The 68,726-nt window shown below is 46.0% G+C and overlaps 5 protein-coding genes across 5 annotated transcripts in view; 3 read left to right on the top strand and 2 right to left on the bottom strand.

Moving 5' to 3' along the window:
- LOC115341269 overlaps positions 1–5,190 on the top strand; it is a 6,656-nt gene extending 1,466 nt beyond the window's left edge. Inside the window, exons 3-7 of the mRNA XM_041123462.1 lie at positions 75–169; positions 802–916; positions 1,364–1,543; positions 4,282–4,344; positions 5,134–5,190. Of these exons, the coding sequence (XP_040979396.1) occupies positions 75–169; positions 802–916; positions 1,364–1,543; positions 4,282–4,344; positions 5,134–5,190 (510 nt within the window). The remainder of the gene's footprint in view (positions 1–74; positions 170–801; positions 917–1,363; positions 1,544–4,281; positions 4,345–5,133) is intronic.
- A 6,679-nt stretch (positions 5,191–11,869) lies between these two features.
- LOC115341268 (collagen alpha-1(I) chain-like) lies at positions 11,870–13,057 on the bottom strand. The gene has a single exon (XM_030013986.1). The coding sequence runs from the start codon at positions 13,055–13,057 to the stop codon at positions 11,870–11,872; it is 1,188 nt and encodes a 395-aa protein (XP_029869846.1).
- Positions 13,058–18,661: 5,604 nt separating this feature from the next.
- Positions 18,662–32,483, top strand: LOC121233333 (poly(A) polymerase gamma-like). Its single transcript, XM_041123781.1, has 12 exons — positions 18,662–18,783; positions 19,888–19,980; positions 21,472–21,556; positions 21,962–22,015; positions 24,415–24,534; positions 24,874–24,983; positions 27,335–27,456; positions 27,556–27,725; positions 28,633–28,644; positions 28,680–29,054; positions 29,969–30,040; positions 32,259–32,483. Exons 1-10 carry the CDS (start codon positions 18,681–18,683, stop codon positions 28,708–28,710), a joined length of 900 nt encoding a protein of 299 aa, XP_040979715.1. The 5' UTR covers positions 18,662–18,680; the 3' UTR covers positions 28,711–29,054; positions 29,969–30,040; positions 32,259–32,483.
- Positions 32,484–46,615: 14,132 nt separating this feature from the next.
- LOC121233297 (basic proline-rich protein-like) lies at positions 46,616–48,476 on the top strand. The gene is made up of 3 exons (XM_041123461.1): positions 46,616–47,103; positions 47,143–47,641; positions 47,719–48,476. The coding sequence occupies exons 2-3, from the start codon at positions 47,251–47,253 to the stop codon at positions 48,474–48,476; spliced, it is 1,149 nt and encodes a 382-aa protein (XP_040979395.1). The 5' UTR covers positions 46,616–47,103; positions 47,143–47,250.
- Positions 48,477–50,708: 2,232 nt separating this feature from the next.
- Positions 50,709–51,631, bottom strand: LOC115342138 (F-box only protein 24-like). The gene is made up of 2 exons (XM_030016034.1): positions 51,456–51,631; positions 50,709–51,365 (listed from the first exon to the last, which is right to left on the bottom strand). Exons 1-2 carry the CDS (start codon positions 51,507–51,509, stop codon positions 51,093–51,095), a joined length of 327 nt encoding a protein of 108 aa, XP_029871894.1. The 5' UTR covers positions 51,510–51,631; the 3' UTR covers positions 50,709–51,092.
- Positions 51,632–68,726: the final 17,095 nt, after the last annotated feature.

Below are 68,726 nucleotides of genomic sequence, written 5' to 3'. Positions count from 1 at the left end.
CCTTGATGATGGGTTTAGGGTGGTCCCTGCCTGGGGAGACTCACAGTGACGCAGTGGCCCCCTCTTTCCCTCAGGTGAAATACCTGACGCATGACTGGTGGCTGACGCTCTACACCCTGCAGTTCTCAGAGCTGCTGGAGGTGAACGAGGAGGGCACCACAGTGAGGCGGTGGGTGATAGCATATGTCCATACATTCTGTATGGTATGTCTAAATATTTTTTGGTTTTAATATTTTGTTCCAGCCACAGAAACTGGTTTGCTGCTAGATGACTGTAAAAGTGCGATTTGGTAAATAATTATTAGAAATCTTATACTAACACTATGATTGAAAAAATAGACAGAAGTGTAGCCAAGTAATTAACTAGTAGAGGTAGTTACTCATAAGTTTTACAGTTCTTTGCTCTTGTGACTGGATGTTCCTGTACATTAGATAAGATTAATATTGAAACTGACCATATATGACTGAAACCATGTTAAGCTCCAAGATCAAAGAACAAGGATGACGAACAAGACTTGAAGGTCAGCCACCAGAATTTCAAATGGATCAGTGGTCGCAAAAGCAGCCCTTCGACTCAAATGAAGAACCATTGCGCATGATCAGATGTAGGCAGTACTATGATACTCAGTTACAATAATTTTTATGTATATGTATACGAATCTGATTAATATGTAATTAGTTACTCCATATAAGCTGTTTGTGCTGAAGCTGTGGCATGCACGCTAGGTGGAACTATCCCCCGTGCATCCAGCGCTGCAATAAAGAATGCCTACTTTCTAAAACTCCAAAATGAGTCTTAGAGAGTTTCTTCGACTGGCTTTTCGGTATCATGGGTCCCCATCCCCGAGTCCCTGCTGAGCATCCCCCACAGGAAACTGCTGCTGGCCTGGGAGCTGCTGCCCCTGGAGCAGGACATGCTGCTGCTGCTCCAGAAGAATTTCCTCAAGACCATCACGAGGATGTTCAGCCCCTTCGGCACCATCGCCTCCATCCGCATCCTGCGGCCGGGCCGCAAGCTGCCCTCAGATGTGCGGAAATACACGTTAGACTCCCCCGAGCTGCTGGGCAAGCACTGCGCACTGGTGCAGTACAAGAGCCTGGGGAGCGCTTCAGCCTTGAGGAGCCTTGAGGACCTCGGCCGCCAGAGCTGTCCGCGTGGCGAGAGCATCAGGGTGGTCCGGCTCTGCGGGAAGGGCTCCAAGAAGACACCCGGGGCCGAGAGGGAGGTGGCGGAGGAGCTGGTGGACCAGCCGGGTTGGAAAGCGCAGGCGACGAAGGCCGCGACCTTCCCCGACGGCCTCGGGGACTCCCTGCTCTGCAGCTCCCCGGAGTTGAACGGTGCCCGGGCATTGCCACCCCTCCTCCTGCACAAGGACCCCTCGGCACCCTCCTGGCCCGGCAGCAACTTCAAGCCCAGCGGTTTCGGCAACGCCTTCGCTGGCTTGCTCCTCGCCAGCAAAGTCCTCCCTCCGCTCGGGACAGGCAGCTTCTACAGCCTCTGCTCCAGCCCTGAGAGCACCCGTGGCTGCGGCTGGGGGAGTGGGGTGGGTGCCTGGGCACCCTGGCCCAGCAGCCCCTCTCCAGATGCCAAACCTCTTGCCGGCAACCCTCCGGCAGCGACGTGGGTGCCTGAGCCCCTCGGCCTGCGGGATGCGGTGCTTTGCCTGCCCCACTGTTGTCCCAAAAGTGGGGTCGTTTACCCGGTGTGCAAAATGCCAATATAGACACAGAGCAGAGGTATTTTATTCCAATTCATGTTTACGCAAAGATGGGGGCTAGGTGGTAATCTGCAATGCTAGCACCCCTCATGCCTAAACGGGCAAGCAATTTATACAGTTCAGTTATACATATTCGATTTCCAAAGTTCTTGCCAAAACTATTACTGGGAGTAGCTTATCTGGCAAGGTTTCTATTGGGCTAAAGTTTCCCTGCTTGGAATTAAAGGTACAGTGTTCTTTTTTTTCTACAGCGCATGCTCAAGGAGAGTGGGGGGGTAAGTCTTTTTGGTGTGGAATTGAGTTGGTGGTCATGATCTCCCCCTGCCACCTTTACCTTTCCTCCAGTTTTCAAAGATTTTTCTGACTTCATGCCTATTAGCAATTATTCAACTTTTCAGCGCCTCCTGGGGTAGGATGTTCCCTTCGTATCAGTCTTTTAGTTCTTCTTCAGGGGCACAGTTGTTAGCAAGGCATGCATTGGTTATAGAAAGGGGATCTTGTTTCACAAGACCTTTGTGGCCTTTTTCATGTGGCTTAAGTACATCATTTCCCCCCTTTGAGACTATGAGATCTCTTCATATGAGTCTCATAAGTCTCACTACTTCATTTTATTGTTATATATGCTCTAGCTGGGGCTTGTAAAACCAGTCTCTTGATAGAACTTAAAACAACACAAAGTATGATTGTAATAATGACAACGGTGATCGAAGTTTAAATTAGGTTTGCCAGCCATCCAGTGAGGGAGGATCCTGTTCCGTGTAATATTTTATTTAACCACCCTATTTCCATTGTTGTTCTTTTTCTTTCTTAGAAAAACTTTTTTCTAAGTCCGAAGGTAATATTCCCCAATATAAAGGATTGTCTGCCAACTCAGACGGAGGGAGACAAGCGGTTACAACTAACATTCTGGATTTGCCCAAAGGACTGGATAAGCTCTAAAACCAAATTCTCTTGACCTACTGCTAGTACCAAATGGGATATTATAATATTCAGGTTCTTCATTCTCTCAAAGTTCAATGGTCTCAGATTAGCTGAAATTTGAGTTTCCCAGTCTGTGGCTGTCCACTTTTCCTCATCTGGTTCTGGTGCTCTTTTCACTTGCGTGTAATGAATCCAGGCGTCCATTCCTTCTACTTTGGCTGCAGTATAGGTTTTCAATAACATGGTGTAAGGTCCTTTCCGCCTTAATCCAACAGGAGAGAGACCTTCTGATTTAGATACCTGTGTAGTGAAGATAAAGTATGCGAAAGAGAAATCAAATACTCTTTAACATCAGCCTGCCCTTTTATATGCGTTTGGTCTCCTGTGATGTTAGAAAGATTCATGGGATATGCTTTCCCATAAACAACCTTAAAAGGACTTACTTTCTCTTTGACCCTAGGAGTTACTCGAATTCGTAAAAGAGCTGTAGGTAAAATTTCTACCCATTTAAGGTGTGTTTTCTTGACACAGTTTAGCAAGTTGCCTTTTAAGAGTTTGATTCATTCTTTCTAGCTTCCCACTTGATTGTGGCCTCCAAGGAGTGTGTAATTCCCACTTAATCTGTAAAAATTTAGAAATCCCTTGCATGACTTCTGCAATAAAATGAGGCCCATTATCAGAGGAGATTCCTTCTGGAATACCAAATCGGGGTATTATTTCCTTCAATAAGATACTAATTACCTCTCTAGTTCTTTGTTGGTACGGCAAGGGAAAGCCTCTGGCCAGCCAGAAAAGGTATCTAGCAATATCAATAAATATTTATATTGGTTATACCTAGGTAGCTCTGAAAAATCTATTTGCCAGCATTCCCCAGGAGTTATTCCTTGTTTCACAATTCCTCCCATAACCTTTTTCCCAGTTTTTGGATTATTAGCACAGCAGATGGTACACTTTTTTTACTACCATGTCTGTCACCCTTTGTGTCTTTGGTCCAAAAAAATTTCTTTTTGCAGTTATTGTCAATGCGTCTTCTCCTGTATGCAACTCCTGATGTAATCTCTTGAGCAAAGTTTCCATCATTCTTTCAGGAACCCATAATGGCGTTAACGGTGTTATCCGCCAACCTTATCCATTTTTGGAGCAGTCTGTCTGTTCTGCTAATTAATCTTCCTTCTCAGTATATTTTGGTGGTGGTAATTCTAAACGAGGCCCTGGAATTAAAGCCACTTCAAATTTTGGCTCCTTTAGAGCTGCCTTTTTAGCAAGACAATCAGCCTTCCAATTTCCTTTTATAATTTCACTATTTCCTTTTTGGTGGGCCTTGCAATGCATTATTGCAACCTTTGGTAAGAGAACCGCTTGCAGCAGTCTCATAACTTCAGTCCCATATTTTATTGGAGTTCCCTGTGAGTTTAACAGTCCTCTTTCCTTCCAAATTGCCCCCAAATTGCATGCACCACCCCAAATGCATATTTAGAATCTGTATATATATCTATTTACTCTTTTTCCATGACTTAGTTCTAGAGCTCGCACCAATGCTATCAATTCAGCCTTTTGAGCAGATGTGTTGCTAGGCAGTGCCTTAGTCTCTAGAGGTGGGCATTTGTTACCACTGCGTATCCAGCTCTTCGTTTTCCTTCCAGCATATAGCTGCTGCCATCAGTGAAGAGCTCTACTGCCGCATCAGGCAGGGGTTCATCCTGGAGGTGTGGTCTGCTGGAATACACTTGTTCAATAGTGGTTAGACAATCATGTTGTAATTCATCAGATTCTGAGATTGGGAGCAAGGTGGCAGGATTCAAAGTAGAGATCAAAGAAAGTGTGACATCATCTTTTTCCAGTAACACAGCTTGATATTTTGCTAATCTACTTGAGGAGATCCAGTGATGCCCCTTATTGTCAAGGAGGGATGATACAGCGTGAGGTACAAACACGGTAACTGGTTGGCCCAGTGCCAGTTTTCAAGACTCCTCAATCAAGCTTATAGTCGCCGCTACTGCCCTCAGGCAGGTGGGCCAACCTTTGCTGATCTCATCCAATTGTTTGGAAAAGTATCCCACTGGTCTCTTTTCATTCCCCAATTTCTGTGTTAATACTCCCAGAGCCACCTGCTGTCTCTCATGTACATATAATTCAAAGGGTTTTCTTAAATTTGGTAGTCCCAAAGTGGGAGCTTCCATCAACTTTCTTTTAATTCCATCAGAACTTGTACACCAGTCTGCTGTCCATTCCAAGATTCCCTCAGGTCCTTTTACAGCAGCGTATAACTGTTCAGCAATCAGTCCAAAATTAGGAATCCATAGCCAGCGCCATCCAGCCATTCCAAAAAAATCCCCTCGATTGTTTCTTTCTTACCGGTTGGGCTCCTGGGTTTAATTTGACTTTTGCCAGAGCAGCGTTCTTGGCTCATCCAGGTTTCTTGGAAGCCCATGCCAGAAGTATTACAGCATCCAAAATTTCCTCTGGGATTCTGGTCTCTTCTTGTTTCTTTTCAGTCAATAGACACAACTGAGTTCTCCATGCTGTCTCTTCAGGCATGCGTAGCTGAATAGACTTATCAAAAAATGTTAGCTGTACTTTCAGTTTACACACGAGATCTCGTCCCAAAGATGGGAGGGAGCGTTCTGGCACTATATATAGAAATTCAGGAGTCAAAGCCATATTTCCAATTCTACATTCCATAGGTTTTTTAAATGGCCTAAAAGCTCGCTTTCCTGTGAGCCCAACGATTGCCATATACATTTTACTTAAAGGCCCCTTACAGCTACTTACTACCGAACGGGTTTGTATACGGAGGGGTTAAATGATGGAATTTTGGTCCACGGATGAACCCTGGGGGAGAAGTAGATAGCCGAGAAAAATGCAGTCGGCACAGAAAACGGATGGTTTTTTGCCCGTTGCTTGGAATGCTGACCACGGAGATAAGAGAGCTGAGCAATACTGGGGGAGGACGGGCAGCAGGCTGTTGCACAGTACATCTGTGAGCATGGTCGGCGCGTGACTGCTGGATTATGGCAATATGCCACGTGTACAAAGCCCATGAACCAACAGACAGGGTGGCTATGGCTCGTGCAGCGCGCCTGGCCAGCGAGCGCATGCGTCATAGGCTCCCTATGTTGCAACTGAGGCAATGGCAGTGGCACTCCTATCAAGGGTCGGGCTTAGCTTTGTCCAGAGGCTGGCATTTGGGTAGAAATCCAACAATCACTTTTGCGGAGTATTCGAGTTATATTCTGTGTTAAGATTAAATGGAAGTTCTGATCCCAAGATGATATCTGGCACACTTGACTCATTGCTACCATAATTGTTACAAACAAATCCTAAAAATCAGTCATAACTTTTTCAATTTCAGTTTAAGGGGAGACTCTTGTTCAGCTGTCCACGAGGTTGGAGCCCTTTTAATCTTGGAATGATGAATCCACGGGCTTTTCCCTTGGACCTTGACAGCTGTATAAGTAGTCAGGAGTACCTGGAATGGCCCCTTCCACTTCTCAGTTAGCGGCTCCAAATTCCACGACTTGAGGTAGCCCCAGCCTCCAGGTTGAAATGGATGGGCTGGTGTATCCAGTTCCAAGGGCCTGCTTGTCGTCACGTACTTTTGCAATTCCTGTAAAGTCTTTCCCAAGGACATGAAGTAATTAGTCAAGTCCATTTCCCCTTTAATGTGAATTGTTCCTGGTATATGTGGGGCCTGGTAAGGCCTTCCATAAAGTAACTCGTAAGGGCTCAAGCTGGTTTTTACCACGAGGTTGTATTCTAATTCTTAACAGCGCTAAAGGTAGCGCTTGTATCCAAGTCATTGATGTTTCCTGACATATTTTCCCGATCTGCAATTTAAGCGTATAGTTCATTCTTTCTACTTTTCCACTTCATTGTGGCCTATAAGGGGTATGGAGAGCCCATGTTATGGCTAAGTTTTTACTCAATTGCTTTATAACTTCAGCAACAAAATGTGGTCCTCTGTCGGAGGACATTCCTAAAGGGATACTGAACCTCGAGATAATTTCTTTTAACAAGATTTTAGTTACTTCTCTAGCTCTGTTGGTGCAACAGGGAAAAGCCTCTGGCCATCCAGTAAAAGCGTCAACTAGAACAAGGATGTATCTATATCCCCCTTTTCTAGGCAGTTCTGTAAAATCAATTTGCCAATAGTCTCCTGGGGAATTTCCTCCTTTTGTAGCTCCCAAAATTAATTTATTACTGGTATTTGGGTTATTTTTACAACAAATTTCATATTTTTTCCATGATGGATAGGATAATTTCTGTCATTGCTCGGCTTATAACTATCTTCTGAAGATGTTTTACTAACTTTTCAGTTCCCCAATGTTCTTTGTTATGTTCTCGTTTAGCAATTTCTCTCATTAATGAGGATGGGATTATTATTTGCCCTGTGGGTGTGACAGCCCACCCATCTGTTTGTTCTTGTGCCTGTGAGGCCTTTATTAAGTTAGCATCTTTACTATCATATTTAGGTGGGGTTTCCAGCAAAGCTATTTCTTTTTCTGGTAATAATGCCACGATGCCTGTTTCTACAGCCTCTTTGGCAGCTTTATCTGCCAATTGATTACCTATTTCTGGTGGGGGTTTTCCTGTTTGGTGGGCTTTGCAATGCATTATTGCTACCGCCGTCAGTTTTTGAATGCTCTGTAATAGTTCTTGTATTTGTGCAGCATGCTTGATTTCAGTTCCTCGTGCTGATAGTAGTCCTCTTTCTTTCCAGATGGCTCCATGGGCATGTACAACTCCAAAAGCATACTTAGACGCTGTCCAGATATTAATCTTTCTCCCTTCGCTCAGTTCCAATGCTCGAGTTAAGGCTATTAGTTCTGCCTTTTGGGCTGATGTTTTGGGAGATGAGGCTCGTGCCTCTACTATGCCATCTAAGGAGGTCACTGCGTATCCTGACAGTCTCTTCCCATCGCGAACAAAACTACTGCCGTCAGTATATAACTCCCAGTCTGGATTTTTCTAACAGAACGTCTTTAAGATCCGGACGGCTAGCATATATTTCCTCTACAGTTTGTAAGCAATCGTGTTCTGGTGAACTCTCCGCTCAATCAGTGGAGAGGAACACTGCAGGATTTGTAACTGAAGTGGTCTTGAGATCGCTGTCATCTTGTTCTAGTAGTACCACTTGGTATTTCAGCATACGGCTGAGGGACAACCAATGCCCCCCTTTTTGTTCCAAAACTGTGACTACCGTATGTGGTACATAGACAGTAATTTCCCAAGATTCCGCTGCAATTAAGATGTTATCTACATATTGTAATACAGTTCCCTGTCCATTTTCTTTTCTCCAAATCTCTAATTCATTCACCAGCTGATTTCCAAAAATAGTTGGGCTATTCTTGAAGCCTTGTGGTAGAACTGTCCAAGTATATTGTGTCTTTCGCCCTGTTTCAGGATTTTCCCACTCAAAAGCAAAAAGCTTTGTTCACTGGTGAGGGTAGTTAGTAACTTATACAGGTTTGCAACTACTGGATGTATATCTTGTACTCTCTGATGTATTGCTCTAAGATCCTGGACTAAACGGTAATTTTTTCCATTAGCTTTCTTTACTGGTAAGATAGGTGTATTATATTTTGACTCACATTCTATTAGCAACTTACATTTTAAGAATTTTTTGAACTCTTGGTACCAAGCCAGTTCTCACTTCTAATTATAAAGGGTATTGTTTAATTCTTACTGGTGACGATCCTGGTTTTAGATCAATTCTTACTGGTTCCGCTCTCTTAGACCTTCCTGGAACTTCTCCTGCCCAAACGATGGGGATCACTGCATCTTTGATTTCTCAAGGTATCTTGTCCCTTTTGGGATTTGTATCCTGTAACAACAAGGCTATGGCTTCGACACATTTAGATTCTGGGATTAAAATTTCAACTTCCCCATCCTTGAATCTGATTTCAGCTTCTACCTTTTCAAGTAAATCTCTACCCAGTAAAGTTTTCAGAGAATTTGGCAAATATAAAAACTGGTGAGTAACCCATTGTTTTCCAAGTTTAAATTTCAGGGATTTGAAAAATGGCCAGGTCTCACCAATGACATTTATGCTTTTGTTACTTAAATTTCCTTCTAGTGTATTTAAGACCAAATACATAGCCCCAGCGTTGACTAAAAATTGTTTCCTCATCTCCCAGCTTTGCTTTAACCAGAGGTTCTGCTGGGAGAGGTTCCTCCGGTCCCCATCAGTCCTCTCCCCCTGCCTACTTCAAAGGCTACTCTCAGCACAGCCACAAATACACTTGATTCCTCTTTCCTTTAACATCCCTCTTCCTTAACCCTTTCCTCTTCTTGACCACTGTAGCCAAACGCACTACCTCATCCATTAACTTCCCTGGTCATTCAGGAACATGTTTAGAAAAATATTTTTCTTGCTGCACATATCCCAGGTTTCCACAATAGTAACATTTTCTTCTAGTGTTCCTTCACATTCTCCTTCTCTTTGTCTAGGTCTTAGTTCAGACCCTGTACCTGATCATCTCCCTTCCTAATCCTTATGTCACTTGTAAATTCCTTGCAAACGTGACTGCCAATAAATCAGCCTCTTGTTGCTTTGCTCCTCTTCTTTTTTTTCTCTTTCTTTTTCTTTTTTTTTTTTTTTGTTTCTGCTGTCAGGGGCCATTTGACCCACAAGGACACTAATTGCAAGTGCATCATTAAAATTTTGTTAGCAGAGCTTGTCTGAGTGCCCCAAAATCACTGGGACGCTCATCAGGTCTCTGCCTGCATTCTTGCACTTTTAGTCCAGTTTACCAATTAACCCCTAGTTCTCCACATGCCCTAAATGGCTTGTATTAAATTTCAGAGCCCTGTCTGACAAACGGCTCAGTCTCCTACACTGTTATAGTCCCAGTTTCGATTTTTTTAAATTTTTTTTTTTCCCTAGACTGTTGTGCTAGTTCTGCTCAGGGAAAGTTAACATGCACCCTTCTCCTTTTCTTATAGGGACATCAGATCCCAGGTAGCAGCCCTGGATTCTCCAAGGCAGGTACCCAAGATGATTTTTCTCTTTTGCAGGAAACTGTCTCCTCCAGGATCAACCCAAGACTCCTCCCAGTTCTCTCTCAGAGTCTTCTGACCTCTGCTTTCGGTACCGGAGATGGCAGCTACCTGCCTCAGACTCCTCCAAGTATGTTACTCGAAATATTTTTTCTCCTTTAGATAAATCTCTCAACTTTGCCAGCCACCTGAGACTCCTCCCAGAGATATCCCAGTCTTTTGCCCTCTGCTTTACATCCATAACATCTCAGGTAGCAGCACAGATTCCTCCAAGGAAGCTACCCAAGATGATTTTTCTCCTTTGTTGGAAGCTCTCCACTCCACGATCCATCTGAGACTCCTCCCAGGCATCTCCCAAAGTCTTTTGACCTCTGCTTTCGGGACCAGAGGGCCCAGGTAGCAGCCCCAGACTCCTCCAAGTAAGTTACTCCAGGTATTTTTTTTTTATCCTTTAGATACAGCTCAACTCCGGCAGCTGCCTGAGCCTCCTCCCAGTTATCTCCCAGAGGCTTTTGTCCTCTGCTTTACCTACCTAAGATCTCAGGTATCAGCCCCAGACTCCTCCAAGGAAGCTACCCTTGAGGTTTTTTTTCTTTTTTGGAGGAAGCTCTCCCCTCCAGGATCTACCTGTGACTCCCAGGCATCTCCCAGAGTCTTTTGACCTCTGCTTTCAGTACCGGAGATCGCAGATCAGATTCGACAAGGGTGTAAAGAGGGTCCCGCCGGAGGACATTTTGGAATCAGTCCTCCTGAGAGCAGCAGATCTGCAGTCAGGGATTCCCCCTTGGGTCGGGACGCCGCCCAAGGTAACTCCTGAAGGTAGAGAGCCCTCATCTTTTAGGTGAGTGACACACGCATTTTGAGTCATCATTTTAAATCTTAAGAATTCTTAAGTCAGCTGTGTAGTATTAATTCCCCTTACATCATTGAGCCTGTGGTTTACAAAATGTTACTGGAGTTCTAACTAACTTTTTACTAAAGAATAAAGCTGAGCTTTAACACCTGTTGGATTTGATTGTGCGTGCCTCTGTAACATCCCTTCGAGTGTAGGTTAAAGCTCTGCCAAGGAGGCCTGCTAGCTCGTGAGCCAAGACCCCCCTTCTCCCTTTGAGAAAGGTGAATCCTAACTGGCACCAGCAGGCCTGGGGCCGTGCCGGCCACCCCATTATTGAAAAACCCAGAAGTCTGGCGGGGACACCAGCCACGACCCGTGTATTAACAGACCGGGTCTGTCTCTTTCTTCCAGTGTCGCTGCCCGCAACTGGAAGGAGAGAGGGAAAAATAACCCATGTTCCAGATTCCCCTCCCAACCGTCCCAAGGCCCCGAAGTCTCTTTTGATTGCCCTTGGACCACGCGTTGCAGCTTCGTCGCCACCCAGGCGGAAGAGCAGTAGTGGGCAATAGCCCGAGGGCCGTCCCAGGCTGGGAAGTTTCCCAGTGCTGCCCTGAACCCGGGCCCCAGGGTGGCAGCAGGCTTCCCTAAGAGGAGGCTCTGTCCGGCATCTCGGACCCTCTGTCCCCTCAGAAGGGTCACCCACACCCCAAGCCATCTTTGCTTCCTCGGGGAGGCAGTCGTGATACAGGGCTAGGCCCTTCTGACCGTGGCAACACCTCTGGCGCAGCTGGCCCGAGCTCCACATCCTCCCTGGACTGGCCTTCCACCTCCGGAGCCTCATGCCTCTTGTTGAGAGGCACCTGGGAGGGCGAGGAGGGGGGTTCACATGCCGCCCCCAGCCTGGCCTCCTTTCCTTTTTCCTTTTTCGGGTTCGGGGGGGAATTCAGGGACGGGGGCATGGAAGGGAGAAGGGAAGGACAGGGGGGGACAGGGTAAGGGGGTAATGGGGAAGGGAATTGGACATGGCAGGGAAGGTGAAGGTGCAAGTGGCAGGCGAACCCGTTGCAGGGGATGGGAAGGGCCTTTCCTTTCCTTTCCTTTTTCCTTTCCTTTTTCCTTTCCTTTCCTTTCCTTTTTCCTTTCCTTTCCTTTTTCCTTTCCTTTCCTTTTTCCTTTCCTTTCCTTTCCTTTTTCCTTTCCTTTTTCCTTTCCTTTTCCTTTCCTTTCCTTTCCTTTCCTTCCTTTCCTTTTTTCTTTCCTTTCCTTTCCTTTCCTTTCCCCTGGCGGCAGGAGGATCCAGGGTCCCCGGGCTCTCGGGTGTTTTCTGGCGCCCGTTTCTGCCTCGGGGAGGGCAGAGCACGGTTCCAGCAGCCCCTCGCAGAGTCCCTGGTGCGCCTTCACCTTCCTGCTGCCTCCCGGAGCTCTGCCAGCGGGCTGAGCAGGTCGTCCGCTCGGTCCCACCTCACAGGGCTGTTCCCGCTCTTGCCATCCCTTCCCAGGGCCAGGCTCTGGCACGCCCTGAGGCTGCGTGCTTTCTGGGAGCTCTCTCGGGGTCGCCACATCCCTTCTGGCGAGCGCAGAGGACGTGGCTTTCTGCGGGGGGCTACCGTCGCTAGGCTCCTTCGGCGCGGGTGATGGCCCCGGCCGAACTCCCCTCTGGAGCGGGCAGGGGCACGCCGCCCTTCCCCGCCAACGGCCGCCCCCGGCTCTCTTTGCCCGCTCTGCCCGCGGCGCTCCCCGGGCCGCTTCGGAAAGGGGTGCGGGTGGCGCGGCCCCTGGGCCGGGACCTGCCGCTCCGCTCCGCTGCGCTGCGCTGCGCTGCGCTGCGCTGCCGGCCGGGCCGGCTCCGGAGCGGCTCCCCTCGGCGACGGAGCGCTCCTTTCCGTGCCGCCGCCTTCAAACCTCCCGGCAAGGGAGGCGATCTCCGCTGCCCCGGCGTGTCCCTGCCTCGGGAGAGCCCCGGGCGCCGAGACCTGCCGCTCCGCTCCGCTGCGCTGCGCTGCGGGCCGGGCCGGCTCCGGGGCAGCTCGCCTCGGCGACCGACTGCCAGTTGCAGTGACAGCCGGGCAGCGGCCCCAGGCTGCTCCAAGGGAGCTCCCGCAGACGAGGGTTCTCCTCTGGAGGAAGCTCTCTCCGCCGGGAGCCACCCGCCGCTCCGTCCGTCCTCGGGTCCCCCTTGTCCCGGCAGGCTGCGCTGGTGCCCGGGAAGGGCGTCGGGAGAGCCCCGGGGCTGGGCCGGGGCCGGCTCTGTCCTGGCGGCGACCCCCCTGTGGCGGGGGCACGGGAGGACCCCCTTCGGTCCGCCCCGGGACCGACTGACAGCGCTGCCCTCGCAGCGGGGGACCGACTGACAGCGGCGTCTCGCACAAAGCCCTGGGGAGCTGCCCCGGCGGGGCGGGTGGGGGGGTGGGGGTGTCGCCCCCCTCCAGGCGCTGGGGGTCGGCATCGCATCCCCCTCGGCCGCCCCCTCCTTCCCCAGGCAGAAGAAACCCGGCGCCCTCCTGCTGTCCTCCGCCGGCGGGGGGGGGGGGGGGAGGCGGCAGACAAAAGGGGGGTCCCTCGCCTTCCCTGGGACAAACGGCCATGGGGGCTTCCTCCCCTGAACCGCTCCGCTCTGCCACAGACTGCCGCCAGGGCCACAAGGTCCCCGCTAGCAAGTGGGCCCGGGAGTCAAAAAGCAAGTGTGTGTGTGTGTGTGTGTGTGTGTGTGTGTGCGCGGGGGGGGGGGGGGGTGTCGAGCTAGTGCAACTGTAATTGCCAACAAGGGGTAACAGCAACCATCAATCGGAGGAGCACCGGGTGTCTATACAGTATTTTGATACAAACTTATCTCCAAGAAACTACATCGCTAATAAAGCAAAGCCAGCAGCAGGACAAGCAGCACCAGGGCAGAGGAGATCCCCCCTTTTCAGGGACGGAGTGGGTAAGTAGCACAAAAACATCCTGCGGGAGGAGGAAAAACAGAGAAGCCTTTTCCAGTTCCGACTTCCCTCACGCACGAGCTCTCCGGCCTGATCACGCTCACTTCAGCTGCTAGGAGCATCAAGGTCCACAGTCACCAGTGCCAACAATACTGGCACCGGTGCCACGAGCCCAGGTACCGCTGGAAGTGATGTCAGATACAGAAAACCCTGTGGCAGATTAGAAAGTCCTGTTCTAAATTTAGTCAGTTAGCCAAGATCAGTCTGATCTTTTCTAGTCTTCCTGTTTAACGGTGCCTCACCTGGAGCACCAATGCTGATCCTTTCTGTTCTTCCTCACGTATGGTGCATCCCTCTTGGCAGGAAAATGAACCGCTGACCCGATACAGAGCGACTGAGCGGTCAAAGCGAGGAGGGGATACCTCCTCAACAGACCACGGAAGACCAGCCGAGACCCCCGCGCGTGCGGAGGAGGCATCTGATGCGTCAGGGTTACGTACTGCTACGCACATGCATCAGAGAGTTTGAATATGTATGAGGTAGGAGTAGTTTAATAAATGAGATGCAATTGTTACTGTCTAAAAGGGACACAACTGAAGAATCTGGCGTGCTTTTTTTGTGCAAAGTCCACGGAGCACCCTGCGCAGAATAAAACAGTATCTCTCCCGCCTGTGTGAGATTGTGCTCTTGCACACCACGTACCGAATCCGCTTTTAGGACAACAGAAGCAAGCGTGTGGCTTTTTCCAGCGTTTATGGCATGCCAAGGGGAAGAAAGGGAAGAGCTTGCTTGTTTCTGCTTGTTCTTTTTTAAGTACCTTTCCCTTTCCTTTTAGAAGGCGGACACTGCTTTAAAGAACAAGGTGCTTTCTCAAAGTTAAAAGAACGCCTATCCCAGTTAAAATAAAAACCATTTTTGTTTAGATTTCATTAACCCATGTTCTTTATCGTCTAAAATGATTTTCCAAAACGGAAGCACATCTTGCCCGTAATTCTGTAATGGCATTTTCCGGACTGAGACATCAAAATGTCTTTGTGTGTAGCTTGTAGCCTCAGCCAGCCCAGCTCTTGCAGGGTAAAGGCCCTTTCTTATGCAGCTGCATCTAAGATCAGGGAAGTGGGACATCCTCCTCCTGACGGAACCAGTGCTAAGGAAGATCAGCTCATGGATATCTTCCCTTATTTATGGCTTGTTCTCCATCTGGTCAACTCTCTATCCATTCCCTGGTCCTCACCGCTGTCCATCTCATTGTACAGCCCCCCAGCAGAAGGGACCTGGTGCACTCAGCCTGTACCACGGTTTGTTGGACAGGCCTAAGGAGAACGGCATAAATGGAACCAGTTTCTCAACCCCATTTCTTCTTGGAGGGAAAGCATTCTTTCACTGCTGATGGGAGTCCCAGAATGAATACAGAGGCATATAGGGTGGATAATCCATGCACCACGGTGGGAACAAGCCAAACAGACCCCGTGTTGCATTAGCTGACTCATTTAGAGCATCGCCTCATTCTGCCAGACACGGTACCCTGTCAGATGGCCACACGTCACTACTGCTAAAGTAACAACCAGTAACACAGTGTTATGGGTTAGACCAGCATCGTGCATGTACGTGCTGACGGTGCCTCAGCTCAGGAGAGGGCTGAAGAATGACGGTTTATTGCAAATGCGCTAGCGTGATGGCAAAAAGCTGCCTGAGCATGCCCTAGGCACGTCTGAAATCTTAACTCCCAGCCTCATCCCACTACGTATCAAAGACATAAATAATTACACAACTTGTAGCAGAGTGGTAAAATCTAATCCAAAACATTTTCACCAATTTAGACCTTTTTAATGCTGTGAAGCATAGGGCAGCAGTCCATCCAACACTAGAAACCTCTACTTCTTCTTCTTGGAGGGAAGGAGTTTTTTTCTGCCAGGGTAAGACTGATTGAAATAACACACAGTTCCAAGCTGATGCTTGTTTTACTAGAGTCTCATACAATGATTTTAAAATGTAAAATTCCCGATTTATGACACTCAAGGATCAAAATCGTAAAGCTTGTTGCTCTTTTCCCAAAACCTCTAGGTTGTGAAGAAAAAGACATTCTAACCCAACATCTTCAGTACATTAATTTGAAAATGTAAACAAAGTAGAATTTCGCTGTAAAGCGTTTAATAGCGGAGACAAGCAACGTGTAAAGCTGAATTACAAAAGAAACAATACAACCTGACATTCATGCTACAAGTTTACCTTTCCACAACCATTAGTACTTCCAGGTCAGTTCTTTCCAACAAGAGATGCTGTAGTGGCAAGAAGATTATGCTGGGGAAACAGCAACAACCACCACCACCCCACACATTGTACCTAAAATACTTCTCTGAGAATTGTAACAACAAGGTCACTTCTGTCCACCAGAAAGACACAACCCCAGCACAAAATAATACAGCGGGAAGACCAAAAAAGTAGAGGAAACGTAAAGAACAACCTGTGCCGTAACGGTCTAGTCTCAATAGTTAAGAAGACTGGCATACATTATGATTAACAAGGAGTTTTATTCCTTCCAAAACTAACCCACCTATCAAAGTTACTGCCGACGTTCAACACGTGCTGTGCAGTGAACAGACCACTCTTGTTTTGACAGCTTTAGAGCACTCCTTTAGTCAGCAATGCCCAGCAACTGTTGGCGGGGCTACTTTCGTTTTGGTTTAAAATGGTGTCTTTGGGAGTCAAAGTTACAAAGGCCACAGTTGCTAAGCGCCCAAATAAAGGCCATACTTGCCTTAAGGGGACTGAAGGTCCCTCCCAGGAAGGCCCCGCGAGAAGGGGGAGTGTGTAAAAGTCCTTTAGAAACTGGGCTGGAGATGGCACTCTGCAGCTGATAAAAGCCACATCCTATGAGGGCTGTGACTGAGGTCAGTAACCCTCCCGTGAGGAGTTTTTTTTCCCCAAAGACAGCTCAGAAGAGGAACATTTCCTGGGAATGTTGCACCTTACCACAAGACAAAAGGACACGCCTGAATGCTCCTTTGCCTTGGCAGACTTTGGTTTAACCACAGAAAAGAGGTACCCATTCTTCAAGAGAACATAGAATCACCTGAACTGCCAGAATCAGGCACAGGCTCGGACGGAGCCAGGACTGCATCTGCTCGTAGCTGCAGTATCAGTACCTTCTCCAGAACCTGGAGAGACCTCTTCCTTCTGACTCCACGTTTCCTTTGTTTACCATTTGGTCCAGCTGCTGCAGTAGCTGCACCGCACCCTCAGCCTGACCGGTTCCTGCTCTTTGCTCAAGGTTAGATCCCACAGGTGCCCCTGTAAGAAACAGCAGCAAGAACAAAAACACAAGCTCACTCTCTCCACACTCCCTGCAGACCCAACGGCAGACCCTGAAACCGAGAGGTGGGTCCAGACTCTGACTGACGTCACGCCTGGGAGCTTTCAAAGCAATCACAGTGCAGACTGGTTTGGAGGCAGGCTCCCATTTCACAGCCCAGCTCTGAAAGAGCTACGTAGCCTGGCTCTATGGGTGGGAATTGCTTACAGCCAAAATCATTGCTGACCTACCACTCTATGGTGGTTCTAATTCCTAGTCTCACATGCTGGAAAATACCAAACACCATTTTTAAAGGAAAACTAATACCAATGTCATCCTTGCAGCTTTTGATTTTGTATGACCAATTCGAATGAAACAAGCCAGGAATTCCTTACTTACACAAACCCACTCGGTTACAGCCCACAGTAAGGGATGCTGGACTAAACTCACGCTCATTTTCTTTGGAGGAATTCTGAAAGGAAAAGGAACCCAAGAACTGTCACACCGTGTAAAATTCTATTCTACAGGAGATCTTTGTTTCTTTGCTTGCTTGCTTGAAGAACTAAAAGGCAAGGTCTACTCTCTTGTTCTGTGATTTTATTTTCTTTCATGCTACTATGAGGACTTTCTTCACCAATATCTTTCCACCCTTCCCTCCTCAGGACATTCCCAGGCCTAACATAAAGCTGGAATTCATTGACTAGACTTTAATATAGCAGATGATAGATAGTGAAAGAGGAACAGCAGCTATGGCACAGACAGAGATTTTAAAAAACATCGACAGAGGTGCTGTGGGAAATAACAGCCGCTGGACAATACAGGCCCCTAGACATCAGCCCTGCTAAGACACACTCATAGGAAGCAGAGTAACAGGGCAGGGACAAAAGTGAAAAGTGCCAGAAGCAAGAGGTGAGCCAGGGATACCCATTAGCAAGGCTATCAGCAATACAAAAAGGACCACAAACAACAAAACCACCACGTAAGCTTCTTCAGGAGAAAGTAAAAACAACTTTGTCACAGAGATAAGGTAAGAGAAGAATAGATCCCTCCCTGATGGTGCTTCTCTTGCACTAAGCTCAGGTTCACGTGAAATTCCAAACTTCAGATGGCCAGAGATCTTTGCAGTTTAGTCTCAGAGCATTAACTAAGGTAGGAAAATTACCTGCAGTGACAGGCTGAGCGTCTCCCAGTTCCTTCTTCCTTGGACTTCTACTGGTGCTCTTGGTAAGCAGAAAGATGCACAGGCTCAACTCCAATCATCCTGACCAGATAGCCTACTGTCAAAATCACAGGCCTGGAAGGCATTTGGATGAGAGCTGAAAATGCAATCTATTTAACAGCCATGTGTCTGCGGCAATTCCATGCTCCTCCTTCTGAATCGACTGCCGATGCTGTAAAGTCAGTCCTACGTGTACTAAGCAGACAGATTTCCTTCATTGTAGGGTACACCGTTCGGAAGATCTCGCGATGTCACGGAAAGGTAGAAGGGTAGTCGTCGCCTCCCTATGACATATCAGTAATCCCACCTACCGTTGTTAGTATAAAAGGAATTAACTGCGCAATAAAAGACGGAGTTGGCGCTCACACCATGTGTGTTATCTGTCTCTTCCCTGGTCCGGGCCGACCAGTGATCTAATCGCGGCACCTTGATATGTAGCAACGCTACATTCTATGATTAATTTTAAGTTCCCTTTTAATTCAAATTCTAAGTCTAGAGTAATCTTTTTCAGCTTAAAAACCCCTCTTCCTTTCCCTAGCTTAAAAAGAAAGGGGTGATGCAATGAAGGTTTTATAAATAAAATATGGAACTTCTAGAAATTTTATGGAGTCTTCTGGCCAATAAATCTCTGGAGATGTTATCTATAGTCACATACTTCTAAATACAAATGATAACCACTCTTTTTAGACTTGACTGACTGTCCCCCACCAGTGTGGTGTTTGCAAACTATGTGGCATTCTAACGGTTGGCACTTTTTTCCTCTTAAGATTGATCTCATGTTTACAAGACTGTCTATGCCAACTGTTTCTGATAAGCTTGATCTCAGAGATGACTCGCATCTCAGAAGCCTGGATATAAGATATATATGGACCTTAAATGGTAAGCATATTTACACATCTTTAAAAAGAAAATGTTACTAAAATCGGTATGGAATGCACATTACACAACCCAAGTTTCTGTACAAGATGCAGAAACTGATCCCCTGTATACTTGAGATCTGAGGAGGTGGTGAGTGGGCTTATATTTAGCTGTTTCAAGTTGTGTGTTTAGATAGACCGCTGTTTCATGTTTCTTTGCTTGGCGTATGTGCATTGTTCCAGTTTGCCACAGAAACTGCTTCAGATGAATAGGTAGAGCACTTGATAGAGAAGAATGTGTGGTAGTTCATTAAAAAAAAACCCCAACCCCAAACCCCCAAATTTAAAATACCTGAAGGCTGACTTGCTCACTGTTTAACACTCACTGGTTTAATTGTTCCTGGCTGTCGAAAGAAACCTAGTTTTCAGAATCCTATGGAAGGGCCTTACTGAAAATTGTTGGTTGCAGTCTAAAGTATAAAAAAGCTCCTGAGGGCACCACTTACCTGACGTGATACTGAATGTTATGTGTTATCTCTAATTTTTAAGGTAATACAAAGCAAGTAATCCAAACTTGTTTTCATAGACTTGAAGGATAAACTCTAAGCTATTGATCCAATGTAGCATAAAACCGACTTGTAACCTGTGTTATGGTTTCAGCCCAGCCGGTAACAAAGGACCACGCAGCTGCTCACTCACTCCTCTTGCCCCTCTCTGGTGGGATGGGGAGGAGAATCAGAAAGGAGAAAAGGGAAAAAAAAAAAAAAGTAACCTCGAGGTTTGAGATAAGGACAATTTACTGGGACAACTCAAAAAGAGACATTACAGCAGCAACGGTACTAATAAAAGAATATACAAAACGAGTGATGCACAGTGCAACTGCTCACCACCCAGAACCCAGTCCTCCGCCACTTCCCCCACCGAAAGCCGAGAGCCCCCCCCAGCCCGCTCCCCTTCTATATACTGACCATGATGTCACACGGTATGGAATAGCTCCTTGGCTAGTTCAGGTCAGCTGTCCTGGCTGTGCCTACTCCCAGGTTCCTGTGAAAATTAACTCTATCCCAGCTGAACCCAGGACAAGCTGTTACTAGGAAGTTCTGTACTTTAACATTTTTCCTTACAGGCTGCAGAGTTACTGATGAAATACTACACCTAGTGCCAATTAAAGAGAACAACTTCTGGCTCACGCTCCGTGCAATTAAACTGTGGGCAAAACGTGAGTAACGGGATTGTTTGTGATCTTTAAACTTTTCAGACGCACCTCATGCTGAAAAAATAATAGCATTAGAATTCCTTCAGCTTTGATTAGCTGTTTAAATAACAGGATTTTACCCCCATGGGGTAGATTCTGTGTGTTTTTTAATGGGGGTAGAGTGGGGAGAAGAGGGGAGTACCTACAGGACAAGGCGCTGCATTGCTTATCAGGAACGGGACTACAAAGGATAAAAATGCCAAGTGAAGTATAAAAGCTCGATACATAAGGAATAAGAAAATACTGTTTGCGCATGTGACTAGAGCAAAGTGCTAGAAGAACGGCAGAACCTTTTTCTTAAGGGAAGTTGGAGTGAAGCAGTAGCTGTAGCAGTGCAGGCAAATTTCAGAGTAGCAGTATTTTGGGAAGTGGTGTGGTAACGATTCCGTTTCTCATCACTGTGAGGACCAACAATTTTGGCCTCACTGCACTGAAAAAATAACTGACTTTGAGGCTGAAGTGTACTAGGTATTCTATAGATTGTGAGGTTGGTGCTGTAAATTTGAAGGAATATACTTGGGTATTGAAAGACTACAGGCTAATGACAGCATATCCATTGTAGGATGTGGCATTTACTCCAACATGCTGGGATTCCTTGGTAGGGTTTCCTGGGCCGTGCTAGTAGCAAGAATGTGTCAGCTCTATCCAAACGCTTTGGCTACTACTCTGGTTAAGAAGTTCTTGTTTTTTTCAAAATGGTAAGAGCCATTTATGACTGCTTTAATTTGCAGAAAGCAGTTACACTTTTTGAGGTAGTTCTTTATATAAGATTTACACCAACAACATCCAATCCTACCCTGAATTACATGGCAGAGTTTTAAATGGACAGTTAGTTACTGGCTTTTCTTATACAGGGAGTGGCCAAAACCTGTATTGCTGAAACAACACAAAGAGAGCAATCTTAATTTACCAGTATGGGACTCTAGGGCATGTAGACATTGAATTCGGAAGCATTTAAACTTTCTTCTAGCCTAAGCTGCTGGTGCTGAGCACAATTGTTTTAAAATCATAGGTAAACCCAAGAGACTAATATCATGTAATGCCTATCATCACCCCAGCCTATCAACAGCAGAACTCTACATACAACGTATCTACATCAATGCGAGCGGTAATGGTAGAGGAGTTAAAACATGGTAAAGTTCTTTCCATGCATATTAATTGATTAAAAAGTGTAATTCTTCCTTTATGAAACCACATTATCTGAATCAGTTATATTCCGCGAGGTGTTCCGCCCTTTTAGGCAGAAGAGTTCTCTGGGAAGTATGTCTGTTGCAGGCAATAAGGGACCAGTTTTACAATGAACTGTTGTAGTAGACCTGCATTGTGTCAAGGGAATTCCTGCTTTTTGATCTGTCAATCACTGTTCAAAACCTTTATCTTATAAAGTTTATATCATGCTCTGCTAGTCTAAAAAAAAAAAAAAAATGGTAATAAGGTTTTCAACCTTAATTGTAGGTCTTGCAGTTACAAATGAGATTCTCCAAGGAAAATCAGACTGGCCAAAGCTCTTTGAACCACAGAACTTCTTTCAGAAATACATGTATGAAATCTGTTATCTGAACTTGAAATTATTTACTTGCTGGTTAGCATAGTGAGTTTTAGCTTGCAGTCTAAATACAAGAGGGCATTGATATGTTTGTTTTTCAGAAACTGGAGGTAGTCATAGGAATTTTGGTAAGGATAAGTATAGGGAAAGTAGAAAAACTGTTTGTGTTTTGCCACTGACACTGTTTTTATTAAAAAAAAATCAGCTCTGATACTTAGAATGCAGCAGAATGCAATTCTGAAGGATGTAATCAGTTTTTCTTCAGTTAATACTGTGCTGCCTGCAGGGTATAGTGTGTCTTGTCTGGAAGTCATTTTCTATACACTTAAGGCAGTTTTTGGTTTTCTTTGAAGGAATATCAAGTCCTGAGCTAGGATGTTAATTTTTCTTCTCTTCTAGACATTATATTGTGCTGACTGCTAGTGCCTCTACTAAAGAGCATCACTTAGAGTGGTAAGTCTTGCTTTGGGTGTGGGTTCAATACATCATTGACGCTCAATTCAGTGTTGTGCTTCATTTGGTTAATACAGTTCACAAAAATGAAGTATTCGACTGTGCAGCTAGGCATGGAGTACAGTATGGAGTTAAGTAGACAGTTCCTCAGCAAAACTAAAAGCTTTCTTGTGACGGGAAGTTAACATAAGTTATCTTGCTGTTTAAGAAGTTAACCTAAAGACCTAAGTCATGATGAGAAGGAACAAAGAGGGTTAGTGTGCGTATGCTCTGTGTCGTCTGGAGAAGCAGATGCCAGGAGTCTAAGGAGACTACTTACCCAAGGCTACTTCAGTTAGGAAGATGTTCCTTGTTGCAGAGACTGAAGTATATGGGGATTACTTGATGTCATCAGATGTGTAGTGGACACTGGAGAGCTTGATCTTTTACTGACTTAGAGAGCAGTGGTCTCCAAACTTTTGTGCACTCTGTGGGCAAAAAAAAAAAAAAAAAAAATAATTTTTGAACACATAGTTGCAGTCTGTATCTTCATCTTTACAAGTTACGTACACATTACTGAAGTTCTAATCTTTTCTTCCCAAACGCAGCGGATTGTCTTGTGCACCCCCTGGGGTACATCCCCCCCGACACTTTGAAGGTGACTGCTGTAGAGCCTTAGAAGACTTGGTTTCATAGCTTTTTTACTGGATGTAGTATTTAATTTCGGACTAGATTGCACTCAATGCTAAGTTGCTCTGGTTACGTAGTCAGCCTGTTCCAGAGCCTCCTTTTCTCCAGTGAAGTGAAACAAGGCTGTTTAATTGGGGTGAAACCTGACCATCTGCACAGAGTACCTGAATGCTGATAAATAGTGTTTACCAAGTTTTAATCTAGTAGTGTGCTCAGGCATCTTGTGTTTAGTGCTGGAAATGATCATCTCGGCACGCTTGGTAGTGGATAGGTACATTGCAGGGGTGCTGATCTACTTTGTGAAATGTAATGTGAGAACCACTTCAATTGTAGTTAGAGAAAATGACTGCTTATGACATGACGTTTGTCACTGTCTCAAGGGACATATGCCAATAATAACTTGTTTAACCTGTGTGAATCAGCTGACTAACTGTGAATCTTGGAATAAGGGGAAACGGTGAAGAGTTAAGGTACTGTAATGTGTGTGGTGTTCTCACTCTTAAGAAATGAGTACTTTACCTGCTTTGCTCAAGTAAGCAAGTGAAATAGCTCTGTGTAACAGACCAGTGTTCTGAGGGCACCTTCGTTATACTTCAAAGTTTGGCTTGTGCTTTAAGGTAAATAATTTAATTCTTGTGCTACCTCTAAAAGACATCTTCTCTCATGTTTAAAAATAGCTCTAATAGGTAATACCTGTTACCTGAACTTTTTAATGTGCTCACTTAAAAATTATATCAGCTACAGCTTGATGTCAGTCGCAGTTAGGTGTACAATAAGGAGTTATGGGCAGAGGGCTTAGAGCCAAATAGTTTTTAATGTGAAATGTTTTTAAGTGAACAAAGCTTATCGTATCTCACAATAAAGATGAGGAAAGTTCTGGCTCCAGTAAAAGCTGATCTTTTTGCAGTTACAGAAATGGCAGCAAATGGGGCTTAGTTTTGCATCTGGGAAAATCAAAAGCAGAAGACCAACTTGCTTCCCTTTGCTGTAAGAACAAGTTTAGTTCACCAACTCTTGAACGGATTTGGGAATAGATGGCACATCTGTGTTGTTCATCAGCCTAAGATACTTGTGAAGAACGTACGGAGTTCTGACTGCTTTCAAGGGTAGCAGTGTTTTAGGTAGAAGGGTAAAATGCCAGTACTTCATTTAAATGAAGAGCCTTTGTGGTCATGATACATTTCTTGGGTAAGTTTCTGCTGAGACTGTGTTGACTAGATCATTTGTTTATTAAAGGAACTATATTTTTCAGTTTGCCTGGAAAAGGGTAAACTCTTTTCACAGGTCAATCTGCAAGAAGAATTGCATCTTTACTCAGGTGTAATTGAACAGTTGTGCTTGAGCCTTTTCTAAACTGTTCTTCTCCTCGATCTTTGGGGTAAAAAGGAGTTTTGCTGCACTTCAGAATGCAGCCAGAGGTGCTGGGAATCTGCTTCTTGTTGATATTTTCATCATAGGTTATATGTTGAAGTGTTGTGTCTGACCTGTTAAGAGTACAAGTTAAACGTACTTACTGCCTCTGTCTTTGGAAACTTTAAAGCTCCAATGTCACTGGAAACATCTCCAACTGCAATGTGTGTGATATAAATATCTAGTATCTGCTCCGCTGAATGAATCTTACTACTTACTGACTGGTTAGCATTTTTGCATTAGCATTGTATTATAAAAAGGCATATAACTACTGTGCTGGATACAGTCAAAAATGAGTAAATGTCTGTTGTTCTTATCAGGATTGGCCTTGTGGAATCTAAAATTCGTGTGCTGGTTGGAAACTTGGAGAGGAATGAATTCATATCTATTGCACATGTAAAGCCACAGTCTTTCCCTGGCAGCCGAGAACTTTGTAAACAGTGAGTTTCATTACTTTTCTGAAATAGAGTTTGGCCGATGTATTGTACCTTGTTCGTATTCCTTCACCTCAGCTTACCTGTGAGAGGTGTTCAGTTACGTACCTACTGTTTTGTAGGTACGAGGTCTGACAGGCAAGGTTCTGAGCGTGTAGGATCTTTTTAAAGACGGGAGAACTTGAGGGAGGAGTTCTCGGAGAACTGGAGTATGGTCTGACTCCAATCTTTAGCTGCTGCGTACAACTAAACTGTTTTGCTTAATCCCTTCTTGAGAGTAGATACTAGCGTCCAAATAACTGGCATCTGTGCATAAATGATAGATTTGTGAATCTGTCTTTTTAGGAGTGGATATGTGTCAATGTGGTTTCTTGGAATCGTGTTTAGGAAAGTGGAGAATGCAGAAAGCGCTAACGTTGATTTAACGTACGTTATACAGTCATTCAACGATACAGGTAAGCCTCTATTTTGCTCTGGTCTCGTAGGGTTTCATTTTTTGATTCTAGTGCAAGGTGCTTCGCAAAGTGAATTGTGCTTCCTTCTGGTATTAGCTATTAGGTATTTCTGGAGAGCGTGACACGTAGAAGATTAGCCTTAAAAACATACTATTTTGACACTTTGGCAATGTAAGTCCACCTTGAAACACAAGTGTGTACTACAGTCCTATATACCATAGCCCATATGTGAAATAACAGTTCTGCAGATCATAGTAAACGATCAGAAAGGAACTGCGATTCCTGAAGTGGACAGTCAGATGTGAAGCCAGGAGAGAGACGTCCGTTTAGTGGGTGTAGCTACACTTGTCAAAAGCAGTTGTCAGTTGCTGAGCTTTGAAAGTGGGAATTAACTGTATCAGGCTCTAAAATAAGTTGTTAATGCCTGTTGACAGTATTGTTTCCAAAATAACAGTTTGTGTATGATACCATCCCAGAACTTTGAAAGGCAGGGAGTGGTCACATTGTAGTGACATGCAGTCTTGCATGTCAAGCTCCATGTTCATCTTACTTTATTCCTTTTGATAGATGCAGAAATAAAGTAATACCGCAAGCGTTGTTAGATAATGCTAGATATGTTAGATAATGCTAGATAAAGGGGTTTGGGGGTGAGCAGTCGTTTGAAAGTATAGGTCTTTTCCACAGTCCGTTTACTTCTTCCCAAGCTGACTGCTCTTGTGCCTTTCAGAAGTGCATGTGTGCTGTGAGGCTCGTGCCTTGCTATCATAATGACAAACTGAGGAAATTGGGTTACTCTTCTGAAGTGACAAGTGTGTTTGGACAAAAAGTTCTAAACAGTGGACTCCTTTAAACTCTTCATCAGTGCAAACAAACATTTCTCCATGGTAGCAGCGTGAGCTGTGTGTTGTGTTGCTCAGACAACATGAGTAAGTGCAGTAAAAGCGGACCTTCTTTTTAGCTCATGCTTTGGGATATGGGAAAAGCAGAGAAAAAAGGCATCAAAACTCTTGTCTGAGTTTCAAGCCAGGTGGGGTGACTTCCTCAGACTTGCACTGTTACCCGAACTGCTGCTTGTCTTGTACGTTACATCCAGTGGCACTGTGTTTGAATGTTGTGGCAAATGTAAATCATGTCAACAAGGTTTGTGTACTGCTGAGAGGCTAGAACTAATGTTAAATCCTGTATTTCTGTGCGCAAACTTGATTGGCATAGCTGTGTGCTCTCAGTTTAGTGAAGCACAGCCTACAGTATGTTTCAGATATAGGGTTTGAATCCAGAGCGATTGACCAGAAAAGGTATTTCTTGAGAGGCGTGATATCCTTTGGCAAATGTGGGAGTGACCAGTAGTTACGTGCAAGAAAGCTTTTCTCATGTGCCTTGACTTTGAGAGAATGTTTTTACAGGGCAAGGTTGATGGGCTCAAGAGTGTAAAGGCTCACAGTTCGGAAGGCTTTTGATAAATGAACTTTATCCCACTTTTCCATAAAAACATTATTGAATTTACTTTGAAGCAACTGTTCCTACTGGTGTGAATGTTCATATTTGTGCTTTTATTTCACTTCTAGGCCTCCTGTAGAAAGACTTGTTGTAAGCCTTTTTGTTTTGGTTGCATGTCCTTACTTTGATTCCCACTCTGTATGCTAGTAAGCTGACTTTCCAGCTATGCTCACGACAGGCTTGTTAAACTTCTCTAAATGTGCCTTAATTCTGTAAAAACTGCTGTGCTACTACAGCGTTTTTTTAGTTGCACGAAAGGTTGTTTGCAGGCAGTTAAGAAGAACTGGTTTAAATTGTAGTGGTTCTGATAAGTCAGATGTCCCTCAAATCCAGTCTGTCTTGGACAGGTAGAGTTTTAACACCTAAATTACTGAAAAGTTATATGGTGTTACAGAACTGTTAGGAAAAAAACGCACAATCGCCACTGTAAATATCAAATAAAAAAAATTAGTCTGAATCTTGAGTAAGGTGTCTGTTCTCTCATCAGCTGAGCACAATTGGGTTGATTCAGAAAGTCATCTAGATCTATTTTCAACCAGAAGACTGAGGGTTAAAGGAGTATGGTCTCTTTCAGGTTAAAATCAGCTCAGAGGTGAGGTGCATGACTAGCAAACCACAGCTGTAACTGAGCACATAAATGCATTTATTTGAACTTAAAATAGCTGTTACGTACCTGGTCTGTACTGGATGTGAAAAGGGCATCTTGGGTCACATTCATCTTGAGACAACTTCTTGTTCTTTGTTTGGGCTGGGCAGACTTCAAGGCTTGCTGTTTCTAAAGAAACCATATGTAACTTTGACAAATACCCAATGCAAACATTCCCACTAAGCTACAACACTAAATTTCCTGTTAGTTTACAGCCAGGCTAACTACCTCAATGTGCTAAAGGAAGGTATGAAGATTGAGGCAGCTCATGTGAAGAGAAAGCACCTCCACCATTTTTTGCCTGCAGAAACCTTACAGAAAAGAAAGAAGGTATATAATAAAAATGGGGCTCTTCTGGCAATATTTTTTTTTTTTTTGCTTTAATACTTACTTGAAGACTTCGTTATTTTGTTGTTGTTGTTGTTTCAGCAAAGCATGCCAGGTAGTAGTCAAAATGCTAGTGGGCTTCAGGGCAAAAGGACTTCTTCGGATGGAAGCTGTTTGGACAGTTCCAGAGACACGGACTCCAGAACACCAGATAATTCCTCTTCGTTACCTAAGATTTCTAAAGTGGACACTGCTACAGCCGAGAGAGAAAGGTTAGCACCATAACCTTAAAGCTGTGAAGAAGCTACTTTTTAACTGACTCACAATGTGAATGAGGTCTAGGATTTCTTGTTTGAATCTGTGTTGTGGAGGGCTCTCATGGCTTCAGGAACAGAGCTGTCATCTCCTTTGGGCACATGGCGGGAGGCGGGTTAAAGAACTCCTTGAAAAATTAGTCTAATGTACATGAACACATGTAGGAAGAAAGGAGAAGTTGATACCGGAGGAATTATTTGCTCTTGAATGTAGATCCCCTTGGGTTAGTGTGTAACTTGAAGCCGGAGTGTTTTCTATGTAGGTAATTTTGTTCTTTCTAACAAAAAGTATGGTTAATGCCAAGCAGTGTTATGTTCTAATGAAGTGCTGATCTTGATCACAGCAACACTAGAGCTGCTTCTGCCTTGGTGCAGCAGTATGAGAACTCGGGCAGTAAAAGTGTCTGTCACTTCCTGGGAGGTCTGCTTGTTCATAAGCTACTTCAGCCCAGGAGGAATATGTGATCTTGAGAGTAATAGCCCAAGAGTACCAAATGTGTAATGCCTGCTGTGTTCAGACCGTTTGGTACTGCAGGAGTAGCATTAAAAATAAAATACAATGGGATGCCTGTATGGGTAGAGCAGATACATTCATGAAAAGCAGTACAGAGTGCTGAGTATACTAAGCTGGAAGACAGTACAAGTACATAGAGACTGACTAAAGAAAATGCTTAAGTTTAAATTTGCGGTCTGAAGTTCAGCAAAATGAAGATCTCATTCTAGATTGCCTGTGAGTTTGTTGTTCAGTAGAGCTGTGACAATGATCTAAGAAGATAGACATTTGTCTTGCATCGACTTTCTGGAAAGGAAAAGTATAGTATTTTACAAACTAGCATTTTATAACTCTAGCATCTGACTTTTACAGAAATGCTGTGTATCAGAAATCTGATGGTGCTAACAACAGAGAGAAGCTACCTCGTGTAGCTGTGCCATCAGTGTCTAAGGGACTCTCCATTCCTATTACAGATTCAGGTATGTATTGAAGTAGTAGATGGAATGCAGTCTTTAATTTCATGGCTGAACTCTAGAAGCTCGGTGTCTCCTACAGAAATGGAGGCTACAGTTGCAATAAGAACACCGGGGCCTCCAGTTGGTTGCACCATTCCAGAACAGAACACAGTTTCTCCACCCGGAGCACGTTTTGTCCCAGGACAGCATGAATTAAGTGGGACTCGAATTACAGATCCTAAGAACACGGCACTTAAATGACCTTATTCACTGACCACTGAAGGACCTCGCTCACCTACATCAGAAGAACGCCCCAAAACACTAGCAGACGGAGAAAAGGTAAGGAAGGGGGGGCTAGGCCAGGGAGGGTCTGAAGTAGAATTAATTCTTGACGTACAACGAATGACATAACTGAGAAGAAATGCATCTGTACATCCCCAATGAATTCAGGAATCTAAATTTAAGCATCATGCTAGTTTTCGTAGGATGTAGGTGTGAGAAATTGTCTTGAACGTACTGTACAGCTATTAAACGTTGGGTTTTTTTTGTTTTTCCCAAGATCTGGCACTAGTGACTGTTTCTGGTCTGGTGGCAGGCTCTCTAAATACTACTGTACGTGTATATTACTGCACTGACCAAGTGCTCAATGAACTGGCTTATTTGGAAGCAGTTTGTAATTCAGAAAAAAACCCAAAGATATCTCAAAAGGAAGTGGATATGAATCTCATAAATGTAGAAGTATGAGCTAATCTTGTTCTGGCAGGTGCTTTTTGAATGCCTCTTGATAGTTTTGCTGCTTTAGAAATCAGCAGCCTACTCAACAGGTTGTCCACTGCTGAAATGACAGTGTGGAGTTGCTTGTTAAATCTTGTTTTTGTGGAAGCTTTCGATTAATGCTTGATTTGTTTTCTCGCTATACATAACTCTCCTTAAACGGCTGTTTGTGTGGCTTGACCTCTAATTTGAGGCAGAGGCAAAGAACAACTAGAAAAATCTCAATTTTGATACTTGTAAAGAATCCGCTTGCAGAACTGTTACCTACTATTGCATGCTTCAGGTACAGATTTCAAGGTTTGGGTAGTACGACTTTTTGTGAGGCTTGAGATTGCCTGCGTGGTAATGGTAGTCTTGTCCAAATGTTGTTTTAAGAATGGCCACGAATACACTTAATGTGTTGACTGGAAGCTGTACTCAAATATGAAGGTAACTTTAGAATAGCAGTTATTCTGGGTCTGTGTATTCTGTTCTTCTAGTTAACTGGCCAGGATTCAGCATTCAAAGATGGAGACAATCCAGAAGATGGCAGCAGCAGATCTACAGACAATGTAATTAGGAAGGGGTTTTACTCAGTGGACTAACTGAAAAGCTGAACGGACTGTTCTAGTGCCCAGACTACCTCACATCAAATACTCTACGTGTTTATTGATGTAAACAAAAATATGCTTTTTAGTTTAACTTATTTTCAGTCCTCATTTCCCAAACATATTCTTGTAAAAGTCATCCTTATTAGTCTTTTTAAAAGTCTTGACTATCACTAGCTGAAACAGCTTTTGGAAAAGGCCACAAAAACCCAACCTGTCCTGTGACTTGGATTCGGAATGTGTGCAAACAGATTAACTAGTCACTGCACGCACGCTGTGGTTCAAAGTGTGTATGAACGTGCTTGTATCCATTTGTGCTTTCCTAGTGCACGTGCATATATTGTTCTTCCCTTAAACTATTTTCCCGTTTGGCACAGACACTCCTGTGCACCTATCACAATGGTACTCAGCTTTCTCAGCTAATAGCTTTCCCCTGCCTAACACGGCCACGCACTACACAAGTATTGGCTCCCATGGAGGTCCATAAATAATTTAAATATTGAAGAAAATGCAGCAGAGGATGCTACCAAGGTATGGAGAAGATAGACGTGTCCCATGCCATTGGATCTGATTTTTGTCTTGAGACCGCTCCAGCATGAGACTTGACGGGATTTTTTTGGTTGTCGCTGGGTAGGAAAGCTAAACTCAGAACACACAGCGGAAGATGTACTTGAACATTGCAATAGCCAAGGCTGTTGTGACACTGCTACCCACCTGCAAGGTAGAGTCTGGAAAGGAATCGGCGTGCAGAGAGTGTTTTCAGAGAAAGCCTGAAAGCTGTTCTATGTGGATTACATGAAAACTTGTAGTAGTCTGAAGGTCCGGTTCTGTGAACCGGTAACACTGCTTACCCAGTTAAGTGCATGAGGGTTTTTTGAGGGGTGGGGAGAAATCCTGATCCCATGAATCAAATGTTTTGCTATCTCTCTATTGTAATTTCTTAATAATTTGGTGGTTTTTGTAAATGAACTTCTATGTTTTTTCCAGAGTATTTTCATATGTACTGTAAAATGCTGTCTTCCAAAGAGAAATTTAAAATCTTCAGTCTTTTTTTTTTTTTTTTTTTAATACACATGGGATCTGCTCAAATACCCCAAACAACTAAAACCTAATGTAAGGTCGGGGGGGGGGGGCAGTGCCACAAAAAATATGTTGTACAAAATGATAATGTCATGGTAGAGTAAATTTGAGGAGACTAGGAACACTGCTTTCCTGCTTCCAGTGTTTCCAGGTTTTGAATTAACACCCTTTGAATAGTGCAGCTTGCAAACTGCGTTGACAGCTGAAGTCCCAGTTTGCTGTGCGGACAACAGATACCCCTGACTTCTTTTAAAATTAGTTGCTTGGCTTAAAGAGCAATTCTGAGCTCTGATCATCTTAAGCATCCACCTCAAACCCTAGTGACAAGACCGAAGGGGCATGTAGCTAACTTGCACGGTCTTCATTCTCAAGCATTCCCCCTGCTGCTGGTATTCCAAACTTGTGGAGAAAGCATGACCGTGACCATATACTTACCTTTTTTCCTTATTACCTCTGGTTTCCAGCTTGCTTCAAGTGCAATTCATCTCTTAGAAAATGTGCCTTAGTGGGTTTGAGAGGTCTTAATCTTCCTTCTCTTCTCCAGAAACCCCAAAACTTAAGAGTGCAAGGCTTAGGTTTACTCACAGGTTAAAATGAAGAAAGAGAACCCCTGTTACTTAGGTGGCTTTTAGCAGAGCTACACCTTGACTTTGTAAAATGGTTACCTTGGTTTTGTGACCTGTGTTAAAACCGTGGTCTTTAAATACTGTCAAGTCTGTCTACTAGTTACAGTAGGTATACAACTTCAAAACCTGTGTAAATAAAAATCCATTGTGAATTTGAAGGAGTTAAAGCTGAAGTAGGCGATAAGATAAACAGCAAAGCAAATATGAAAAGTAAGTGTTTTGTAATAGTCTACAACCCTGTGATATCACCATGCTTTTAAACAAATTCTTCCACTTGAGTCTTCCAAGACTGTTAAAGGCTGTCTTGCCCTTAACCTCTAGGTCAGCATATGCATTTATGCAACTAGTCTCAAACTAACCTAGCTGATTGATATCAAAATATATGCCTTTACGTGGATTTTTTTTTTTTTTTTTACTTTTGCTTTGCAGAATTATCTTTTGATTGCTCTTACTCCCCCCCCCCCCCTCACTCTTAGGGTGTTAAGAAGAAGTTTAGGAAGAAATCAGGTTACTAGTTTCCTGGACTTGATCCAGCATAGGTCAGATTACACGCTTTATTTTAATCTACCCTGACTCAACGCTTGGCCCAGTGCAGAGTGATGTTGCTGTTCGGGAGTTTCCCTGGCTATTGCAGAGGTTGGATGCTGCCCCAGGACTATGCAGATTAGATTACACCTGTTTTAAATAAAGTTCAAACTGCACCAATTCAACTGAAATGTTTTGCTTTGTTTATGGAGCAAGTCTTCCGTCAAAGTGATTGAAAGGCAAGTTCCTCATGCATAAAGACTCAGTGAGGGAGGCTCTTTGATACCAGACTTCCTGCAAACTTTGCTGTTTTCTATCTGCTTTCTTAGCTGGTTGCTGCGTGTGTGGCTGGGAGGTCCAGGTGGAAGGGGTGAGGGATGTGGGATCACTCTCCTTAAAGAGGAGCAGCTCTGTATTGAAATTATGTATGTTTAGTAACTTTGAGCAAGACATTCCCTTGCAGGAATTAACATCTCCTCTGGTTTTACTTGTTAGGTCTAAGCAAAGAAGTGGTTCATGTGAAGTCATGTCCACTTCTGCTGTTGCAATGGATGTCCCTGTAGAAACTAGAGAGAGCAAGTAATAGAATACTTTTTGCCTTAATGAGTCAAAAGCCAATGGCAAAAAAAAAAAAGTGTCTTGAAACTGTTAATCTTGACTTTGACTTCGGGAGGGAGGAAGGCTTATTAATACTGCCTTTACGTAACACTAAGCCTCCACTGGCATGCCCAAAGCCCTATATTCGGGAGCAAAGCTTCATTTCTGGGCTCCACAGAAGAACCAATAGGTTGCCTTCTTGTTTAGGGTCCAAAGCATCACATGTAGGTTCTAGCCCCTCCTTTTTAGTGCCCAAAGCCTCATGTTTAGGGCAGAAATACTCCTTTTTAGGGTCCAAACCTGTCGTTTATTACCCATAGCCTTTTTTAGGGCCCACATTTTCATTTTTTGGATCTAAACCCTTATTTTAAGGTGCAGAAAGCCTCTTTCTAGAAAGCAGCCTCCTTTTAATGGTCCAAAGGCTCAGGTTTAGTTTCCAAAGTCTCAGGTTTAGAGGCCAAAGATGCATTTTTAGTGTCCAAAACCTCATTTATAGGTTCCAAGTCCCTCTTTTAAGTTCCAAAGACTCGCTAGCTGACATAGTATCAGCAAGGCTCTCTCTAATGGTCTCTGTACCACTCACGGTCTCGGTATGGGTGTGACTGTCTGTAACAGTGTCACGGTCTTTTTACTGCTGTCAGTGTCTGTAACAGTATCTGTATGGGTACCTCCATGCCTAATTGTACCTGTACCTGCGTCTGTACTGGTATCTGTGTGTGTGTGTGTGTCTTCAATTGCGTTTGGATCTGTACCTGTATGTTTAATGGCACCTCTATCTGTAATGGTATTAGGAGCTGTAGCTGTAGTTGCAGGTGTAACGGAGTGTGCGCTTGTGTGTGTGACCATACTTGTATCTACAATGCGGAAAGTTACGGTGTCTGACTGTATCTATAGTTGTACATATTTTACGGCTGTATCTGCAATTGAAAGTGTGTGCGTCTTTAGCAATAATGGTGCCTGTGTGCTGGTTTTAGCTGGGACAGAGTTAATTTTCATCATGGGAGCCTGTATGGTGCTATGTTTTGGATGTGTTCTTACAGCAGTGCTGATCACACAGGGATGTTTTACATATTGCTGAGCAGTTCTTACCTAGTTAGCATCAAGGCCTTTTCTGCTTCTCATAGTGCCCTGCCAGTGAGCATAGAATCATAGAATCATTTAGGTTGGAAAAGACCTTCAAGATCATCGAGTCCAACTGACATCCATGCCCACTAAACCATGTTATGGAGTACCCTGTCTATGTGCTTTTTGAATACCTCCAGGGATGGTGACTCAACCACTGGCAGGCATGGGGTGCACAAGAAGTTGGGAGGGGACACAGCTGGGACCCCTGACCCCAGCTGACCAAAGGGACATTCCAGACCATATGATGTTGTGCTCAGAAATCAAATCCGGGAGGTGGTGGGGGTGGGTGGGCAGGGGATAATTGCAGGGGGCTGCTGTTTCTCAGGTACTGGCTGAGCATCCATTGGTGGTGAGCAATTGGGATTTTTTTGGATCACGTACTTTTCTTTGTTTGGGTTGGGGTTTTTTTGTGCGTGTGTGGGTGTTCCCCCCTACTCTTCTTATTAAACTGTCTTTATCTCAACTCAAATGTTTTTGCACTTTTACCCTTCCAATTCTCTCCCTATTCCATTTCAGGTTGGGAAGTGATTGAGCAGCTGTGTGATGCTTAGCTGCCTACTGGGGTTAAACCCAACATGGGGCTCAAAGGGTTTGACCAGAGCGTACTAGAAGGAACCTGTAATTATTACATCTCTTGAAGAGTTGCTGGTCACGATGTTGACTTCTCTGTTCTCGACATTGCTTTATCTGATCAGTGCCATGCTCCCTTCTTTGCTGTGCTGTGTAGCACTTGGTGGTGTTTTGCCTCGAAGAATTGTGACAAAAGCAGTGGCCTTGATCCTAATTTGGTATTTGGGCCCTGCATTTATGCCTTGCCTGTATTTTGGGAACCATCTTACGGAGACACTTCGCAATTACATTTTTTCCCCTTTCTCTTCCAAGAGCCAATCAGTGGAGGAAAGAGAAGGGCACCTTCCCCATTTTCTCCTGTGCGGTATGTATTTTCTTGCTTCTTACAATAACTTTTCAGTATTGTGAGCATCCTTGGGTGAGCAAAATACTCCTATTGGTAATTCTGAGGAATATTGTTTCTGCTTTTTCAAAGGTTAAGCAACTCTTTAGAGAGATCAGCACAGGGATATGACCCAAGGCAGTGCAGTATTAGGTGGCAAGCCACACGGAAAAATCTGAGCAGGTAGCCGGAAAGGTTGTCACCTCTGATGGTCTGGAACTTCCCCCCCGAACAAGTGTGGGATCCTAATGAAGTGACAAAATGTTTGAAAAGAGCATGACCTGGCCCTAGCTATGCAAAAGAGACACAAGTTATTGCACTGTTCGGGGACCTGGCCTGTGCCTACAGAGCACTATTCAAGGCTATTTAGCACCCTCAAGGAGAAGAGAGGGTCTCTGGCTCTGAAGACACACAAACAGACATTGTGGCTAAACCAGAGACCCAGCCCCCAACTATATCAGGTGCCCCTACAGTTGGCTCCAGTTGAGTGTGAAGGAAAGGTATCCCTTCAAAGACCATGCAAGTTACCAGGTCAAGTGGACCACTGCTGAGGGACATATCCAGTATCTGAGGGAATTAGCTGGGAAGACAAATGCCATAGCCTTGAACATACCCACCTCACTGCCTTACTCCTCCTTGCCCCAGCTTTGATTGCTAAGCATGACATCATAATGTATGCAATATCCCTTTGGTCTGCTGGGGTCAGCTGTCCCAGCTATGTCCCCTCGCAGCTTCTTGCCCACCCCCAGCCTACTCGCTGGTGGGCAAGAGTGAGGAACAGAGAAGCCCTTGATGCTGTGCAAGCACTGTTCAGCAATAGCTGAATCATCAGTGCTTTATCAGGACTGGTTTGGTCATAAAACCAAACCACAGCACCCTATGGGCTGCCATGAAGAAAACTAACTGCATCCCAGCCAAAACCAGTGCAGTGAAGCATGTGCTGCTCCTACCATGAGAGTGAGACAACGCAGAGAGTGTTCGGTAACACGGGAGGGGCTGCTGTACCCCACGGGCCTTCAATCCCATCTCTTGAAAACATCCCAATTGCAGCCAACCCCAAAACGCCACCTGACCAGACAGGGTCCCAGTAGCAGAGCCCTGTTGGTGCAGGGGGCAGACACAATATTTGGAAAAGGACTGGCGAGAAAGAGGGTGACTGTTCCTCAGGACAAGGGGGAAAATCTCTCGCCTCCCTGCCCATCTGTGCCATCTCCCTGCTGGCGTCACAATGGACCTTCAAATGATGTGGGCTGATGTCACAGGGGGGTGCAGTGCATCAGAGGGAGGTGTCCCCAGTGCTGGCACTTCCCAGCGAGGCCTGGGTGCTGCTGGCCACTGCTCAGGGACTCCCCACCGCTGTCCTTCGGAGCTGCTCCGCAGCTGAGAACGGGGTCAGGAGGCAGCAGGGATGCGCTGGGGCACCCTCGCTGACAGACAGGAGAACGTCAGAGAGGAGTTCGGCGTGAGGAGCCGGGAAGAGTGTCCCTTCTCCTGAGCTGAGGGCAAGCAGCAAGCTCAGTGGGGGGCTGCTGCACCATGGCCATCAGCTTGGAGCTGAGCTGCTTGTTGCCCACACTCCTGCAGCTCTCTACCAAGGGTGAGGGTTTGGGGAGCTCCTTCCACAGGGGTCGCACCGGGGCTGTCAGCTGTCAAAAGCTGGGCTGTGGGGAGGCTGGACAGGGCTGGGGGCTGTCACGAGAGCCCTGCCTGAGGATTCCACCAGGCTCAGGGGACAAAGTGGCTGCCAGGACTGCCAGGTCCTGGTACTGGGGCTGCCCTGAGTATCGAGGCTCCTGTGGGCAGGGCTCAGTCCCCTCAAAAGTGGGACCATTCAGAGCCAGCTTCCTCTAGGAGCTCCACAGCTATGGCAGTGTTTTTCTGGGCTCTCTGTGTACACCAGCATCTGTCATCCCTGGGGCAAGGAGCTTGCCAAGAGTCTGTGAGCTGTCCAGCCTGGAGCCTGAGACCTCTTTCCCTCGCTTTCCAGAGACCGTGGCTGTCTGGGGAGCTGTGTCTGATTACATGCTGGGATAGCTGAAGCTGGACAAGGTGGGCTGGCATCCTGGTCCCCCTCGCCCTATAGGGCTTCAGTCTTCCTGAGAGCCTGGGCCCTGAGGAGCGATCCTTCCCTGAGCATCACAGCAGCACACCGAGACCACCTCGTGTGCCCAGAGCAGCTTCTTGGCAAACCGGGAGAGAAACCATGTCCAGATCCAGTCTGAGAAAGTATTCGGCACTCCACAGGGCTTCACTCTTCCCTGTGGTCAGCGTGGAGAGACCAAGCAGAGAGACAGGGGATGATGCTGGGTCCATGCCAAGGATAATCCCTGGGAATAAGTCCCAGGAGTATTCCATGTGCTGGAAATGTCCAGGATCTTCCCTAGCCAAGAGATGTTAGCAAACATTTTGATGAGGGGAAAGAAGATGGAGAACTTTTTTTTTCCGAAGCTTTCACTTTTCCTATCTCTAAAGTACTCACTCATCAGCCTTTTTGTCTTTCTCCTGGGCAGGGTGTCCTGGTTGCAGGACTCAGGAACGTCAGGATCTTTGCTGTGGTCCAAGAGCAATTCCATGGCAAATGAGTGGTATTTGTGGCTTGCAGACCCATCTTCCAGCTGGACATTGAATTATGGCTGTGGGAGCTTGCGTTCCCCACAGTGATTATCGCTGGTGAGAAGGCAGCGGCCGTCCTCTGCTTTCCCGCTCCAGGTCTTGGGGATCGTGGGTTGCATGCTTCCTGTTCCTTGGAAAGGGCTGGGAGAAGTAGACAATTGCCACCAAAGGTCAGGGGACAGCTTGAGCTCCCCCAAAACAACTGACTCCCCAAAAGCTGTTTCTGTAAAAGACCTTTTCTCTAGAACTTTGTTATGAATCTTGCTTGGAAATTTTGCCTGCTGTGGCAGTGATGACATTTGTCCTCTTTGCAGACGATGTCAAGTTTGAGCTGCTGGACTACAAGCAGCTATCATGAGCCATCTTCTTCCCATGTCACATTGCGGAGAACTGTGTGCAAGAGTGTCACCCGAGACTAAGGGGACAGACAGGTTCTTTTAGGGATCCTTGCCAGAATGATTACGGCACTAAATCATAGTTATAATTAAGCTTTCTTTTCTTAACAGGATACTATGATTAGTATAGCGCCAAATTTATGAATAGAATAGCACAGGATTTCTACAAGCAGAATCAATGTAGAACAATTTATAAGGAGCATAATGCAGAATTTATAATACAACTGAACTTATAATTTCTAATCACCTGGATCCTAATGTAATTAACTTATGTTTCCTAATTACCTGGACCCTCTGCAGATCAGGTCAAATCTGAGTACATGGTTTGCTGTCTCAGTACAAGAATCCTAATCTGAACTTGAAACCCATATAAAAGAATATGAGTCACTGCCTCAGTCCTCAGCAGAAGCAGACAATGGTGGAGGTGTCCCTGGCCACAGGGGTGTCACAGATCTCACTGTCCTGCAGCAGTTCCAGTCCAAGTTGCCCCCTTAGGACATGTAAATGCTTTTGATTTACAGACAGTGCTCTGTCTATAAAAAAACAGGAGGCAACAGGAGGACACAGGAGGAAAAGGAGATGGAGGCGGCAAGAAAACCAGAAAAAGGAGACAACAGGATGAAACGAGAGGCAGGAGGAGGCAACAGGAGGAGGAGGAAGAGGCAACAAGTCAACAGGAGTCAATAGGAGAAGGAAAAAGAGGAGTCAACAGAAGGACAAAGCAGCACACAGGAGATAAGGGAAGAGGAAGCAACAAGAGGCAACAGGAGGAGAAAGAGAATAAGGCAAGAGGAGGAAATGAGTCAATGGGAGGAAAAAGGTGGCAACGGAAGGAAGAGGTAACATGAGGAGGATAAGGAGGTGGAGGAAATGGGAGAATGAGAAGACAGGAGGCAACATGAATAGGATTGAACAAAAACAGGAGGCAAGAGCAGGCAAATGGAGAAATAGGATGAGGAGGAGGAGCAGGAGGAAGCTGGAGGAGGAAACAGAAGGAGGAGACAATAAGAGTCAACAGGAAAAGGAGGACACAGGAGGACACAAGAGGACAAGGAAAAAGGACATGGAAATGAGGCAAACGGAGGAGGAGGAGGAGAAGGGGACAGGAAGCAACAGGAGGAGAAGGAAGCAAAACGAGGTACATTCAGGAGGAGTAAAAAGGAGGTACGAGAAAGCAACAGGAGGATGTTGATGATGAGCAGGTGAAGTAGGAGGCAAGAGTACAAAACTGGAGGAGGTGGAAGAGTAGGCATCGGGGCAGTAAGAGGCAACAGGAAGCACAGAGAGGAGGACGCAACACGATGCAACAGTAAGAGAAGTGACGAGGAGGAGGAGGCAACAGGAAAAAAATAGCAAAAGGAGACAAGAGGAGGAAGAGGGGAAGGAGGAGGAGAAGGAGGAAGCAAGAGGAAACAAGAGAAGGATGAGGAGGTGGAGGCAAGAGGAGGCAGCAGAAGGCAACAGTTGAGGAGAGGAGGCCTACGAGATGGAGCAAAGGAGAGAGGCAACAGGAGGCAAGAGGGGCTTAGCAGGAAGAGGTACCAGGAGACAAAGGTCAGCAAGAGGAGGAGGAGTAGGAAACAGGAGGAGCAGGAGGATGCAACAGGAGGCAACGGGGAGGGGGGCGGAATTCTGGAGGCAGGAGGAGGACACAGCTGGACACAGGAGGTAAAGGAGGAGGTGGCAAAAGGAGGGAGCAGGACAAGGAGGAGGCAACAGAAAGAGAAAAAGGAGGAGACCTCAGGATGCCAGATGAGGAAACAGGAGGCAAGTGGAAGAGGAGGAGGAGGCAATAGGAGGGCACAGGAGAAGGAAAAAAGAGGATGCAAGAGGAGGACACCAGAGACAAAAGAAGGAGGCGGCAACAGGAGTCAACAAAAAGAGAAAAAGGAGGAGACAATAGGATGAAAGAGGAGGCAACATTAATGGAAAGGAGTGGCAACAGGAGGAGGAGGCAACGGCAAGGAGAAACTCAGTGATGGAGCTGCTGTTAGACATCTGCCTCTGGGTGTGGAGCACTGAACAAGGAGGAAAGGACAGCGAGAAATTAGGGCATTATTCTCTGACAAAAATCAAAGCCATTTGTCATAGTACATACTCACCACAACTTCTCCATTTCAAAGAGATGTATGTTCAGCTCCATTGCTGGAGCTCTCATTGATGCTAGCTGGATGTACCATGAGGAGCAGGACCTCTGCCCACTGACTGCCAAGGAGTCAGCCCTGCTCAGTAGCAGTGGGTTTCTGGGAATGGTGTTGGTCAGAGAGTCAATCATGGTATGTGAATTGGTCAGATGAAACTACACCTTATGTAAAAGTGCTTGTCAGCATCTGCAATCCCATTGCTAAGAAACCACAATCAAAACAGTGTTTGGGACAGAGGAGTTTTTTTGTAGACCTCTCCCCTATCTCACCTGGAGATAGCAAAGTCAATGTATTTTGCAATAGCAACCTCAATGTTTTGCAATACAGGTGAAGACCAGCAAGAGCTTTCAGGGCTGGCACCTTCCTTGTGGGAGAAGGAGCTGACCGTTTGCCTTTTCGGAAACAGGCTCTGCTGAGAACAAGTGCCATGAGACGTTCCATCTCTGGGAAAGCACAGATCCCCAGTGCTGTTGTGCCTGTGAATAGGCTGCCAAGGGAAGGTGAAGACCAGCAAAAGCTTTCAGGGCTGGCAGCTTCCTTGTGGGAGAAGGAGCCGGACGTTTGCCTTTTTGGAAACAGGCTCTGCCGAGGATGAGCACCATGAGATGTTCCGTCTCTGGGAAAGACCACCAACAGCTTTCAGGGCTGGCAACTTCCTTGCAGGAGAAGGAGCCGGCCGTTTGCCTTTTCTGAAAGAGGCTCTGCCAAGTCTGAGCGCCATGAGACGTGCATCTCTGGGAAAGCACAGATCCCCAGTGCTGTTGTGCCTGTGACTAGGCTGCCAAGGGAAGGTGAAGAGCAGCAACAGCTTTCAGGGCTGGCACCTTCCTTGTGGGAGAAGGAGGCGGACGTTTGCCTTTTCGGAAAGAGGCTCTGCCGAGGCCAAGCGCCATGAGATGTTCCATCTCTGGGAAAGCACAGATCCCCAGTGCTGTTGTGCCTGTCCTTCCCCCAGCTTTCTATGCTGAGCATGACATCATATGGTCTGGAATAGCCCTTGGGTCAGTTGGGGTCAGCTGTCCTGGCTGTGTCCCCTCCCAGCTCCTTGTGCTCGCTGGTGGGGCAGGGTGAGAAGCAGAATAGCCCTTGCCTCTGTGCAAGCACTGCTCAGCAATAACAAAAACATTCCTGTATTATCAGCACTGTTTTCAGCACAAATCCTAAACGTAGCTCCATACTAGCTACTGGGAAGAAAATTAACTCTATCCCAGCCAAAAACAGCACAACAGGGTACATGACAGAGACAAAAGAATTAAAAAATGGGGACAGCTCACTAAACAAACAGACATAGGAAGAAAGTTTAAAAGTCAATGGGCTACATGACAAGACAGGAATAACTTAAAGACAGTGAATAGGTTAAAGTAGACATAGAAAGAAAAATTAAAAAGCAACAGGGTATGCAATAGTGAGGAAAGAATTAAAAAACAGTGATACATAGCTTGATAAAAGTAGACATAGAAGGAAAATTTAAGAAGTGATTGGGTACAGGACAGAAAAAAATTTTCAAAATAGCCACAGTGAACTAAAACTGAGAAATATAAAGGAAATTTAAAAGTGATGGGGCAAGGACAGAGAGTAAAAAATTAAAAAATAAAGACAGGGAACTGGATAAAAGTAGACATAGCAAGCAAATTTTAAAAGCAACAGGGTACACAACAGACAGGAAATAATTAAAAAATAGCAATAGGCAGCTTCATAAAAGTAGATGTAGCATCGTGGTTTAACCCTGGCTGGCAACTAAGTACCATCCAGCTGCTCACTTACTCCCCCACAGTGAGATGGGGGGAGAATTGGGAGGGTAAATGTGAGAAACTCATGGGTTGATATAAAAAGTTTAATAATTAAAAAGACATTTTTTATAAAAGTTGTAAGAGGGGAAAAAAAAAAACAAAACAACAGAGAGAGAGGAAAAGAAAAACCAAGAAAAACAAGCAATGCAAATGAAAACCATTGCTCACCACCAACTGAGCAATGCCCAGCTAGTCCCAAGCAACTGGGTACTGGACAGAGAGGGAGAAATTAAGATACAGGGTCAGGGAGACAGATGGGGGAAGACATAGAAATTAAATTCAAAAAGTAACAGGGTACAGGGCAGTGCAGAAAAAATAAAAAACAGGGAGAAGAAGCTGGTTAGAGAGGCATATTAAAAATTTAAAAGGCAACAGGATACTGGGCAGAGTTGGCAGAAGAATAACAAGTTTTGAGGAGCCATACACATAGGTGGGCAGGCAGAGAGGAAGACGGAGGAAGGGAGGCAGGCAGACGTCTAAAGAAGGGTGGCAGAGGTGGGCCAGGATGTAGAGGAAAGGATGTGCAACTCACCACAGCTCCTGGTGCCAGCAGAAGACCTTCACCGCCCCGACGCTTCTCTCTCTGCCTCTGCCCCTTCCTCCTCCCCAGTGCCGGCTGCCCGACCCTCACCCACTCAGCAGCACGCAGCGGACGCCTCAACGCTCCTCATCCACAAGGCTTCCTCGATACATGGCGGCTCACGGATGTAGCCAACAGAAGCTGGGGACAGCTCAGAGGGATCCTTCCCTGCCACAGGGACCGGCCATCCCTTGCTGGAGGCACCTGCCTGCAGGACCCCCTTGGACTCCCTTCTCAGCCAGTTCCCCTCCATCAGCTCCCTCAGGCAGGCTTGCCCGGGCAGCCCCCTTTACAGCTGGAGCCTTCACACCGCAGGGCCAGCCCCATCCTCAGCCTCACCAGCCACACCTGGGACTGTCCCAGCCCCAGCTGGAGCCCATCAGGAACAGGGGCCATTGCCAAAGCCCCACAGCACATCACCCCCACCCCTGCAGCTACCCACATCCAGGGACACAGAAGAGGCAGGAAAAATTTATACATTAATGCATGTAAGAAATCCTGGCAGTGAGTTGGCTACAAGGCTCAGTGCCCAAAGGCAGCAGGACGGGGGAATAAAAGGAAAGAGAAAAGCAGGAGGAAGGACAGAGGGACATAGAGGTGTGCTGTGGTTTAACCCCAGCCAGCAACTAAGCACCATGCAGCCGCTCACTCACTCCCCCCCCACCCAGTGGGATGGGGGAGAAAATTGGGAAGAAGCAAAACCCACGGGTTGAGATAAGAACGGTTTAATAGAACAGAAAAGAAGAAACTAATAATGATAACACTAATAAATTGACAACAGGAATAATAAAAGGATTGGAATGTACAAATGATGCGCAGTGCAATTGCTCACCACCTGCCGATCAACACCCAGCTAGTCCCCGAGCAGCGATTCCCCACCCCCACTCCCCCCAGTTCCTATACTAGACGTGATGTCCCACGGTGTGGAATACCCCGTTGGCCAGTTTGGGTCAGCTGCCCTGGCTGTGTCCTGTGTTAACTTCTTGTGCCCCTCCAGCTTTCTCGCTGGCTGGGCATGAGAAGCTGAAAAATCCTTGACATTAGTCTAAACACTACTTAGCAACAACTGAAAACATCAGTGTTATCAACATTCTTCACATACCGAACTCAAAACATAGCACCTAGCAGCTACTAGGAAGACAGTTAACTCTATCCCAGCTGCAACTAGGACAAGGTGCAAGACAGCAAGCCAGAAAATGGGATGCTAGGAACAAGAGAGGGACAAGGAGCAGGCAAACAGTGTAGAGAGAGAAGAGCAGAGAGACTGAACAAAACAACAGGGATGGAGATGGAGGAATAAATAATAGGAAGCAGGGGAGAGAAGGGGAAGGGACTGGCAGGACAACAAGACAGAGACAGGACAAGGGACAGGGAAAAATTCTAAAGTGATAGGGGAGAAGAAACAGCAAGAATTAGAAAACAGAAACAGGGAGCCAGGTAGAAAATTTTCAGAAAGCAACAGCATACAAGAAACATAGGCAAGAACTAACAAATAGGCACAGGGAGATGTAGAAAGAAAATGTAAGAAGTGACAGGGTACAGGACAGAGAGGGAAGAGTTAAGAACTAGAGACAGGGAGATGGACAGAAGGAAACATACAAAGAAAATTTTGAAAGCAACAGGATGCAAGAATCAAAAAGTAGGTACATGGAGTTGCACAGAGGGAGACGCAAGAATGAAATTTGAAAAGCAACAGGGTACAAGAAACAGGTGAGAAATTAAAATAAGGTCAGGGAGACAGAGCAAGGGAAAGGTAGCAAGAAAATTTAAAAAGCAACTGGGTTTAAGAAACATGCAAGAATTTAAATAGGGATGGAGAGGTAGAAAGTTTCAAAAGTGATAACATACAAGAAACATAGGCAAGAATTAAAAAATAGGGATAGGGAGCCTGACAGAAGGAAACTGTGGTGGGTTGACCTTGGCTGGCTGACAGGTGCCCACCAAGCTGCTCTATCATTCCCTCTCCTCAACAAGACAGGAGGGTAGAAAATACAACAGAAAAGCTTGTGGGTCAAGATAAGGACAAAGAGATCACTCACCAATTACTGTCACAGGCAAAACAGACTTGACTTGGGGAGACTGATTTATTGTCAATCAAAATCAGAGTACGATAATGAGAAATACAAACAAATCTGAAAAACACTTTCCCCCCACCCTCCTTTTTTTCCTGGGCTCATCTTCACTCCTGACTTCTCCACCTCCTCCCCACCCCAAGCAGCACAGGGGGAGAGGGAGCAGGGCGGTTGCAGTCAGTTCATCACAACTTGTCTCTGCTGCTCCTTCCTCCTTCATGCTCTTCTGTTCCAGTGTCACTCCCATGGGGCCGCAGGTCCTGCCAGAAAACCTGCTCCAGTGTGGGCTCCTCTCCACAGCATCACAGCCTCCTATGGGTGCATCCGCCTGCTCTGGCGTGGGGTCCTCCATCGGCTGCAGGTGGAGATTTGCTCCGCCATGGACCTCCGTGGGCTGCAAGGGGACAGCCTGTGTCACCATGGTCTTCACCACAGGCTGCAGGGGAATGTCTGCTTTAGCACCCGGATCACCTCCTCCTTTTCCTTCTTCACTGACCTTGGTGTCTGACAGCTTCTGCACAGCATTTTATTAGCCCTTCTTAAATATCACAAAGGTGCTACCAGCATTGCAGGTTGGCTCAGCTTTGACCAGCAGCAGCTCCATCTTGGAGCTGGAACTGGCTGTGCCCAACATGGGGGCAAGTCCTGGTGTCCTCTCACAGAACCCACCCCTGCAGCCCCTGCCCACACCCCCGCCCCAGCTTGCCACACAAACCCACTACAACAGCGATCGGCTACAGGGCAGACAGGGGGGATTGAAAAGTAGGGAAAGGGAGATGGGGCGGGGGGGAACAGCAATGGGCTACAGGACAGAGAGGAGGAACTAATAAAAAGGGAGAGGGTACCAGACAGAGAGATGGAGAAAAACAAAGATTAGGGATGGGCCACAGGGCAGGAGGAGGAATTAAAAAAGGGGACAGTGAGGTGGACAAGAGAGACTGAGAAATACCAAAACCATTGATAATCTAAAGGGGAGAGAGAGGGGAAATAAAGATTAGGGACACAGAGGGGAGAGAGAGGGGAAATAAAGATTAGGGACAGGGAGTCAGACAGAGAGAGAATGATAAAGACAAAAATGGGCTATGGGACAGTGGGGGAAGAAGTTAAAACATAGGGACAGGGACCTGGAGCAAGAGAATCTAAGAAAATAAAAGTGTATCTAGAATACAGGGCAGAGAAAGGAATTTAAAAATAGAGACACAGCGTCAGACAGGTGAGAGCAGCAGGAATTGTGAAAGGGCTAAAGGGCAGACAGGGAAGAATTAACAAGATTGGGATAAGACAGATGGAGAAAGACAAAGTAGTGATGGGGACAGAGGATAAGAGGGATGGGACAAGACAAGTGCAGAGAGAAAAAGAAAACAGAGGCAGAACAACAGAGAAAAAGAGGGACTTGGAGAATAAGAGAGGGAGAAGTGCAGGAAGAAAGGAAAAAAAAAAAAAAAAAAAGACAGCAGTGAAAGAGAAGGTGGGGGCAGAGAGGGACCGGGATGCAGAAGAGGGGTGACACAGCCCCAGGGGTCCAGGACTCACTGTACCTCCTGCTCTTGGAGCTGCTGGGAGAATTTGACAGCTCAGACACGTCTGTCTCTCTCTCCCTCTCCCTTCCTCCTCTGTAGCTCCAGTTACTTGACTGTCATCCACCTAAGAGAATAGATTGGTGTCTTACAGCTCTTACAATATGAGGCTTCCTAGAAACACAGCCTCACATGCACACACACTGCATGGCTGTACTGTGCTTTTGGTTACGCATACAGACCCTGCCATGCACATTGGTCATTGGATCTGCTGAGGACTATGCTGATCCTTCCTCACCTGGACAGGGAAGCTGTCTCCCGTCTGCAGCTGCTGGCTGGATCCCTTTTATTTTATTCTTCAGCAGCTTTACCCTTCTGTAGCCTCTCCAGCTTCACCTTCAGCAGCTCCTGTCCACAGCCAGTATGCGCTCCGCCTGTCCCTCTGTGCTCCCACACTGCGAGGAGAGGGAGGCCAGGCAGAGACAGCCCACGCAAGCCTGAGGTTGCTGCAGTCAACGGCATCCCCGGGGGACGAACGGACAACCGCACCCACAGCCTGGCCTCTGGGAGAGGGAAAGAGGCAGCAGTGACCGTTATTACCGCAGCTCGACCCTGGCCGGAGCCCCCTCCTTCCGCAGGGGCTTCCGCAGACGCCGCTCGTTCCCCGCGCCGCTGCTAGCGGCACCCACGTTGAGGGAGACTCGAGAACACCGCAGGGCCGGCTTGCTGCCCTCACGACAGGGCTCGGGGGCTGCCTGCGGCCACAGCACAGGCTTCAGGGGAGGGGCTGGAGCTGGGGGCAGCCGCACGGGCCGAGCGGGGCCGGGGGAGCTCTGGCGACTCGGGGAGGCGCCCGCTGGCCGCGCCTGGGGGGTGCGCGCCTCCGTCCCCTCTTCCCTTCTACCGGCGGCTCTCGGGGAACTCCCCGGCGCTGCCCTGGCCCGGCTCGCCTCCGGCGGACCGGGAGCTTGCCGCGGTGGCCGCTTTGCAGCTTCCCGTCCCGGCAGCCCCAGGCGGCCAGCGGGCAGGAGGCACCCCCCGCCCCCGCCCCCGCCCCCGCCGGAGGGGATCGCTCGCCTCACCCGCGGTCCCGGCGCTCGCCCGCTGCCGCCGAGACCCGCGCCCTGCGCACCGCCACGCGGCTCCCGGGGACCGCGCATGCGCCGGAGGGGCCGGAGCCGGCGCGCGAACGCCGGGCTGCCCCACCCGCAGGACGGCGCATGCGCCCGGGAGGCGCGTCCGCACGGCTGGTCGGGGAGCGGGCGCAGCGGGAAGGCCGCGGAAAACCACGCGAAACCGGCAACGCTCCTGAGTCTGACCTGGTCGGACTCCGGGGGCCGCGGCGGCAGCGAGGACTACGGCGCGCCCGAGAGCCACGCTGCTGCCCGGCCGCCGAGTCCGCGGAAACTACAGCTCCCGGCATGCCCCGGGAGGCAGCCCGCCCTGCTGCCTGACCCCGAGGGGACGCCGCTTCCGTTTCCGCCCACCCCCACGCCGGCGCAGCCGCAGTCCCCGCCGAGCCCCCAGCGCCGCTCCGGGCAGCTCCGGCGCGCTCCCGCCGCCGCTCCGGCACGGCGCGACATCCCCCGCCCGGCTCCGGGCAGCGCCCGCCGCCGCCGCTCCGGCACGGCGCGGCCCCGCCCCGCTGCCGCTCCGTGCGTCCGACACGGACCCCGCCGTCCTCCTCGGGGCTTTCCCCGGGACCCGCCGGGCGATTGCGCAGCCCCGCCACGGGGCCCGGTGCTCCCAGCCCCACTGTGAGCCCCCAGGGCCCCCCCCCGGCCTCGGCACAGGCGGCCCCCACCTCCCCCGGGCCACCCCCGCCTGGGACGTTCGCGGTCCGAGGGGCGCCCGGCCCCGCTCACCTTCTCCCGAGGGGCAGCCGCAGCCCGGCCAGCGCTCCGCTCCGCTCCGCTCCTCCCTGGGCGCCCACCGGCCCCGCCGCGGCCCCTCCCCGGCAGCCCCCCCTTTCCAGGGAGGGGCCGTCGCCATCAGCCTCACTGCCCGCAGCTGGGGCTCCTCCAGCCCCCGCCCGCAGCTGGAGCCCAGCAGGAACAGGGGGGGCACGGCCCGACCCCCCCAGCGCCTCACCTCTTCCCCTGGGCTCCCTCACGGCCCCTCGCCCCGTGCAAAGGGAGCGCAAACGCAGCCCGGAGGGCAAGGGGACGGAGGGACGGACGGTGTTTATTCAGTCCTGCGAGCGAGTCCGCTCCGGGGCTCGGGGCCCCCCCGACGCTCCCCCTGCCCCTGGGACACCTCAGCAGTCGGTCCCAGAGCCACGCTCCTCGGTCCGTCGGGGAATGCACAGTTGGTTGGCTGGCTCCTGGAGCGATGGGCTGCTGGGCAGAGGCGAAGACTGCCAAAAACGAGGAGCAGGACACTAGAAGAGAGGAGAAAAGCGGCAGCTGGCTGGACAGCAGGGGTGTAGTGAGAAAGCACGAGAAAGCAGGGAGTGGGTCCCAGAGAGAAGGACGGGGACAGGGAGCCCGACAGGGAGGGAGAAAGAAGCGGCAGGGAGAGAGGAAGAGAGGCAGCACAAAGAGGGAGGGGGAGCAGCACAGAGACCAGCCGGGGAGCAGGATGGAGATGCAGGAAAAACCTGGGATGGGCAGCATGACGGAGAGGGAAGAAAGCAGAACAGGGGCAGGGAGTTGGACTGAGAGAGATGCAGAAAGACAAAAAAGTGTCAAAGAACAGGGCAGAGAGGGAAGAATGAAACAACAGGGACAGGGAACCTGGACAGCAAACGATGGAGGGAAGCGGTGGGGCGGTGGGGTGGAACAACACAAACCAAACCACATAGCTACATGCTACAGGGCAGAGAGGGAAAAATGAAGAAATAGGGACACGGAGCCAGAAAAAAAGAGAGCTGGAGAGCAAAAGGAATAGTGTTATGGTTTAACCCCAGCCAGCAACTAAGTACCATGCAGCCGCTCGCTTACTTCCTCCCCACCCAGAGGGAAGGGGGGAGAGAATCGGGGGGGGGGGGGGAGAGAGGAGTAAAACTCATGGGTTGAGATAAGAACAGTTTAACAGGACAGAAAGGAAGAAAATAATAATGATAATAATAACAATAATAAAATGACAATAATAATAACAATAATAAAATGACAATAATAATAATAGAAGAATTGGAATGTACAAAACAAGTGATGCACAATGCAATTGCTCATCACTCACAGACCGATGCCCAGTCAGTTCCTGAGCAGCAATATCCCCCCCGCCTCCCAGGCCAACTGCCCCCAGTTTATGTACCAGGCATGACATCACACGGTATGGAATACCCCTTTGGCCAGTTTGGGTCAGCTTTCCTGGATGTGTCCCCTCGCAACTTCTTGTGCCCCTCCAGCCTTCTTGCTGGCTGGGCGTGAGAAGCTGAAAAATCCTTGACTTAGTCTAAACTTAGTATAAATTGACTTAGTATAAATACTTGGCAACAGCTGAAAACATCAGTGTGTTACCGACATTCTTCTCGTACTAAATCCAAAATGTAACACTATACCAGCTACTAGAAAGAAAACTAAGCCTATCCCAGCCAAAACCAGGACAAATAGCAATGTGTACAAAAGAAGCGCGGAGGAATTCTAAAATAGGGTCATTGGGGAACCAGAGATAGTGAGATGGAGAAAGGACACATGCGACAGGCTACACGGTGAGAGGGAGGAATTAATAAACAGGGACAGAGAGCTGGCTAGAGAGAGACAGAGAAAGGCAAAAGATTGCACAGGCGACAGGACAGAGAGGGGGAAACTCAAAAACCAGGGGCAGTGATCTGGACAGAGAGAGAGGCAGAAGTAAAATGGGGAGAAGCGACAGGCCACGGGGCAGAGAGGGAGGAATTGATAAGTAGGAACATGGGACCAGGCAAAGCACGATGGAGAATGGAAAAAAATAGTGGTGGGCTACAGAGAAGAGGGAGGAATTAAAGAACAGAGACTGGGATCCAGACAGAGAGACATGGAGAAAGAAGTGGGGGGGAAACACTAATGGGCTACAAGACAGGTAGGGAGGAAATAAAAAATAGCAGCAGGGAGAGAGACCGAGGAAAAAATCCACACAGGCTACAGGGGGCAGAGGGAGGACCTCAAAACTGGGAACAGGGAGCCAGACAGAGAGAGATGGAGATCACAGGGAATAGCAGTGTGTGCAGGAAAAAGAGGAAGGAATTAATAAATAGAGACAGGGAACTGGACAGAGAGGGGTGGAGAAAGGCAAAAATAGCGGCAGGGTACAGGGCAGAGAGGAAGAATTAAAAAGTGGAGGAGTTAAAAAACAGGGATGGGAAGCAAGACAGAATGAGATGGAGAAAGGGACAGGGATTAAGAGCTGGGAAAGGAGAGGCAGAGAAAGAAACAGAATCGCAACGTGCTACAGGGCTGAGGACCAAGAAACTGAACAAGAGGGACAGGGAGCTAGACAAAGAGAGCCAGAGTGAGAAAAAATCCTGATAGGCTCCAGGACAGAGAGAGAGGAATGAAAAAACAGGGAGATGGAGCCAGCCACAGAGAGCTGAAGAAAGAAAAAATAGTTATGGAGTAAGATAATTGACTTATATTTATATACCGACTATGGATAGTAGTTTTTTCCAAATTAGGCTTGAGTCGGACATTGACCAGCAGTTAGGTGGTCGCATTGCTCAAATTAGCCCTTGGCTATTGTGTTGTTATCTGTCTCCCCCAAATCCACATGACTAGACGGACCCATTGTGATCGCCACTGGTGGTTATCACTTGAGCAAGGTTACAGGAAATACAGATCAGGTTGGGGGGAGCACACTGCCACGGTGGGTGCGAAGGGTCGGTGTACATCCTTGATGCCACGGGAGAGGGCCTGGAAGCAGCAGGCCCAGCGGCCGGAGTCGCGGAGGAAGAAGAGGGTCCCGCTATAATCCAGGAGGAGAAGGTGCTGCTGGGCAGGCACCAGCTTGCGGTAGCCATGAGAGGGGGCAGACAGGATGGAGGCCATCAGTGCTCACTGCCAGCGACGGCCCAGGCTCTGGAGTTACAGCCCCTTGGTGTCCGGAGCGGAGGAAACAGGGACATTGTCATCAGCTGGGCAACAAAGTGCCACCACCCCCTCCCTTGGCAATGGCAGGGACTCACAGTTGAGGATGGTCGCCCTCTTGCAGGGCCAGGCACTGACGATGGCGGGGTGGAGAGGGATGCAGAGGTGGCACCAGATAGCCTCACTGTTGCACACCTTGTGGAGGTAGCAGCAGGTCTGGCCTAGTCTCAGCAGGTTGGGCAGTGTCAGGAAGGAGATGACATGCAGTAGCTGTGGGGACAGGGGGATAGCATCAACCCTGGTACCCTCCCTGCCTTGAGGGGAGACCCCATCCCCGCCATCCCCCCCTGCTCAACTCACCATGTCGGGGGGGGGGAAACTGCACGGCAGCCACATCCTCCAGCTCCTCACCATCCTTCAGGCTGCTTTGGGGTTGCTTGGGCTGCGGGGACGGGATGTGGGTGATGGTGGGCAGCCTCACGGCAACCATCACCCCCTACCCATCCTTGTCCACCCCACTGCCATCCTAGTTGCCTCACTGTGAGAAGCCCAGTGGCCCATGGCTGCCGTCTAGTGGCATAGCCATGGGATACTGACTCTTTGTGGGGCAGTGGCTCCCATGGAGACAGGGGTCGCAGAACATGGGGGTGGTCAGTGGGGAGGGAAGGGAGAGAGGGGAGGGATAGAAGGGGGAAAGAGGGGCCCCGAGCCTGGGCCAGGGGCTGCTCGGCCTCGGGGTAGGTCCCACGTGCGCCACATTGAAGCTCGGCCTGGCCACCGGTGCAGCCTACCTTCTTCTCACATGGGTCTTCACCTGCATGGGTGGGGAGGGCTGTCACTCTCCTTCCCTGAGGTGATGCTGCCTCGGATTGGTCCCCTAGGCTGTCAATCTGCTCTGGTTTGACACCTGCCCTTCCCTGAGGGCTGCCTCTGATTGGCCCCCAGGTGGTCAGGCTGTCCAGGTGCAGTTCACCTGAGGTGATGCTCTCTCTGATTGGCCGCCTGGGCTGCCACTCTGCCCCAGTTTGAGGACCACCCTTCCCTGAGGTGATGCTTGTTCTCCTTGGCCCCCAAGGTGGTCAGGCTGCTGTGCTGCATTGCCTGCCCTTCACCAGCGTGGTGTCATCGGCAAACTTGCTGAGGGTGCGCTCAATCCCACTGTCCATGTCACCGACAGAGATGTTAAACAGTGCCCGTCCCAATACCGACCCCTGAGGAACGCTGCTCCTCACTGGCCTCCACTTGGACATCGAGCTGTTGACTGCAACTCTTTGAGTGCGACCATCCAGCCAATTCCTTATCCGCCGAGTGGTCCATCCGTCAGATCCATGTGTCTCCAATTTAGAGACAAGGATGTCATGCGGGACTGTTAAATGCTGTGCACAAGTCCAGGTAGATGACGTCAGTTGCTCTTTCCTTATTCACCAATGCTGTAACCCCATTGTAGAAGGCCACCAAATTTGTCAGGCATGATTTGCCCTTAGTGAAGCCATGCTGGCTTCACCAATCGCCTCCTTATTTTCCTTGTGCCTTAGCATAGTTTCCAGGAGGATCTGCTCCATGATCTTGCTGGGCAGAGAGATGAGACTGACTGGCCTGTAGCAACCCATGCCTTTCTTCTTTCCCTTAATAAAAATGGAGGTTGTTTCCCCTTTTCCAGTCAGTGGGAACTTCCCTGGACTGCCACGACTTCTCAAATATGGATAGTGGCTTACCCACTTCATCCACCAGTTCCTTCAGGACCCGTGGATGCATCTCATCAGGTCCATGGACTTGTGCACCTCCAGATTCCTTAGATGGTCTCAAACCTGATCTTCCTCTACAGTGGGCAGTTCTTCATTCTCCCAGTCCCTGCCTTTGCCTTCTGTGGCTTGGGCGGTGTGGCTGGAGCACTTGCCGGTGAAGACTGAGGCAAAAATGTCGTTGGGTACCTTGGCCTTTTCCGTGTCCTGGGTAACCAGGTGTCCTGTTTCTTTCCGGAGAGGGCCCACATCTTCCCAAGTCTTCCTTTTATCACCGAAGTACCTATGGAAGCTTTTCTTGTTGCCCTTGATGTCCTTGGCCAGCTTTAATTCTATCAGGGCTTTGGCTTTCCTCATCTGATCCCTGGCTGCTTGGACAATTTCTCCGTATTCCTCCCAGGCTACCTGTCCTTGCTTCCACCCTCTGTAGGCTTCCTTTTTGTGTTTGAATTTGTCCAGGAGCAACTTGTTCATCCACGCAGGCCTCCTGGTGTTTTTGCCTGACTTCCTCTTTGTTGGGATGCATTGCTCCTGAGCTTGAAGAAGGTGACCCTTGAATATCAACCAACTTTCTTGGGCCCGTCTTCCCTCCAGGGCTTTATCCCATGGTACTCTACCAAGCAGATCCCTGAAGAGGCCAAAGTCCAGGGTAGCGAGCTTGCTGTGCGCCCTTCTCGCTGCCCTAAGGATCTTGAACTCTGCCATTTCATGGTCACTGCAGCCAAGGCTGCCCTTGAGCTTCACACTCCCCACCAGCCCCTCCGTGTTGGTGAGAAAAAGGTCCAGCATAGCACCTCTCCTCGTTGGCTCCTCTATCACATGGAGAAGGAAGTTGTGATCAACATATTCCAGGAACCTCCTGGATTGCAGCAGAAGGAGCAGCAGAGGCGACGTGATGAACTGACTGCAACCCCTGCTCCCTGTCCCCCTGCGCTTCTCGGGGTGGGGAGGAGGTGGAGAAGTCAGGAGTGAAGATGAGCCCAGGAAAAAAAAGAGAGGGGCAGGGGGAAGGTGTTTTTTAGATTTGTTCTTATTTCTCATTATCCTACTCTGATTTTGATTGACAATAAATTAAATTAATTTCCCCAAGTCAGGTCTGTTTTGCCTGTGACAATAATTGGCGAGTGATCTCTTTGTCCTTATATTGACCCACAAGCTTTTTCGCTGTATTTGCTCCCCCTGTCTTGTTGAGGAGGGGGAGTGACAGAGCAGCTGGGTGGGCACCTGGCAGCCAACCAAGGTCAATTCACCACAGTTTCCTTCTATCAGGCTCCCTGTCCCTATTTTTTAATTCTTGCCTATGTTTCTTGTATCCCATTGCTTTTGAAACTTTCTTTCTATCTCTCCATCCCTATTTTTTTAATTCTTGCATATATTTCTTGAACTCAGTTGCTTTTTAAATTTTCTTGCTATCTTTCCCTCTCTCTGTCTCCCTGATCTAATTTTAAGTTCTTGCCCGTATTTCTTGTACCCCATTCCTTTTCAAATTTTCCTCCTACGTCTCACTCTATGCAGCTCCGTATACCTATTTTTTCATTCTTGTCTATGATTCTTATATCCTGTTGCTTTCAAAATTTTCTTTCTATGCCTCCCTCTATCCAACTCTCTGTCTCTAATTCTTAATTCTTCCCTCTCTGTCCTGTACCCTGTCTCTTTTTACATTTTCTTTCTACATTTCTTTCTCCTTCTTTATATCTCCCTGTCCTTGTTTGTTAGTTTTTGCAGATGTTTTTTGTACCCTGTCACTTTTCAAAATTTTCTTTCTATGTCTACATCTATCTGGCTCCCTGTTTCTATTTTTTATTTTTTGCCTATGTTTCTTTTCCTTATCACTTTAGAGTTTTTCCCCATCCTGTGTCTTGTCTCTATCTTGTTGCCCTGCTGGTCCCTTCCGCCTCTCTCCCCTGCTTCCTGTCTCTCTTCTTTATTCCTCCGTCTCTCTGTCCCTGTTTTTTTCCTCCAACTCTGCTGTCCTCTCTACACCATTGTCCTGCTCCCCATCCCTCTCTTATTTGCAGGGTCCTGTTTTCCAGCTCCCTGTCCCACGTGTCTTCTCTATGTCCCTCTGTCCTTCCTCCTGCTTTTCTCTTACCTTTTCTCCCTTTGTCATGCTGCATGTCGGCACTGAGCCTTGTAGCCAACTCGCTGCCAGGATTTCTTATGTGTGTTAATGAATAAACTTTTCCTGCCTCTTCTGTGCCCCTGGAAGGGTTTGCAGCCCCTGGGTGCAGAGCTCGTGGCTGTGGAGAGGTGCCGGCAAGGGGGTGGTGTGCTGTGGGGCTTTGGCAATGGCCCTTGTTTCCCTTTGGGCTCCAACTGGTGGCTGGAGCTGGGACAGCCCCGGGTGTGGCTGGTGAGGCTGAGGATGGGGCTGGCCCTGCGGTGTGAAGGGGCTCCAGATGTAAAGGGGGGGCTGCCTGGGCAAGCCTGCCTGAGGGAGCTGATGAAGATAAACTGGCTGAGGAGGGAGTCCAAGGGGGTCCTGCAGGCCGGTGCCTCCAGCAAGGGATGGCCGGTCCCTGTGGCGAGGAGGGATCCCTCTGAGCTGTCCCGACAGAGCAGACCACAAGCGCGCGGTGCTGGGAGCTTAGTGCTCCTGTTGGCTATGTGTGTGAGCTGCAATGTATCAAGGAAGCCTTACTGGTGAGGAGCATCAAGGCATCCACTGCGTGCTGCCGAGTGGATGAGGGTCGGGCATGTGACGCTGCGGAGGAGGAAGGGGCAGAGGCAGAGAGAGAAGCATCGGGGCGGTGAAGGTCTTCTGCTGGCTCCAGGAGCTGCAGTGAGTCGTGCATCCTCTCCTCTGTATCCTGGGCCATCTCCATCACCCTTCTCCAGATGTCTGCCTGCCCCATTTCTCTGTCTCCCTATCTGCCTGCCCAATGACCTCCCCCAAACTTGTTACTCTTCTGCAACTCTGCCCAGTACTCCATTGTCTTTGAAATTTTTTCTATGTCTCTAACTGGCTCCCTCTCCCTATTCTTTAGTTTTTCCACACTGCCTTGTACCCCATTACTTTTTAAATTTAATTTCTATGTCTCCTTTTCTCTGGCTCCCTGACCCTATTTTTTAATACCTCTGTCTGCTCTGTACCCCATTGCTTTTCACACTTTCTTTCTATGTCTCCCTCTATCTGGCTCTCTTTTCCCATTTTTTCTTTCTTCTCTCACTTTCCTTTACCCCATGAGTTTTAAAATTTTCTTTATATGTACATCTCTCTCTCTTCATCTCCCTGGCCTTATTTATTGTATTGCACCTGTGTGAATTGTACCCTGTCGCTTTCTGAATTTTCTGTTTCTCCCTCTGTCTTCCTCCCTTCCCTCTTTTTTAAGTCTTTCCTGTGTTTTCCATACCCCACTGCTTTCTAGTTTCTATGTTTCCCTATCTGTCTCCCTGTCTATGTTTCTTAATGCTTTCCTATCTGTTCTGTACCCTGTTGCTTTTTAAATTTTATTTCTATGTCTCCCTCTATCCAGCTCGCTGTCCCTAGTTTTTAGTTCCTCCCTTTAGCTGGGGAAGGGTCTGCCCAGGCAACCCTGCCTGAGGGAGCTGACGCAGGGGAGCTGTCTGAGGAGGGAATCCAAGGGGGTCCCACAGGCAGCTGCCTCCAGCAAGGAACGGCCAGTCCCCGCGGCGAGGAAGGGTCCCTCCGAGCCATCCCCGACAGAGCGCACCACCGGCACACGGTGCTGGGAGCTCGGTGCCTCCATCGGCTGCGTGTGCGAGCCGCTGGGAAGGCTCGCAGCGGAGGAGCATCAAGGCACCAGCTGCCGAGGCGAAGCGCTGGGGTGGTGAAGGTGTCCTGCCGGTGCCAGGAGCTGTGGTGAGCTGCGCGCTCTCTTGTGTGCGCCCTGGTCCGTCTCGCCTGTCCCTGCTTCTCTCTCCCTCTCTGCTGGCCCACCTACCTGTCCAGCTCCCCAAAACTTGTTACTCTTCTGCCAGCTCTGCCCTGTACCGCTTCACCCATTCATTTTTTTCTGTTTCCCTCTCTGCAGCTCCCTCTCCCTGTTTTTTAATGCTTTCCTGTGTTTCTTGTACCCTGTTGCATTTTAAATTCTATGTTTCCCTCTCTCTGGCACCCTGTCTCTATTTCTTAATTCCTCCCCCCGTCGCTTTTTAGATTTTCTTTCTATGTTTCCTTCTATCAATCTTCCTGTCCCTATTTTTTAATTATTTGCTGTGTTTCTTGTACCCCATTGCTTTTAAAATTTTCTTATTATGGTTCCTTCTATTCATCTCCCTGTCCCTATGTTTTAATTTTTGTCTATGTTTCTCGTACTCAGTTGCTTTTTAAAATTCCATCTACATCTCCCTGTATCTGGCTCCCCTTCTTGTTTTTTTTTTTTTTTTTTTTAAATTCTTTCCTATATTTCTTGTACCCCATGGCTATTTCTCTTTCAACAATTTCCTTTACCTGTCTCCCTTTCCCTAAATTTTCATTTCACCCTTTCTTCCATATACCCTGTCACTTTTTAAATTTTCTTTCAATGTTTCCTTCTATTCTCATCCCTGTTTCTATTTTTTAAAACTTTCCTGTTTTTCTTGTACCTGTCGCTTTAAAAAATTTCTTTCTATGTCTCCCTCTATCTGACTCCCTGTCCCTATTTTTTAATTCCTCCCTCTCTGTCCTGTACCCCGTTGCTTTAAAAATTTTCTTTCTGTGTCTCCATTTATTTTCTTTCCTGTCCTTCTTTTTCAATTTTTTCCTGTCTATACTATACTCTGTCAATTTAAAATTTTGTTGTTATGGGTAGTTTTATCCAGTTCACTCTTGTTATTTTCTAATTCTCTCCTGTCTGTCCTGTACCCTGTTGCTTCTTCAGTTTTCTTTCTATGCCTACTCTTATCAAGCTCCCTACCCATTTTTTTTAATTCTTTCCAGTGTTGTGTACCCCATTGCTTTTTAAATTTACTGTTTTGTATTGTCTCTATTTTCTCCCTATTTTTATTTTTTTATTTATTCTTGTTTTCCTGAAAAGCTGGTGCATTTTAAATTTTCTTTCTATGTCAAATTTTATCCACATTGCTGTCGCTATTTTCTGTATTTTCCTGTCTATCCTGTACCCCACAGCTTTTAAAACTTTCTTTCCATGTCTACTTTAACCAATTCACTGTCTTTATCTGTTATTTGTTTCTTGTCTGTCCTGTACCCCATTGCTTTTGAAATTTTCTTCCTATGTGTCTGTATTTTTCTCCTTATTCTTAACTTTTTCTTGTCTTTCCTTAATGCCTCCACTTTTATAGTTTTCTTCCTGTTGCTTTCTATTACCCTACCTTTATTTTTAAATTCTTTTTCCTGTTGTTCCTTAATGCCTTTGCTTTTTAAATTTTCTTTCTACATCAACTTCTATCCAGTTTTCTGTCCCCATTTTTAATTTTTTTCCTCCTTGTCCTTTACCCAGTTGCTTTTTAAATTTTCTTTCTATGTTTACTTTAACCAATTCACTCTTTTTTTTTTTTTCCTGTCTGTCCTGAACCCTGTGTCTTTTTAATTTATTCCTGTCTCTCGTGTAACCTGCCACTTTTAAAATTGTGTTTCTATTTCTGTGTCTATTTTTTACCCTATCCTTATATTTTTTTATTTTGTCTTGTCTTTTTTTAATGCATTGCTTATTAAATTTTCTTTCTATGTCAACATTTATTATGTTTGCTGTCCCTATTTTTTATTGTTTTCCTGTCTGTCGTGTACCTCGTCGCTTTAAAAATTTTCTTTCTATTTCTATGTTAACCAATTCACTGTCTGTCTTTATTCAGTTTTTCCTGTCTGTTGTGTAGCCTGTCGCTTTTTAAATTTACCTTCTATGTGTCTATTTTTCACCCTGTCAATGTTTTTTAGTTGATTCTTGTTTTTCCTTTAATTCTGCTGCATTTTAAATTTTCTTTCATGTCAACTTTCATTCAGTTTGATATCCCTGTTTTTTAATTCTTTCCTGTCTGTCATGTACCCTGTTGCTTTTAAAATTTTCCTTCTCAGTTTTAGTTTGCTGTCACTATTTTTAATTTTTTTCCTGTCTTTCCTGTACCCTGTCACTCTCTAAAATTTTCTTTCTATGTCTCTGTTTATCCAGTTGTCTATCCCTATTTTTTAATTCTTTGCTGTCTGTCTTGTAGCCCATCAATTTCTAAATTTCCCTTCTATGTCTACTTTTATGAAGCTGCACATCACTGTTTTTTAATTCTTTCCTCTCTGTTCTGCACCATGTTGCATTTTAAATTTAATTTTCTGTCTGTCTCTCTTTTTAACCCATTACTTTTAAAATTCTCTACTTTTATCCCATTTGCTGCATTTATTTTTGAATTATTTTTCTTTCCTTAGTGCCATTGTTTTTCAGATTTTCATTCTACGTCTCCATTTTAGTTTACCATTGCTATTTTTTCCCCTATTTGCATAATCTCTGTTGCTTTTAAAACTTTCTTGCTTCTTTTATCCCATTTGCTGTCTTTTTTTTTTTTTTAAATTATCGCTAGTCTTTCCTTAGTGCCCTAGCTTTTTAAATTTCCTGTCTATGTCTGCATTTTATTTTGCTATCGCTATTTTTTAGTTCTTTCCTCTCTTAATACTTTGGCTTTTAAAGTTTTCTACTTTTTATCTCATTTGCAGTCATTATTTTTTAGTTATGTTTTCTTGTTTTTTCTTAGTGCCATCGCTTTTAAAAATTCTTTCTATGTCTCTGTTTTAGTTCAGTGTAGCTGCTTTTTAATTTTCTCCTTATTTCCTTAATCCTGTTTGCTTCTAAAATTTTCTGTCTACTTTTATTCCATTAGCTGTCTTTATTTTTAATTATTTATTGTCTTGTCTTTGTGCTGTTGCTTTTTAAATTTTCTTTCTACTTCTGTTTTAGTTCGCTGTCCCAATTAAATTTTTTCTTTATTTCCCTAATGCCCATTGCTTTTAAAATGTTCTTTCTATGCCTAATTTATTCCCTTTACTGTTTTTTAAAATTATTTCTTGTATTTCCTTAGTGCCCTTGCTTTTAGATTTTCTTTCTACATCTCTTTCATTTTGCTGTTGATACTTTTTAAATTTTCCTTTACTTCCCGAATGCTATTGCTTTTTAAGTGTTCTTTCTATGCCTACTTTTATTCTGTTCACTGTCTTTGTTTTTTAATTATTTCTTGTATTTCCTTAGTGCCCTTGCTTTTTAACATTTCTTGTCTATGTCTGTGTTTGTCTGCTGTTGCTTTTTTTTTTTTTAACTGATTTCCTCTCTTAATCTCTTGGGTTTTAAAATTTTCTACTTTCATCTCACTTGCTGTCTTTATTTTAAATTTTTTTTCTTCTTTTCTCTTAGTGCCGTCGCTTCTTAGGTTTTCTTTCTATGACTCTTTTTGAGTTTGCTGTCTTTTATTTTGTTCTGTTTATTTCCATAATCCCCATCGATTTTTAAATTTTATACATTTATCCTGGTTCGTTGTCTGTATTTTGCTGTCTGTTCTTTTAATAATTTCTCGTATTTCCTCAGTGCCGTTGCTTTTTAAATTTTCTTTCTACGTCTCCATTTTAGTTTGTTGTAGCTATTTGTTAATTTTTTCCTTATTTCCTTAATCACCGTTGCTTTTAAGATTTTCTCTCTAATTTTATCCCATTCACTGTCTTTATTTTTTAACAATTTTTTGTTTTTCCTTATTGCCCTTGCTTTTTATATTTTCTTTCTCATTGTGATTTCACCATGACTTACTGGAGCCACACTCTCCTTGCGGTAGGAACACCTGCCTGGCAATGGCTGAAGAAATCTGCTGGGCAGCTCTGACGTAGTTTTCTTAAATCATTCCAAACAAAGCAGAACCGGCAGGACTATGCACATCCACGTCCCTCTGGTTTTCCTGGAAAGAAGGAAACAGCCTGATAGTCACTCTTTCTTCCTACTCCATCTGGAGCCTCGTCCTTTCTTGACCAAACATCCCCGCATGCATCAGAAGCCACCCTTCGTACCAGTTTTCACAGCTGCTCAGAACATGTAAGCTTGGTTAACCTTTTAGGTGTTCCTGTATGAAAATACTGCTCATTCCTCTTGTACATCCTCTTTGGCCCCACACAAACCTCAAGATTCACCACCCTTAGTGGGATCTGAAGAAGGGAACTAGCATTATAGTGGAAGCCATTTTCACAGAGGGAAATCTCAGCAAAACCACAAAGAAATGTGCAAATTTTCTGTAGGCCCCTTTTTTACCTGTTTCCTTTGCTAGATAGACTCTAGGTTAGCAAGCAAGGACAAACAAGTATGGCAGCTTTAGCTCAATCATTGACCCTGCTAATAACAGCTGAACTTAGGGCATCACAAAAATTGCCATTGTGTTACGTGCGCTGCATTTAGTACTTCCTTTTTGCAGCAGTAGCTGAGGATCGAAGATCACTGTGTTAGTTACCAGCAGTACAATTACATTGTGAAGACATACCAAATGTACCCTATAAATTATCTCACACTATATATCACTCTGTCATTTATTATGCTGAGGGAAATGGAACTTGCTCAATAATATATGATCTGAGGGCAAAAGTCTCTTTTATACTGTGTCTGCATGTTATTCATCATTTTCAGAAGGACAGACATCATTTTGCTCGTGATTTTAATGTTTCTCAGCTCCCTCCTCGGCACTTACAGAGTTCACAAATGTGCACCTGAAATGATGATGTCATAGGAGACAGCTATTTTCATCTCTCCTCTCAGCTAATAATGGACACCGTTCATAAGCTTCTTCCTCCTCATCACTTAATAACATGACAGACGACCTTAAACACTCTGGCACTATGCTCTTGAGCACCTTTGCATGTCTGCCTAGCTAGGTCACACGTATGACTGTACACGCATGTTCTTGCTCTGGTTCTGCTTTCTAGCCAATTCTGCTCATATGAAACCAGTGTAAATCCACTGAGAATAAGTAAAAAGTATCTATGTAGCATTTTGTTAATATAAGACACCTACCTATCAGTATAATTAATTATATTTACTGTGCCTCTTAGCTGAGAAACAGCACTGATGATAAATTGTTAATGTAACAAGAATGGACTTGAAGGAGCCTGTGTACTGAACAAAGACAGCTCATAAGGAAAAAGACATCCTCTGCTGACAAGGATGTTTCTCTTCTGAATGTCCACGAATTCCCTTCTTGATGTTTCCCAATAATGATGTTATAAAGCAAGGCTAGTGTTGTCACTAATCCATAAACTGAGATTTGCTTGGACCCCAGTCCTGTGAATCTCTGCGCTGTACGCAAAGTTACCTGAGTACTGTCACGAAAGTCAACTGGAATGCTTGCGTGAAGAATACCATTCCAATTCTGAAGCACTTGTAGGGTTGGGCTTTTAGGTTAATTCAAATTTTTGTATTTAAAGTTATTTAATAATGAAAAATTGTAACAAATATTTTTTTTAATCTGTGCAATACAATTACAAGATCCACTATCGATTGTAGGGAAAAAAAAAAACAATCCCAAATGATTTTGCATAGCTCGACTTGATAAATGATATTTTTGTTACTAATGTAACACAAAAGTGGGTGAGAGAAATAGGTATATTGTGAAGATGTCATAAAAGTGCAACTTTATACATTTTTCTCTGCTGCTATAGTTATTTACACAGCTTATATATGTGCCTAACATTGCCAAAAATATTATTTTATGCCATGATATACTATGAATTTCCTTTCAGTTGTAGAACACAGAAAAGAATGTGTGAGCTTTGAGTTTATATTATGTATCGTATACAGTTATTTATGCTTTGACTTTGCAAGCAAAAAGTTAAATACTAGACAGAGAGGAGTGCATGAGCACTTAGCCATGTTCCTCAACCTGGGATTTAATATATGGGCTAGAGGGATGAGGACAATAACCATCTAATTACTGTATTAGCATCTCCTCCCAGCGCCACAGATCAGAGAAACGCATCTGACATTTGGAGCTACGGCCTACTGCAGCCACAGCTTCGCATGGCAGGTGCTTACATTTATTCAGATTTCTTTCAGTACTTCAGACATGCAGTTTGTGTGAATAAAATGCAATATAGAATGACCACCACTCCCCTGATGGCCCTGTCACAGAAGTCTGGGCTCTGGAGCTGTGAGCTCTGGGACCTACAGTTCACCTGGACTATGCCGTTTCCCTTAATGCATGTAATCTCTATTTCTGAATGTCTCTACTTTCAACTTCCAGGCACTCGATCTTGTTATGTTTGTGCTTTTGAGACTGAAGAGCCCTCAATTACTGAGTTTCTATTCCCTTTAGAGGTAATTAGAAACTGTGATCAAGGTACACTTCAGCCTTTTTGTTAAGGTAGACAGACTGAACTTCAGTTTTCCACTAAGGCAGGTTTTCCAATCCTTTAATCTTTTTCCTGGTTCATCTCTGAGCCAGAGAGATCCAATTTATTCCTTCTTGAGCTGTGGGCGCTGGGACTGTGCACAGCATCTCAGAAGACGACTTGCTAGTGCCAGGTTGCATAACCTTTCTGACACTTTTCAGTATTATTTTGCTTGTTTATCCCAGGACTGCCTTTTTGTTTTGCTGTTATTCCCTTTGCATACTGCACAAGGAGCTGATCTCCAGCTGACTGACATGATCCCCCAATCATTTCAGTTACTGTTCCCAAGATAGTGTCTCATTATGTCTATAATTCCTGAATATTCTTGAATTACAATTATCTGTATTGATTCACATGTTATTTGCTTGCAGCAGCTTATCAACTCATTTGTTTCAGTGTACCCTCTTCATGTGTCACGTGTATGCTTTAATTAGTAAGGATTCTCTCATTTCTTCCAGATCATTAATAAAAATGTGAAGGCCAAGAACTGACCTCAGTGTGGCCTTAAGAACACATGCCCTTAATGAGGCCTCACTGTTTACAAATGCATTTTGAGACCTGTCACCAGCTTTTAAAAATTAATTTTCTGTGTACCACATTGCTTTTGTTTTAATTATCAAAATGTTGTATAGTGCCAAGTTTAAAGGATTATGCCATATAACCTCTGTATCCTTTCTCAGTCACTGAATGAGAGCTCGTTAATTGTGCACAAAGTGAAGGAGTTATCGGGGGGGGGGGGGGGGGGGGAGGTTGTGATCCTGTAATTAAAGACTGCGTTGATGTAAAACAGGCAAATTAAAGACGCTCAAGCCGTCATAATGCCTACATGTCTAAATTTTTGTATGCTGGATTTTAGGTCCTAATTTTTCTAATATAAAGGGCTTCTTCATGTGTGTGTGTGTGTTTTGATATACACAAAAAAGGGGGAGGTGCATCTCACCATCTTTAAATATCTACAGATGACCTCATCATGCAGTCTTCCACTTTACCCAGTTGAGGGAAATAGGCATTTCCAGAATATCACTCACTCATTCAAATATAAATGTATAAAATAGATTGCATGAACAGCATTCCTTAAATGCGAATTTCTTGCTTCTCACTAGAGAGAGACTGTATAACCAACTCAGATGTAAATGGTGATGTGAGATAGCCAAGGTTAGATGAGATGAATCCCAAACAAAGGATGGGGACTTCCATCATGATTCTTGGTTTTCCATTTTGATAATCAAGTCTCTAAATAAATTCAATTTTATGGAACCTAAAAAAGAGTTCTGAATGTTTTGCTTTACTAAACAGCATTTTATTTGTTATTCCAGCAGCTATTTACTTTAACAGCTGGATTACCTAATTAATCACCATTCATTTTAACTACAGAGTTAGGATGTTTCTGATAACCTCCCTTGCACACTGTATAGGCCTAGGGCCCACAGCAAACAGAGGTGAGCATGTAGAGCTCCAGCTCCCTTTGATCATTTGGGAGCTTGGGCCAAAGAAAAGAATGACCGGGTTAAAAGAAAGTTTAGGAAAATGAAGGCCATAGGATATGTGCTCTCCTAAGTTTTCTAAAATAACGCGTAAGAGTTCTTGAGTGAGAGTAAAAAAAAAAAAAAAGATTTGGAATTGAAAATATCTCTCTTTGTCTTATCTGTGGGGATAATTTCCTTTCTCTAGCAGGGTTTCTGTTTTCAGTAGCTTGATTAAGGAACAAAATCCCATGTGATGAAATTATCTGGGCACATTTGCATATGAATGCTAGATGTTATGGCATAGAAACTGATTAGGCCTCATCTGTCTCAAGTGCCTGGAGATTAATGCTAATAGCACTTAATACATTAAGATGCGGATTAAACTTAACCAGAGAAAATGAAGTGAAAAAGGACTTCACTAAACTTTTTGGAACTTCATGGATTTTTTTTCTCTTTCACTTAGGATATGAAAGTTTCTTCATCTCAACTATTGCTAGTTTACACATTCTTAGAAATAATAATCCTCTAATTACATACACAGTCTAGAAGTGACATGAAGAAGATAACAGTGTTTATGACGGGAAGGTCTGTGAACATGTCTCTCACTTTTCCACTCTTGTGTTTAGCGAAGGCAAGCAGTAGGAGTGAGGGTACTTGCTTTCACCAAACTTCTCATAAACACCAGAGAAAGCAAGCTATAATTTTCAAGCCTTGACAAGGAATGCTGAGGTGTTATATTAAATCTTCCTTATCGTGATCATTTGTTTCTGATTTTAAACTCTCAATATTTTGCTTATACTAGAATGATTCCAGCAGCTGATCCCGAGATGCATACAGCGGTAGGTACTATATGCTGGCAGGAGGTGGCTCTGCGTGGGCAGCAGAGTCAAGCCCCAGGCAGGGCTGAATCGCCCTCTGGCCTCCACTGACCAGATCCTCGTGGAGTACGTTGGACATTTTAAGATCCGTATATTAACGTTTACGTTTGTGTGCTATAACTGGAGGCTAATCCCACCTCCAAGTTACCACGATGTGATGGACAAAAATAAGACACCTCACTGAAGTAAGCTTCGCAGTAATATAGTTTCTCTCGTCAACTTAAATATACCCAAATTTGAGGGATCTGCTCATCACCATTAAATTGCTATTCATAGTCGTAATGATATTGCTGGGAAATGCACGCAAAAGCTGTGAGGCTGTGTTGCCTCTCCCCCAGATGCTGCCTCCTACCACTACTACAAATGGAGACCCACGTACAACTCACAGCTGGGGCCTGTGACTCCATGTGTACTGCAGCGACTGGATCTTGCTCCTGCTGAATAGGAATTCATCTAGGGATTTAAATGCAAACAAGAACAAGCTCTGTCCTGTGAGATGACTTTCACAAAGTCAGGCTTGGAAAATGACAGCAACCTGTGTGAAGGTGTTCTCTGTGACAGCGTTTGTCTTCTGCACATTGGCTCCTCGCTTTCTGCTGTTGCACACTGAAGTCCCATCTGGGAAGCTGAATTCGTGCAGTAGCTGGGAGAGTGGTGGAGCCAGGTGAGATCTGGTGTCTTGTTCAGCCCGGCCATCGGTTCATTTCCCTTAGCAAAGAGGCACTCACTCCCTGTCAAATGGTTGCCCAAGGAAAAGGCAGCTTACATCTGGGGAGAAAGCTGTGCTTGTTCCAGTCACTGAATTCAAGCAAATGTCAATCACAGCATGTCATGTGTGGAGGGGAAATGCCTTCAGATATAGTAGTTGCCTTAAAATGGACTGAATTTAAAAAAGTCTTTTCTCTTTGTTCTGCAAATCCTGCGTCACGCTCAAGATGCAAACCTTTCATATTTATTTGGAAGATGTACAGGTCACTAACATTTGGAAATACTCTCGGTGAGTGTCTGTACAGCCCTGACCCACAGCCCTGGAAGATGAGGGGCCCGTCAGCCTCTCTGCTGTCAGCTGTGGCTGGACAGAGTCCTGCTGTGAGCTATGCTGTTCCCTTTGTCTCTTTGGCTTGCAGCAGTACTCAACACTTTGCAGTGTCTCATGCCATAGCACTACCATGGTCCCTGAAGGGTCCTTTATGATCCGCATCCTTCTGCTGTACCATGAAGGCCTGGAGAAGAAGCAGAGATCTTAGTGTGAAACTAAGAAGCTAACTTGTTTTCTGTGTGAGTTGACTAAAACTGTAGCATAACCGGAACACTGCAGACTGGTGGCGGAGTAACGAAGCCAAAGCAATCATCCTAAAAGCTCAATGGCAGGGCATGAACTAAGACATACCCTACAGTCCTCAAATGGCTAGCAGCAATGATGCAGGCTCACAGAGTCAGTATAGTTCTCTGAAGTCTGAGAAGGGTTGAGCATCCAGAAATGTATTGTGTTTAACCCAAACACAGCATTTTCTACATTTTCCTGAAAACTTGATGTTTGGGGTGAACTAGTAGTGACTGACAGGAGATCATATACATTCTGTTTATACTTTTATATAACTGCTTTTGCACACTTGTATATAACTCTTCTAACTGCAGCTCTAATCAAATGAGAATACCCCACCGAAGCTTCTGAAATAAACATATATATACAGAAAAATTGGAAAAGACAGTTTCTGGTAGATAGATAATATGGAAATGAAAAGGTTTCACAATAGAAATGCAGACAGTGTGGTTCTGTGTGCCACCTTTCCATGACCCTTCTTTCTCTTTCCCCCTTTCTTCTCTCCTCCCCCTCTCTGTCAAGGAAAGTAATTTGAACAAGCAATAGCAGGGACTTGCAACTTGTCAGGGCTAATGAAGGAACTCCGAACAAGAAAACTTGCCTACTTTTTCCAACTCCATCAACTGATTTAAAAACCATAATGTCTCTCCCTGCAAAACCTGCTTAAATGACAACAAGCAATTTAAACCTATGTAGTATACCCTATGAATAAAACATGTCATGTGGTAAAACTGGAACTCAATTATGTTTGTGTACGTTATGTTCTGTTTCTCTTCATAGCTACTGTGGCATTTAGGGGATGCCACCCCACCTCATAAAACTCTGTCTGATGTCTTCAGTGTCTACTGCCTACCTCTGTCATTTCTGGCATTTGAATGACAGAGAGGGAGGACTGGAATCATGTCTTTGCAGGAGGGTGGAAATATGTAGGCATTTATGAGAGAGATTCCCATCCGTCTTGCACCAGCAGCTCCCAATGGTCTCATCCTTTTCTCCCAGAGGCAAAATTACCTGAGCAAAGCAATGGAAGCTCTTGGAAGCTTCAAGAGTTGTGCAGAATCAGAGAAAAAAAAAAAAAAAGTTTTGTCAATTTTCACATTTGCATCTTTATGTTCAAGCAAGTCTGGTAGTGAACTGAGCAAAATTACCCTTCTACAAACTCTGGAGTGATCATTTTTTTCTTTGCTGGAAGGGATATGAGAACTTACCTGCATATCTAAGATCTCTGTGTGAATCAGTTTCAATAGCAATTATGTAAATTATGGTGGTATAATGAAATAGCCCAAATCATCTGTAGTTAAAGCAGTAAGGTTTTGGTCTTATAAAAGTAAAATAGTAATTTCTGGCTTGTTTTAACTCTGCACTATGCCAGAAGTAAGCTGTGAAATAAATGTTTACTCACCACCATGACCGAAGTGAGCCCTGAAAGGGATGATGTTAAAAAGACCTGGCTTCAGGCCATGAGTTACATTCTCTTTCCATAAGCTCTATGATTGACCGAAGGACTAGTCCTCAGAGCCAGAGCCTTGATTACACTAAAACCACTTTACATGGATCTAGCCACAAAAAGTGGCCTCGGAATATTTGTCCTTATCGATTGAACATATTGTATTCACTAGGAAGCAAAGCAAATTAATTAGAAAGAGGTACATCACGCAAAGGTGGTATCCAATGAAAAGCGGCAAAAATGCCTCTAAAATAATTCCTGTATCAAAGGTGTGTGTCAGAAACAGGATCAACATTTTTTATCAATGGAGACAAGAGCAGATGGGAGCCACAAACCCTCAGCCTGACTTTCTCTCCCCCATCTTCTCTGGCAGGTCCTCCCCAATCCCTCTCTGGGGTGCTTCTCCGGTGCTGGCGAGTGCTTGTGAAGAGGCACCAGGATTCACAGCAAGACCTGCTCTGCATCGCCCCGCGCCAG

Source organism: Aquila chrysaetos, chromosome 5 (assembly GCF_900496995.4).
Source record: "Aquila chrysaetos chrysaetos chromosome 5, bAquChr1.4, whole genome shotgun sequence".
Taxonomy (NCBI): Eukaryota; Metazoa; Chordata; class Aves; order Accipitriformes; family Accipitridae; genus Aquila; species Aquila chrysaetos.
The sequence above is the reverse complement of the archived record's forward strand: the minus strand, read 5'-3'. Positions and strand labels throughout refer to the sequence as shown.

Bases quoted from the DNA above. Each gene is read 5' to 3' on its own strand.
- LOC115341268 (XM_030013986.1), bottom strand. From the start codon at position 13,057: ATGGCCGTTTGTCCCAGGGAAGGCGAGGGACCCCCCTTTTGTCTGCCG.
- LOC121233333 (XM_041123781.1), top strand. From the start codon at position 18,681: ATGTTTACAAGACTGTCTATGCCAACTGTTTCTGATAAGCTTGATCTC. The intron at 19,981-21,471 runs GTGAGTAACGGG...CCTTAATTGTAG, and splicing joins AATTAAACTGTGGGCAAAAC to GTCTTGCAGTTACAAATGAG. The intron at 21,557-21,961 runs GTATGAAATCTG...CTTCTCTTCTAG, and splicing joins AACTTCTTTCAGAAATACAT to ACATTATATTGTGCTGACTG.
- LOC121233297 (XM_041123461.1), top strand. From the start codon at position 47,251: ATGCGCCGGAGGGGCCGGAGCCGGCGCGCGAACGCCGGGCTGCCCCAC. The intron at 47,642-47,718 runs GCGCTCCCGCCG...CGCCGCTCCGGC, and splicing joins CCGCTCCGGGCAGCTCCGGC to ACGGCGCGGCCCCGCCCCGC.
- LOC115342138 (XM_030016034.1), bottom strand. From the start codon at position 51,509: ATGGTGAGGAGCTGGAGGATGTGGCTGCCGTGCAGTTTCCCCCCCCCC. The intron at 51,366-51,455 runs GTGAGTTGAGCA...CTGTCCCCACAG, and splicing joins GTTTCCCCCCCCCCGACATG to CTACTGCATGTCATCTCCTT.